At 36.9% G+C, this 72,089-nt stretch overlaps 1 protein-coding gene across 1 annotated transcript; it reads right to left on the bottom strand.

Annotated features, from left to right (window-relative positions):
* Positions 1-23,264: 23,264 nt before the first annotated feature.
* ATP6V1B2 (ATPase H+ transporting V1 subunit B2) lies at positions 23,265-57,740 on the bottom strand. Its single transcript, XM_020969592.2, has 14 exons — positions 57,487-57,740; positions 43,287-43,342; positions 39,983-40,081; positions 39,128-39,221; positions 38,927-39,004; positions 34,938-35,077; positions 34,501-34,602; positions 33,879-33,976; positions 33,375-33,498; positions 32,264-32,414; positions 29,892-29,974; positions 28,005-28,109; positions 26,834-26,963; positions 23,265-24,804 (listed from the first exon to the last, which is right to left on the bottom strand). The coding sequence occupies exons 1-14, from the start codon at positions 57,620-57,622 to the stop codon at positions 24,662-24,664; spliced, it is 1,539 nt and encodes a 512-aa protein (XP_020825251.1). The 5' UTR covers positions 57,623-57,740; the 3' UTR covers positions 23,265-24,661.
* Between the last annotated feature and the right edge of the window lie 14,349 nt (positions 57,741-72,089).

Here is a 72,089-nt window from a genome sequence, read left to right as displayed (position 1 = left end):
CAATTTGGACTCAGATCTTCCTGACTAAGCATAGCATTCTCTCACTTATGCCACCCATGGCCAGGATCCAAGGCAGCACAGCCTTGAAGGTCATTTGTCATTACTTACCCTCAGTGGAAGGGATGCTAGACAAGTTGGGGGATCCTGATCCATAGGAGCTACTCAATGCTGTTTCAGGTTCTGCAGAGTTCTATGGCAACAGAAATGGGGGTGGGGAAGAGAAAGTTATTATCATCAGAAGTTATGATAACTCCTTTTCAGGACCACACTTAGATGCCCCTCTCCCTCACTCTCACCCCCTGCCTAAAACCAAACCAAAACACCCTCATTTCTTCCCCTCCCCCACTAACTAGGGGTGAGACTCCCTCAGAACTCTTAACTAGGATCTAATGAATTGAAACAACTGAGTCTTTTCTCCTGTAAGAACTGTTAGATTTAGGAAAGAGGAACCCAATATAGTATCAAGGACATACTCTTACAGCTTTACCTCTCCCCTCCCAAAATGCATAGTACCCCACCCCAAAAAATAATAGAATAAGTTTGTATATACTGTCTCCTTATCTCCATCCCCAAAGCACCAAGGCAAAGGGGAAGAACTCATTTTATACTATTTCACCATTCACCCGTTCATCAGTTAACCCAGATGTTTCTCTTCATCTATTTCACCTGCAGAACATGAATGTCTTTTTGTCTGCTCCCCATATCCTTTTTTTAAAAAAAAGGATGGGCAATGGGGTTAAGTGACTAGCCCAGGGTCACACAGCTAGTAAGTGTATGTGTCTGAGGCCATATTTGAACTCGGGTCCTCCTGAATTCAGGGCCCATGCTCTACCCACTATGCCTCCTAGCTTCCCCCTCCCCATATCCTTCTAAAAGGGCTCTACAGCTCTGTAGGATCAGCCTGGCTCGTCCAGCAACCACTAGGTTTCATAATATCAGGGAATTCCAACTTCCTTTCTAGTTCTCCAGCCTCCAGTGAGGCAAATGGACCCTTCATTAAACACCTAGAGGTCATTTTCATTTTGAGGGTGAGGGAGGGGAAGAAATAAGATTCACTTTTTACCGAGAGGGGCTGAAAGACCAGGAGATCAGCACCCTTCTAAACCAGCTGATGATTCTAAGATCTGCCATCTTCCTCCTACCTCCCACCCCTAGCCTTGGGCTGACCAGCTGCAAGACAATGCTTCCACCTAGTGGTCATGCTGGAGTCTTGCAGCTCTGTTGAATCAAAGAAGCACTGAATTTCCACCACCCAACACACTTGGAAAGAGAACATCTATCTGCAAAGATTCTTCAGGCTCTTCAGAGGTACGTGTAAAGACACACACACACACACACACACACACACACACACACACACACACACACACACACACACACACACACACACACACACACACACACACTCCCTTATGGAGCCTGGTTTACTTCTCCCCATTAGCTATAGCTCAAATTGTAGAGTTTCTGACGACAGAACACAATTCCCACAAAAGCTCTTCCCCACCCGAGCAGTTTTCTTGTACCTCACTCACACTGCTGGCTTCAGAGTAAGGTTTCGTCTCATCAGTGAGAGATGACAGGTCCACAGACTGACTAGGCGAAGTGTTTTCCACTAGGAAACACAAAGGAGAGATGGAGAAGGAACACCGCATACACACATGCTTCTGTCACATGTACAGGGGAAATGCCCCCATCCCAAGGGGCAGGTAGCTTTTCTTCCCTACCCCACCATTTAGGTTTTCTGGTCTCAGAACAACAAACTCAAGACTACCTCCATTTCACAGAAGAGATAAAAGGACCAGAGAAGCCCAACAAAACGGGGATAGACTAAATTCTTCAAGAAGTTCTCTTTTGCCAAGACCTGAAATTCAACCCATGACTACATATGGCTTAATCTTTTAGTGAGGATTTCTTGATCCTTTAGCCCAAAACTGATGGTTAAGAAGTAGAAATACCAATTTTAGTCAAAGTGGTTATGGAGGCAAAACCACCACACAGCTGAAAGGGACTTTAGATATTATCTAGCCCAACTCCCTCATCTTACAATTTTGCAAGTCACACTCTTGAGGTCAGAGAAGTTATGTAACTTGCCTACAGGCATGCTATTATTAAATTCTATCACCAAAATTTGACCTCGGGTTTGACTGTCTCATAACCCATACATCTTTGCATGCCATCACATTGCCTCAAAGCTAGGGGAGGAGAGGAGCACAGAACCCATCATAGCCCAGCTAGAAGGGAGAGATAAGGAAGGGAAGAGGGGAAGGGACAAAGCACCCTGCCCCCAGGGGACTTAAAGATTTAGTCTAAAAGGTAGGTCTGACTCTCTTTCCACCTGTCTTCTGAGAAGCCATACCCCAACTTGAGCCTCTCCCATTTAGAAGACAACCTGGAAGAATATCCCCATACACTCAACTTATCCACTAAGCCAGAATAAAGGTCAGTGATATACAACCTCGGGAAGCTAATCGGCAGCAGCAGAATATTTTTGACACAGACAGCTTGAAGAATGGCATTTTGTCTTCTAAGTCCAAGTGATTCACTGACAACTGTTTCTGGGCTACCTTTAGTCCACTAGCTTCCCCTATATTTCAGGAAGAGCTGGAAGAATCTGGTTAAATGTGGAAAACAAAACCATCTACAACAGAAGACTACTAAAACTTTGAGGGTCCAGCCTCTTTGCCCCCCCCAAAAGTAGATGAAAAAAAGCAAGGTGGGGAGAGGTGGGTGATGGGGAAGGGACACAGCAGGAAATAAAACCTCCCATGACAGCCTTCCTCAGCAACAGCCTTTAATAAGGGTAGGAGATGGGTGTGGGTGGGTGGGAGGTGGGGGTGGGGAATGCAGTCAAATATTCTGACAAGTCAGTATTTGCAAACTTAGCCCACCTGAATCTCCTCACCTGACTAATTCAATTCCCAGGACACCTGTGGCATGACTAAATTGGTTTTCAAAAAGTGAAATAAAGAATATCCCAAAAGTCTTAGCGCAGTTTTAAGCTGTAATATCGTAATAGATTAAATTATTTTAATAGCTTAAAACTGTGCTAAGACTTTTGAGACACCCTGTATAATTGATGTGAAAGTCATGATGTCCACTATGGATATCAGGATATGAACAGCTATTCCTTTAAGAAATGTGATAAATAGGCAAAACCATGGGGCAGGCCAGGGATGACTAGTCTTGTGTCTTTCCTTCAGAAAAGGATAGTTAGGGAAACTAGGTGAGAGAAGATCAAAGGTTGCACAAAGTCTTCAGCCTCACTCTCTCCTCCAGTCGTCAGAGTCCAGTGGCAAGACAAGAGGCAAGAAGAATATGAGGACATAGATAAGTAAATACAAAGCTATTTCAGAAGGGGGAGAACATTGACAACTCGAGGATAAAGGAGGTATGATCAGTAGCTTCCCATAGTGGAAGTGTCGCTGATTTTTAATAAGTAGAAGTGAGCTGGGGAAAATGAGCAGGAATATATTTCAAACAAAGATTTGGCTCTTATACACTCTTATTAGTGAAATAAAATTATGTGAAAATCTTCCATTCTAAAAGTGAAAAGGAGGGGTTTTTTTCTTTACTTTTATTATGCCTTATGTCAAAGTGATTTCAGTGTCATGAGATCCCTCCCTGGCTCTCAGCTTCCTTGGATCTCAGGAGACCTTCATTTCAGAAATAGTTGATGAAATCACTGAAATGAGGCGACTGGGGATTGTTCAGTGAATACTTTGAATCTCCGTAGAGTCCAATCAATTGCTAGGTGATTTCCCTGAAGCCAGCGTCTGACCATCTCATTTTCCTACTCAATAAAATTCCGATAGTTCCCAGTTGTCTTTAGAAGCAGATATAAATTCATCTGTTTGACTTTAATAGTACTGCATAGTCTGGTTCCAACCTATTTTTCCATTCTTTCTCCATATCCAGTAGTGTGCTGGTACGTGTTTAACAATCAGCACTCCAGGGGGAAAAAATTAAGCAGGATACAATTTTAAGTTTAATCTGTATTATTAAAATTTTCTCTATGATTTTCTTATGTTTAGAGAAAATAAAAACAATAAAGTAAGGTGATTTGTAATGATTTCTGAGATATAAATGCTTAGATTGAAAATTTAACAATCAGCTCTTGAGAATTTAGGTGGCTCCAACACACTCCTTGTCAGTACTCGGCTCACACTCTGTTGTCCAGCTATACTGAGCTTCTTCTGGGTTCTCATAAATGCACTGGCTGTCCCCCATACCTGAAATGTACTTTAACCTAACCTCTACTTCTTTCTATCCCTGGCTTCCTCCAAAACTCAGTTGAAGTGATACTTTCTACAGGAAGTCTTTCTGGATCCTTGAAAACACTAGTAATCCCCCCTAAAAATCTCTCTGTCTGTCTGTCTGTCTGTCTGTCTGTCTGTCTGTCTGTCTCTCTCTCTCTCTCTCTCTCTCTCTCTCTCTCTCTCTCTCTCTCTCTCCTCCCTCCCTCCCTCTCCTCTTCCTCTCCCTCTCCCTCTCTCATACATATATATACACATACATATATGCATACATATGTATATTCACATACATATTTGTGTGTGTCCATATATGTTATATCCCTTTCATCCTATGGGATAAAACCTCTTTAAGGGCAGGGACTATGTCATTCTTTGTATTTATATCCCCAGTGCTTGGCATAAAGCTGGTACTTAATAAATGATTGTTGATTGACTGATGGTAAAAATGGCTAACCAACTCCACACTGTATGCTAGGATAAAGACAAAATAGACAAATGATTTAAACATGAAAGGTGATATTATAAGCAAATAAGGGGAGTATGGGAAAACGTACCTGTCAGATCTATGGATAAGAGAAGAGTATATGACCAAATAAGAGATGGAGGAGATAATGAGAAATAAAATAGGTAATTCTGATTACATGAAATTAAAAAGCTTTTGCACAAACAAGACTAAAATTAGAAGGAAAATGTGAAAAAATTTTGCAACAGGTTTCTCTTATAAATGCCTCATTTCTCAAATATATAGGCAACTGTGCCAAATTTATAAAAATAATAGCCATTCCCCAGTTGATAAATGCTCAAAGGATATGAATAGGCAGTTTTCAGAAGAAATCAAAGCTATCAATAGTCACATGAAAACATCACATGATGAGAGAAATGCAAATTAAAACAGCCATGAGATACCACCTCACATCTATCAGATTGCCTAACATGACAGGAAGGGAAAATATCAATTGCTGGAGGGCATGTAGAAAAATTGGGACACTAATGCACTATTGGTGAAGTTGTCCAGCCATTCTAGAGAACAATTCGGACCTATGCCCAAAGGGCTTTAAAACCATGAATGTCCTTTGACCCAGCAACACCACTATTAGGTCCATATCCAAAAGAGATCAATGAAAAGGAAAAAGTAACTATATGTGCAAAAAATATTTATAGCAATTCTTTTTATGGTGGCTAAGAATTGGAAAATGAGGTGATGCCCATCAACTGGGGAATGGCTGAACACATTGCAGTATGTAATTGTAATGGAATACTGTCGTGCTGTAAGAAATAATGAGCAGGATGGTTTCCAAGAAATCTGGGAAGATTTATATGAAGTCATGAAAAATGAAATGAGCAGAACCAGGAGAACATTGTACACAGTAACAACAACATTGTCAGTATGCTCAACTGTAAAAGACTTAGCTACTCCAATCAAGACAATGATCCAAGACAATTCTAAAGGATCCATGATGAAAAATACTATCCACATCCAGAGAGAGAACTGAAGAACTCTGAATACAGATTGAAGGTCTTTTTTTTTTAATTTTCTTTATTTTTATTGTTTTATTTTGTTTGTGTTTTCTTTAGCAGCATGACCAATATGGACATATGTTTTGCATGACCTCACATGCATAATCAAAATCAAATTGCTTGCCTTCTCAAGGGGGAGGGAGAAATAGGAGGGAAGGAGAAAATTTGGAACTCAAATTTTAAAAAAATAATTCTTAAGAATGTTTTATATGTAATTGGGAAATAGTATAATGAAATAAAAAGAATTAAAAAAGAAAAGCAACCATCCTATTTGGTTTGGGAGCCTTACCTAGGGAGGAAACTTTTTGATTGAATCAAACAATTAGACTGAATACCTTCTTGAATCAATTAAAGCCATTATGTGAGAGACTGGGTCAGGATCTATGGAATTTGTATAAAAGGGAAAAGCAATCTCAGAACAAGGTGAGTGATTCTGAGTTTCTGGATTCTAGGGGTTGGAGTAAGCATGGAACAAAGAGAAGACTAGGCAGTGGTAGAAAAGGAGAGAGTATTTGATTCTAGGGCATCTCAGAAAGAAGGGCCCAGACAGAGAAAAGTCCCACCAAAAGGTCAGCTCTTTTCCCAAGTCCCCTTCCCCACGCTTTCCTTTTTAAAATAAGCTTTTATTGGTATTTTGTTTCTTATATTTCCCTAGATGCCATAGATGCCTCCTCTTTCCCCTTTCAGAGAGCCATTCTATAAAACAAATATTATATTTTAGAGAGGAAAAAAAAAGTCATTGTAACTGACTGATACATTGGAAAAGTCCAAAAATATGTATGATGTGTAACATTTGTGGACCTTTCAAATAAGGATGTCCTTTCATATCTCTTCATTCAAGTGCTGTTTGATCCTTATGCTTTTGTTACATTTACTTTTATTTTTTGGTTTGTCATTATTCTTTCTATTTATATTGTTGTAGTCACTGGGTATTTTTTTTTCCTCTGCTTACTTCACTCTGCATCAGTTCATATAGATCTTTTCACATTTTTTCTGTATTCATCACACATCATTTCTTATAACAGAGTAATATTCGATTATATTCATGTACCATAATTTGTTTAGCCATTCCTCAATTAATGGCTATCTACTTTATTTCCATTTCATAGTTATCAAAAAAAGTGCTGCTATATAAACATTTTGGAGCATATTTTTTTTCATATTGATGGCTCTCTTGAGGTTTAAATCCAATTATGGAGTCTCTAGTCAAAGTCACTTTATTTGCATAATTCCAAATTGCTTTCCAAAATGGTCATGCTATTTTACAACTCCAACAACAATGTACTGGTATGCCTGTATTTTTTTTTTTAAAAAGAAACCTCCAACATTAACTGTTGCTACTGTTTTGCAATTTTTGCCAATTTTCAGGATGTGAAGTAAAACCTCAGAGTTGTTTTGATTTGCATTTTTGTTATTAGTGATTTGGGGCATTTTTCTATGTTTGCAGTTTGTCATATATGGCTCTGTAGATACATATCTATATATTGTTCGCATATCTTGGATATCGAAGCCTTGTCAGAGAAATCTGTTTAACCACTTCGTTCCTTATCCTAGATGCATCAATATTGTCTGCGTAGAAGTTAGGGTCAAGTAATCAAAGTTATCTATTTTATCTTTTGTAATTGCTTCTAACTCTAGTTTAGTTAAGAATATACTTCTAGGGCAGGTAGGTGACACAGTGGATAGAGCACCAGCCCTGGAATCAGGAGGACCTGAGTTCCAAATCTGGCCTCAGACACATGACACTCACTATCTATGTGACCCTGGGCAAGTCACTTAACCCCAATTGCCTTGCCAAATGTGTGTGTGTGTGTGTGTGTGTGTGTGTGTGTGTGTGTGTGTGTGTGTGTGTACTTCCTAGATCAAAGAAAAAAGAAAAGGACCCATGCATATAAAAATATTTATATAGCTCTTTTTGGTGTGGCCATAAAAAAAAAAAAGAAAGAAACCGAGGGGATGCCCCAAGGGAATCATTGAACAAGTTATGATATGTAAATATTTCTTACACTACTATGTAAGAAATTATGAAGGGGATGGTTTAAGAAAACCTAGGAAAACCTATATGAATTTATGCAAAGTAAAGTGAACAAAAACAAGAAAACAATCTACACAAAACCAACAATATTGTAAAGATAATTAACTGTGAAAGACTTAGTAACTCTGATCAATACAATGATTCACCATGACTCCAGTGGATTCACGATATAAAATGCTATCCACCTTCAGAGAGAGAACTGATAAGACTCAGTACAGATTGAAGCATATTATTTTCATTATTTTTCTTGCTTATCTTTTTTTCACAATATGGCTAATATGGAAATACATTTCGCATAAGTTCATGTGTGTAATGAGTATTATTTCTTGTCTTCTAAATGGGTAAGGGAGGGACTGGAGAGAAGGAGAGAATTTGTAACTAAAAAAACATTTAAACACACACATGACTACATCTATTACTCATAGCTTACATGATCTATTTCTATTCCAATTTTAAAAAATAACATGATCTTTAATATTAAGGTCCCATATTAATTTAGAATGTGTTATGGGATGTGCCATAAGGTTTTGATGCTGGCTTAATTTCTACCAGACCTTTCCAGTTTTTCAAGCAGGTTTTTTTTTAAATCAAATAGGGAGTTTTTCCTTCAGTAATTGATGTTTTCCACTTTATCAAACACTGGGTTGTTGAGTTCTATTGTTACTAAATTCTCTTTGTCTACTCTGTTCCATTGATCTATCTCTCTATTCTTTAACCATTACCTGATGATTTTGATGCCTGATGTTTTATAATGTAGTTTGAGGTAATAGAAGTGTTACTCTCTTTTTGTCTTTACTTCTTTTCATCATTTCCCTTGATATAGATCGCTTGTTTTTTCAAGTGAATTTTGTTATTATTTTATCAAATTCTACAAAGTATCCCCTTGGTAATTTGATCAGCATAGCATTAAAATATAAATTAATTTAATAGTACTGTCATTTTTATTATACTGCCATGTCCAAGCAATAAGCACTGAGTTGTTTCTTATTTCTTTAAGGAGAAATTTGTAATTGAATTTATACAAGATTTTTGTATGCTTTGGGAGATTGATTTCCATTTTATGTATTTTATAGTTATTTGGAATAGGATTTCCCTTTCTATTATTGCTTCTTGTGTTTTGTTGTTATTATATAGAAACCCTATTGATTTTTGAAGATTTATTCTGTGGCCTGCAACTTTGCTGAAGCTATTAATTGTCTCAATTAGTATCATTGCTGCTTTCCTAGGGTTTTCCAAATAAGTCATTATATCATCAGCAAATAGGAATATTTTGTCTCCTCTTCATCTGTCTTTACTCCTTGAATCCTTTTCTCTTGTTTTACTGCTATTAATAACATTTCCAGAACTATATTAAATAATAGTAGAGAGAGTGGGCATTCTTTCTTCAATCTTGCGTTTACTGGGAAAGGTTCTAGTGTATCTAAATTGTACATGATACTTGCTTTTAGTGTTAGATGGATGCTTTTTGTGATATTTTTAAAAAGTCCCTTTCTGCCTATACTTTGCATGATTTTTAGCTTAAAAGAGTGTTTTATTTTGTCAAAGACCTCTTTCTACATTGATTGAAATGATCATGTGCTTTTGTATGTTTTAGTTTTTAATACAATTAATTATGTTGTTTTCTAAATGTTGAACCAGCCTTGTATCCCTCGTACAAATTTCATTTGATCATAAATGAATAATTTCTTAGAAAAAGCACTATTGTCTGTTTGATAGGATTTTGTCTAAAATTTTTGAGTCAATGTTTATTAATGATATGGCCTATAGTTTTCTTTCTGTGGCTTATCTTTCTCTAATTTAGGTATTAGGACTACATTTGTCTCATAAAAGATTCTGGTGAGGTGCTTTCTTTCCTAATTTTTGAGAATTATTTGTGAAGCATGGGTACTAACTATTCTTTAAGAGTTTGCTAGAATTCTCTTACAAATCCATTGGAACCAAGAGATTTTTTTTCTTTGGTAATTCCTTCACAGTTAGATCTACATACTTTTCTGAGATCAGGTAAAAATCTTTATTTTGTCTTCTGATAGTTTGGGTAGTTCATATTTTTGAAGATATTCCTCTATTCATTTTGTGTTTTCAGTTTTGTTAGCATATAACTGTGCATAATAAGTTTTGATTATTCTTTTTATTTTTTCTGGTTTTGCTGTGATTTCATTTTACTCATTTGGTATTTTGTTGATTTGATTTTCTGCTCTTATCTTTTTAATCAGATTAGTTAGGAGTTTGTCAATTTTATTAGTCTTCTTAAAGAACCAGCTTTTAGTTTTATCATTTCTATGGAGGTTTTTTTTGTTTGCTTATTTCTAATGTATTTATTTCCCCTCTAATTTTTAATAGCTCTTCTTTTGTGTTTATTTTGCATTTATTGATTTTCTAATTTTTAAAAATGCATACTCAGGTCATTAATCTGCTCTTTTTCTATTTTGTTAATGTATGACTGTAAAGATATGATTTCCCTCTGAAGACTGCTTTAGCTGCATCCCAGAAATTTTGGCATAGTGTTCCATCATTATCATTTTCCATTATATAGCTATTAAGTATTTCTAAGATTTGTTCTTTGGCCCACTTATGTAAATTTCATTGTTACATCTCCATCTGGGTCTATATCTTTTGTTTATGGTTCTCCATGTTTTTCTATCCACAAACACTATAATATAATCTATTTCATTATCCAAATATTTCCAGCAAATTGAATTCCTTCTCAACCACAAAGAAGCCAGATATTAACTAAAGATAGACATATCTCTACCTATGTATTAGCAGTATTACCTAACTGAGGGTTCAGGGAAATTGTAACTGAACTCAGAACTTTTATTTGATATAAAAATACTACAATACCTTAGGGATCATTTCTTGACTCCTTACAAAGAACTGCTATAAGAGAGTGTTGGACCTTAGAAGCCCTAGAGTCCAATCCCTTTATTTTACAGTTGAAGACCCTGAGGCACAGAGAGTTTAAATGTTTTACTTTGAGCCACATAGCCAGTAAGGTTTTGAGGGAAGATTCAATCTTAGATCTTCCTGACTTTGAGTCCTATACTCCATCCACTCTGCAACTTGACTGCCCTTCATTCATTTATTCAAAGTGGAGAAGGAAGGAGACTATTACTAGTACAAGGGTAAAAACCCGTGAAAGAACAGTGAGGTGGAGAAACTGGAGGTTATAGTAAAGATGAAGAATAGGTTTGCGGGCTATGAGGCAGAGATAAAGGTGGAATGACAACAGATTGTGATCAGATAAATGAATTTTGGAGTTCGTGAACATGGAAGTGGTACATTTATGGGTGAGAGCAAGATCAATGAATGGTATGACCATCTCAGAGAGTAGATCAGGAAGTGGCTTGTATATCATATGTGTCTAATAAATGTTGAGTTAATTCAATAGAATCTGAAAAAAAGACACTACCTTCTTTCAAACAATAATAGGATTTTTGAGTTAGAAGAGACCTTAGGTTCTAAACCTGGGGGTCAGTGGATGAGGCCCAGAGATTATCATTATCACTACCACCACCACCACTATCATCATCATCATCATCATCATCATCATCATGTACTTTAAGATTTGCAAAGCGCTATAAAGATATTATCTCATTTAATCATCACAGTAATCTTGAAAAGCTGGATTTATTACCATCTCCTTTTTATAGATAAGGAAATTGAAGCTGAGGCATGTTAGCTGACTTGCCAGGATTGCATAGCTGGTAAGTGTCCAAGGCTGGATTTGAATTCAGGTCTTCTTTACTCCAACTCCAGCACTGTATCCATTACACTAATAGTGATAGATTAGATTTTTTTTTTGCTAGATGTTTTGAGATTCATGAACTTGGTTGGGAAAAAAATATAACTTTATTTCAACATAATCAACTTCCTTTATAATCCTATGTTTTTTATTTTATATATTTGAAAATGTTATTCTAAGAAAAGGTCCATAGGCTTTACCAGACTGCAAAAAAGGTCCATATCACACACACACAAAAGGTTAAGAATTCCTGCCTTAGTCCAATTCCTCATTTTAGAGCTGAAAAAACTGAGGTGAAGTATCCTACCAAAAGTCACACAACTAGTCATCAGTGGCAAAGCCTGGACTAGATGAATGCAAATTGAAGCATACTATTTTCTCTCTCTTTTCTTTTTTTTCTTTCTCGTTTTTTTTTCTGATTCTTCTTTCACAGCATGACTAATGTGGAAACATATTTAACATGACTGTACCTGTATAGCCTTTATCAGATTGCTTGCTGTGTTGGGGAAGAGGGAGGGGAGGGAGGAAAGGAGGGAGAAAAATTTGGAATTCAAAATCTTATAAAAATGAATGTTGAAAACTATCTTCACATGCAGTTGGAAAAAATAAAATACTATTAAGTGGGAGGGGGAACCCCAACTAGAACCCAGATCTCCTGAATACCAGTCTTATCTCTTTGACACTTCCCACCTTAATAATAATAAAAATAACAATTAAATAATGATGATAATTATCATTATTATTACATATTTGTTTAGAACCTAGTTAAAAGTTTGATTCAAGGAAAGTTTTCATTTTCATTTTTTGGGGTTTGTTTTGGGTTTTGTTTTGCTTTTTCCTATGGATAAAGTAACACCCCTGCAGCTGCTGTGGATTATTTCCTTTTGGCCTAGAAAATGCTGAGACAATGTGATTTTTTAAGTCCTGCTGCCCTCTAGTGGTGATGAACTACTTATTTTTAGTTAAATGTAATGTATGTCCCGTTAGAATGTATGCTCATTTGTGGGCAGTTTTCCTCTTTTTGCCTTTGCATTGCAGATACCTAGCACAGCATCTTGTGCATATCGGGTATTTAATACCTGCTTCTTGACAGAAAGATAAACTATATGGAAATTTAATTCCAGGGTATTTTTTTAAAAATGGGAAGGCAAGACCTCAGTCAATGCTTGTTGTCCTTCTAGAACCCATCTGACAATTTTGTTGGAAGTCACACAAACACACACACAAAAAAAACCACTTGGCAAAAATATTATAATCTTGCCTGATCTAAGTTTCAGTCTGAATCTCTGATCTGAATACTTGGAGCACATTTCAGTTTAGTACTTTGATAGTTCAATCCCTTCAAAGGGCATTATATAATCATGTTCATTTTGTTGCTTAATTGCCAATTCAAGGGAAAACCTAACCATTTTCTGTTTTGAAGCTAGAAGACATCAGTCTCTGATGGCATTAATTGTGTGTGTGTGTGTGTGTGTGTGTGTGTACAGAGAGAGAGAAGGGACTGTTTCCTGTTAATCTTTGAATTGTTTCACTCTTTGTCTTGTATCCCCAACATTTATTATATTGTGGGTACTTAAGTGCTTGATTAATTGATAAGATTAAAAAAAATTAAAATAAGCATTCATTTTCTCTCCTTCCCACCTCACCCCCACCCCCACATTGAAAAACAAAACCAAAACAAAATCTTTCAATGAAAATGCACAATCAAGAAAAACAAATTCCCACAATAGTTATGCCCCAAAATGTCTCATTCTACATCCCGAGTTTATCACTTTTCTATTAGGAAGTGGGTAGTATGCGTCATTATTAGTCTTTTGGAATCATGGTTGGTTACTGCACTAATTAGCGTTCTTAAGTCTGTCAAAGTTGTTTGCCTTTACACTGGTGTTGTCAGCATACAAATGTTGCCTTGGTTCTGCTTACTTTACTCTGTGTCAGATTTCTCTGAACCTATCCCTTTTGTCGTTTCTTATAGCACCATAGCATTGAATAGCTTTCATATATCGTAATTAGTTGAAAAATTCGCCAATTGATGTGCAAGCCTTTAGTTTCCAGTTCTTTGCCACTAACAAAGAAGAGCTGCCATGTTTTTGTGTTCTTTTTTTTTTTTTTGAATTCTTTTCCTCTTTCTTTGTTCTCTTTGAAGCACAGGTCTAGTTTTGCTGGGTCAAAAAATATGACAATTATTCCCCAACAGATAAATGGTCAAAGGATATAAATAAATAGTTCTCAAAAGAAAAATTACAAAATATTCACAACCACATGAAAGAATGATCGAAAGCATTAATAAGAGATACACAGATTAAAAAAAAAACCCTAAGGTTTCATTTCACTCCCTGAAAATTGGCAAAGATGACCAAAAAATGGCAATAGTCAATGTTGGAAGGGTTGTAAAATAAGACCACTAATACATTGTTGGTGGAGCTATGAAATGGTACAATTGTTTTGGAAAGCAATTTGGAATTGTGCAAATAAAATGACCAAAATGTATTCACCCTTTAAAGCAAAGGCTCCATTACTGGGCTTATAGCCCAAAGAAGCGCCATCTACACCAAAATATTTATAGCGGCACTTTTTGTGATAGCAAAGAATTGAAAACAAAATAGATGTCCATAGTTTGGGGATTGGCTAAACAAATTACGGTACATAAACATAACAGAATGTACTATAAGAAATGATGTATGTAATAAATATGGAGAAGCATGGAAAGCTCTACATGAACTGATGCAAAGTGAAGCAGAGCCAAATACATACACACAAACACACACACACACACACACACACAAATTACAACAATGTAAATGAAAAGAACCACACACCCCAAAAAAATCAAAAGTGAATATAACAGAATTATAAAGATCAAGCACAACTTGAATAAAGAGATGTGAGGACATCTCAAACTCACCCCTTAATGGAGGTGAAAATAGATATTACACATTGCACGTTTTCAGACTTTTTGATGTATTGTTCAGGTGTGCTGATTTTTTTGCTTTAAAAAATTCTATTTTTAGAATGACTGTCCAGGAAGAGAGTGAGGAGGGATATTGAGGGTAACTATGATGATATAAAAAACAGAAAACTTCAATAAGAACTTATTTTTTAAAATGAATATAACAAGGAGTGGATCTATGATAGAGGATAGAGAGACACTCAGCTGAGCTCTCCCCACATTCCCCTCCAAATAACTTTAAAATAACACATCAAATCAAATTCTAGAGTGGCCAAACAAACAAAAGGTCAGAGTGAGACATTCTCTTAGCCCATAGGAGATTGGAAGGAGAGATCTGTGACATGCAGTAGAAGGCTGGTCCAGAGTCCGCATGGATGAGAAACCAGTGGTAGGACTATGTGGCAGAGACAGAAGCAGCAACAGCTTTGGGAGCTCCCAAGTAAGAGATGGTAAGGGACCTGGCAAGCGGTCAGAAAGCAATTACAGGATATCCTTGTGTTAGCACTGGACACAAGATCAGACACTGTTTGGCAACTCTACTGTCTATACCCACTTCTAGGTCACAGTTCAAGGGCAGAGGAGAGCACTTTCAGTCAAGACAGAGTTAAAGCCCTGAGGGGCAGTGTCACTTCTGGCCTAAAGGGATCAAGGATCCTAAGGAACAGTTATCATTTTCAGTCCCAAAGGAGAAGGAGCCCAGAGGAGCAGTATCAATTACAATCCCAAGGGTCCTTCCTGGCTAGGGACCCGAGTGAAGATAAAGAGAGCAGTGACTATACTTCCCCCTAGATCATACCACCTTAGAAGCAGTAAAAACTTCCAAACCCCAAAACCAGCTCTGAAAACAGCAGTGCAAAAAAGCCTGAAGCTTGAGACAGAGCCCCTACCCCACTCCCCCACCACCACCACACACACACACACACACACACACACACACACACACACACACACTCCAGGAAGACAGCCTAACATTAACAAAAAGTTCCAAATCAATAAATATGATGGGAAAATGAGCAAAAAAGAAAAAAAGAGAGAAAGACTACTACAGTGACAGGGAAGATCATGACACAAAATCAAAAGATAAAAATGAAGTCCAAGCAGCTACAAGCAAGGTTTCAAAGAAAACATGTGAATTGAACACAAACCCAAAAGAATTCCTGGAAAAGCTACAAAATGATTTTCAAAATCAAGTAAGAATGGTAGAGGAAAAAATAGGCAGAGGAAGAAAATTATGAAAAGATAATTAATGGCTTAGTAAAAGAGGGGTACAAAAGAAATGCTGAAGAAAATAACATCTTAAAAAACATAATTGGCCAAATGGGGGGGGGGAAGGTACAAAACCTCATTGAAGAAAATAATTCTTTAAAAATTAGGACTGGGCAAGAGGAAGCTAACAACTCCATGAGACATCAAGAAACAATAAAAGAAAGTCAAAAGACTGAAAAAAAAAAAGAGAAGAAAATGTGAAATATCTCATTGGAAAAACAACTGATCTGGAAAATAGATGGAGGACAGCTAATTTAAGCATTATTGGATTACCTGAAAGCTATAATCAAAGAAAGAGCTTAGACATTATATTTCAAGAAATCATCATGGAAAACTGCCCTGATATCCTTGAACCAGCCAGTAAAATGGAAATTTAAAGAATCCACCAATCACCTCCTAAAAGAGATCCCAAAATGAAAACTCCTAGGAATATTATAGCCAAATTCAAGATTTCCCAGATCAAAGAAAAAACACTTCAAGCAGCCAGAAAGAAACCATTCACATACCACTGAGCTCCTCAGGATCACACAAGATTTAGCATCTATCATGCTAAAGGAGTAGAGGGCTTGGAATATGACATTCCAAAAAGCAGTAAAACTCAAACAAACTTCGAGGGGGAAAAAATGGACATTTAATGAAATAGAGGACTTTTAAGTATTTCTAATGAAAAGAGATGGGAGAATGGAGAAGGAAAATGGAGAAAATTATCTCACATAAAAAAGGCACACAAGGAAGAACTTTTACAGTGAAAGGGGAAATGGTAGTGAGGAGCAGGCAATGCTTGAACCTAAAACACATCTAAATTACTTCAAAAATATATATATATATATATATTCAATTGGTAATATAAATTTATCTTACCCAACAGAGAAGTAGGAGAGGAAGAGGTTCAGAGGAAATTAAAATGAGGGCAGATAAAAGAAGGCAGTGGTCAGAAGCAAAACAGACTTTAGAGGAAGTACAGGATAAAAAAAAGAGAGAAGAAGAAACAGAAGAAAACAGGATGAAGAGAAATGCACAGTTACTCATCATAAAGGTGAATGTGAATGGAATGAACTCATCCATAAAATGGAAGCAGGTAGCAGCAGAATGGATTAGAAACCAGAATCCAACAATATGTTGTTTATAAGAAATACACTTGAAACAGAGACACACACATAGTTAAAATAAGGGATGGTAGAAAATCTGTTATATTTCAGTTGAAATTAAAGAAAAAAAAGCAGGGGTAGCAATCTGGATCTCAGACAAAGCAAAGGCAAAAAAAAAAAAACAACAGACCTAATTAAAAGGGGGTAAGCAGGGAAACTACATCTTGCTAAAAGGAATCATAGATAATAAAGTAATATCAATACTAAACATATATACACCAAATGCCATAGCATGCCAATTCTTAAAGGAAAAGTTAAATGAATTACAATAGGAAATAGACAGTAAAACTATACTACTGGGAGATCTCAGCTTTCCCCTCTCAAAGCTAGATAAATCTAGCCATAAAATAAACAAGAAAGGAGTCAAGAAGAGGAGTAGAATCTTAGAAAAATTAGACATGATAGACCTCTGGAGAAAACTGAATGAGAATAGAAAGGAGCATGACTTTTCTAAGTATATCCTGTACATGGCACCTTCACAAAAACTGACCATATATTAGGGCATAAAAACCTCATAATCAAACACAAAAAACAAATATTAAATGCATCCTTTTCAAATCATAATGCAGTAAAATTACATTTAATAAAGGGCCATGGAAGCATAGATTAAAAGTTAATTGGAAATGAAATTATCTAATCCTAAAGAATGAGTGGGTCAAAGAACAAATGGAAACTATCAATGATTTCATTCAAGAGTATGACAACAGTGAGACAACATTCCAAAATTTGTGGGATGCAGCCAAAATAGTACTTAGGGGAAAAGTTATATCTCTAAATGTGTACAAAAATAAAAGATAGAAAGAGCAAACCAATGAATTAAGCATACAACTAAAAATAGAAAAAAAAGAACAGATCGGGGAAGCTAGGTGGCACAGTGGATAGAGCATTGGTCCTGGACTCAGGAGGACCTGAGTTCACATCCAGCCTCAGACACATAACACTTACTCACTGTGTGACTCTGGGCAGGTCACTTAATCCCAATTGCCTCACCAGAAAAAAAGAAAAAAAGAAAGAAAAAAGAAAGAAAGAAAAGAAATCAAAAACTCCCAATTAAACACCAAATGGAAATCCTCAAAGGAAACATTAATAAAAATTAAAAGAAAAAATCATTGAATACATAAAACTAGAACCTGTTTTTACGAAAAAATAGGCAAATTGCTGATTACTTTGATTTGAAAAAGAAAGAAAAACAAATTGCTAGTATCAAAAATGAAAGAGTGAATGCACCACCAACGAAGATGAAATTAAAGCAATAATTAGAAGCTATTTTGCTCAATTATTTGTCAGTAAAAAGGCCAATCTAGGTGAAATGGATAAATATTTATAAAAAATAAACTGTCCAAATTAACAGAAGAAATAGAATACTTAAATGCTCTATCTTAGAAAAATAAATTGAACAAACCATCGATCAGCCTAAAGAAAAAAATCCCCAGTACCAGATGGATTCACAAGTGAATTCTACCAAACATTTAATTCCAATTAATGCAATTAATTCCAATACTATATAAACTATTTGAAAAAATAGGTAAAGGAGTCCTACAAAATTCCTTTTATGACACAAATATGGTGCTGATATCTAAACCAGGAAGAGCCAAAACAGAGAAAGAAAACTATAGAACAATTTCTTTAATTAATATTGATGCAAAAGAAAAAAAGAAAAAAAAACACTAGCAAGGCATTTACAGCAACATATCACAAAAATCGAACACTATGACTACGTGTGATTTATAAAAAGCATGCAGAGCTGGTTCAATATTAGGAAAACTATCAGCATAATTGATTATGTCAAGAACAGAAACAATAAAAAATCATTTAAAAAATCATATAATTATATCAATAGATGCAAGAAAATCTTTGACCAAAAGCAACACCTATAAAAAACACTGGAAAGCATAGGAACTAATGAAATCTTTCTTAAAAATATTAAGTAATATCTATCTAAAAACAAGAGCAAGCATTATCTATAATGGGGATAAACTTGAAGCCTTCCCAATAAAGTGGAGTGAAGTAAGGATGTTTATTATTACCACTATTATTCAATATTGTACTAGGAATATTAGCTATAGCAATAAGACAAGAAAAAGAAATTGAAGAAATAAAAACAGGCAATAAGGAAGCAAAACTATCACTCTTTGCAGATGATATGATGGTATACTTAGAGAACCCTAGAGGATCAGCTTAAAAACTAGTTGAAACAATAAATTTCAGCAAAATTCCAGGATAGAAAATAAATCCACATAAATCATTAGCATTTCTACATACTACTAATAAAAGCCAGGAGGAAGAGACAGAAAAATTCCATTTAAAATAACTGCAAACAATATACAATACTTGGGAGTCAATCTGCCACGACAAACCCAGGGATTATATGAACACAATTTAAATAATACTTTTCACACAAATATAGGCAGATCTAAACAACTGAAGAAATATTCATTGCTCATGGGTAGGCCTCTAGCCAACATAATAAAAATGGCAGTCCTACCTAATATACTTATTTACCATAGCAATCAAACTACCAAAGAATTAATTTACAAAGTTAGAAAAAAAATAGTAACAGTTCATCTGGGAGAACAAATTTTGGTCAAGGATATCAAGGAAATCAATGAAAAAAAATGTTAAGGAAGGCAGCCTAGCAGTTCCAGTTTTCAAACTACATTACAAAGTAGTAAGCATCAAAACAATCTGATACTGGCTAAGAAATAGAGTTGTGGATCAGTGGAATAGGTTAGGCACATAATACGTAGCAGTAAATGACCATAATAATCTAGTGTCTGATACACTCCAAAATCCCAACTTCTGGGGTAAGAACTTAATATTTGACAAAAATTGCTAGAAACTGGAAAGCAATTTGGCAGAAACTAGGCATAGACCAAAACCTCACAATGTATAACAAAATAAGGCCAAAATGGATAAATGATTTAGACATAAAGGGTGATTATCATAAGTAAATCCGGGCAGCATGGGAAAATGTACCTGTCAGATCCATGGATAAAAGAAGAGTTTGTGACCAAACAAAAAATGGAAAAGATTACTGGAAATAGAAAAAAGTTAATTTTTATTATATGAACTTAAAAGAAGTTTTACACAAAATAATGCAGCTAAAAATAGAAGGAAAACAGGAAATAGGGGGGTAATTTTGGAACAAGTTTCTCTGATAAAGGTCTCATTTCTCAAATATATAAGCAACTGAGCCAAATTTATAAAGATGATAAATGTTCAAAGGACATGAATAGGCTGTTCTCAAAAGAAATCAAAGCTATCAATTCATATGAAAAAGTCATATGATGAGAGAATGCAAATTAAAATAACTCTGAAATACCCCCTCATACCTACCAGATTGGCTAATATGAAAAAAAGGAAAATAACAAATGCTAGAGGGGATGTGGAAAAACTAGGACAGGAATGCACTGTTGGTGAAGTTGTTAATTAGTCCATCCATTCTGGAGAACAATTTGGAACTATGCCCAAAGAACTATAATACTGTAGTCTGTATCCCAAAGACATCAAAGAAAAGGAAAAATGATACATTTGTATAAAAATATTTATAGCTGCTATTTTTGTGGTGGCAAAGCATTAGAAAATAAGATGTCCATCAATCCGGGAATGGCTGAACAAGTTGCAGTATATGATTGTGATGGAATATTATTGTGCTATAAGAAATAACAAGCCGGATGGTTTCAGAAAAACCTGGAAAGACTTAGATGATCTCATGCAAAATGAAGTGAGCAGAAACAGAATATTGTACACAGTAACAGCAATATTATAAGTATGATCAACTGTGAAAGACCTAGCTACTCGGATCAAGACAATAATGTAAGACAATTCCAAGGACCCATGATGAAAAACACTATCTACCTCCAGAGAGAGAACTGATGATCTCTGAATGCAGATTGAAACTTTTTTTAACTTCATTTTTATTGTTTTATTTTGTTTGTGTTTTCTTTTGCAACTGGCTAATATGGACATATGTTTTGCATGGCCTCACACACACACAACTGAAACCAAAGTATTTGCCTTCTCAAGGTGGGGGAAAGGGTGGGAGAGAATTTTGAACTCAGAAGTTTTAAAAAATGAGTACATTTTTTCCCACATTTAATTGGTTTATGTTTAGCAAAATGAAAATGTTTTAAAATAAAGAAAATTAAAAAAGAAAAATTAAAAAAGCAAATATAACAAAATTAGAAAGATCAAGCATGATTCAAATGAAGAGATAACCGCAACCTACCTCTATGTGGAGGTGGGAGGTCCACAGGTGTTATATGTCAGACTTCAAGATATTGTTCAGTTGTGCTGATTAACACCTCCCTCTTTTTTTGTATTTAAAAAATACTATTTGTTATATGGAATGGCTCTCTGGGAAAAGAAAGGATACTGGGAATAACTATAATGATGTAAAAAAAAAGATACCAAGAAAATTTTATTTTAAAAAACAAAATAAAAAAGATATGGCAGTTTAGTGACTTTGGGAACAATTTTCTAAGTTGTTTTCCAGAACAGTTTTTATCACAGCTCCACCATAAATGCATTATTAATATGCAACTTTTCCCATAGTTTTCCCTTTTATGTCATTTTGCTAATCTGATGAATGCAAAGAAGTAACCTCAGACGTGTTTTAGGTTGATATTTCTCTAAGTATTAATAATTTGGGTTTTTTCATACAGCTATTGACAGCTTGGATTTCTTCCTTTTGAAACTACCTTGGTATCCTTTGACCAACATTATGATCTTAATAAATGTATTATTAAATTGAAATATCAGATCTGAGGCAGTCCTGTTTTTGAGTCATTAGTCTCTTGCCTTGGATTGTTTTTCTTCAAAAACAGAACTCAGGGGAAAAGCCCTCAGGCCCTGTCATCTGGCAGCACATGATCAATTCTGAGTCACTGACCTCTAGTGTGCCAATCCCCAAACTTCAGGGTTGCTTACACTGGGTGAGGCAGCTGCTCTCTTCTGTGCACCAGTTAGAAGCACTAAGTACTGGGACAGCAATTTTACAGATGGAAGGACCAAGGCCCCACACCTCAAAATAGGTTGTGCTAGGCAGGCAGCATTGACTACTTTGTGCTCCCTTTCTCCTGAGAAACAGAACCAAATCAATCACAGTACCAGTGAGATTTCAAATTTCCCCCACTTTTTCCACCCTTGCTACATCGCCCCAACTGACTTATTTGAAGGGGTTTTTTTTATTCTTTAAATGACAATAATTTTGTTTCTGAAGACAAAAGGGGATGTTTTCTCTTTGCACCCAGTGATGGTTTAGCTTCCACTCAATAGTGTAATAAGGGTTTGGAATTTCCATAAACTAGCAATGTTTAGCTACCTAAGGCATCATGCACTCAACTGCCTTCACATGCCAGGAAGGAAACTGCCTAAAAAAGGTCTTTCCTTTGCTTGAAGTCCCAGGCTGGATTGACAGTCACTTGAAAACAAACACCAGTTAACAAGTTCCTTTAATAGCCTCTTTGATAAATCATTGAAGAGGAAAAAAACCACTTAAACCTAGTTAAGACAGAAAATATTCTCTTTAAACTAAAATGACTGAAATTTCTTTTTTTTCTTCAGTAAAATAAGGAATTGTTGTAAAATGAATTGATACAGGGTATAAACTGATTAGCCTAAAAAGCAAGTTTTAACACAATGGTAAAAACTAGCTGAGAACACCCTCATCTGACATTTTTACTGCCCAAATTTTAAGACAGTCTCAAATCATCACACGTTATACACTGGCAACCCAAATGAAACTGTTAACATCCGGCATGGTCTATGTGAAGATATTACTAAGTACAACTACCCCCCCCCCCCGCAAGGTTTGTAAAAATCTTATGCTTACACTCTAATGTTTAAGTGGCAATGTTCGATTGACAGTACTCTAAGCAAAATAATTTTCATTCATCCCACTTCTTCCTGAAGGGCACCCCCTCAACCATTTGTGACTAAATAGATTGCAGACACCATTCCCCACTTCTTCCTAATCCCCTGCCCCAACTTCCCCTGGCCACCCTGAAAATAAAGCCGTCTACAAATACTGCATTAGGCCTGTGGCAGAACTAAGGACTAACGTCAACCAAAGACTAAACTCCAAGGTAGAGCATAGAATATGAGAGATTAGGGCCTACTAGAGACTCTCTCTCCGACATAATCAGGAAACTGAAAGGGCAGCATGAGGAATAGTTTTGTGAAAGAAACATGGCCTCTGCATTTATGCACTGGATACGTGGGTGAGTATAATGGATTATACTCAAAATTAAGACTCATAAAACTTCAAATCTTAATGGCTTCTTATACTGTAGTTACTGTGACCTACAGATTCTCAAGTTAGAAAAGGGATAGAAAATAACTTTTAGCCAACTTCCATTTTATTTAACATTTATTTTTCATAGAGTAATATTCAGATGTCACCGTTTCTACATTGACATTTTCATGCTAACAATCCCCTCCCACCCCAAGAAAACTAAAAGGATTTTACACAACTTTAGGATGGAATGCACTAGAAATGAAATTGCAATTGCACCAAAGTTACAAAGAACACAAAGAGACCAAACAATGGAAAAGCTGCATAGAAGACAGCTGCAGGGATAACATCAGAAAGGAGCAAATCAGAATCCTGAAGAATCTCAGTGTTACTATTTGTGCCATGAGATTAACCCAAGAGAGGCCAAAGTGGTCAGAAAGCAGGACCAAATGGAGAACGTCAACAGAACGCTCTATAATAGAGTTCAAAATATCCATTTACACATGCTAGCATATTACCCTCTTTCCCCTCTCTGTTACGCTTTCAGTTTTTGGTAAACATGTTTGAGATTTAAACACTGATAGCATGTCAGAATACTAACGTGCCTTAATTTGTCAAGGTGGAATGGATAGTGTGTTTGCCTGCTCCTATGCTCTTTCCAACAAGCTAATTTGATTTTTGCAACACAGACAAGAATAACTAGCCCTCACATGTCCTCTGCATTGGAGGCTCAATAAGGATCACGAGGACAAAGTAGGAAACTCACCGTGTCACCAGATAAATACCAACTGTGCAAAAGTTGCAAGTTTTTATACCTAACTTAGAAGGAGTAGCAGCAAAACCCAAGAGTTCCTCCTCCCTCCAGAGTCAGAATCAAGGTCAATGGTTGCCTGTGCTCTGGGATCAAATATTGGAGATCATCATCCTCATCATCCCGACATAGTAAAAGTTAGAGAGAAAAGGCTTCCCTTCCTAGTCTGTCCATCAAACAGACTTGAGCAAGTACCATTGTTCTGAGCAAAAGCATGGGAACAGCGGTATGCGTGAGGACTAAAGAAGATGTTCTCAAGTAAGGGGGGAATTAAATATATGCCTTTGGCTCTTCCTAGAGGACTCAGACAAACTTAGATTTGCCCTTTATTTGGAGGCCAAGACATTAGAGCTTCATCCAGTCACACTCCTGAAGAGGTTTAAAGAAATAAGGTCCAGGAGACCCAAATAATTAGGGTGTAATTAGATGATTAACTACACCATTAAGTACAAACACACACATCAGTAAAAGACAGCTTCAATTCAGTCCCTGCAGCCACTTTAAAAAAGCACTGAAGATACAGGCTTTTTGAAGAGAGGATATTTTAAAGTCTATTATCAGTTTAAAATATCAGGAACACTGGCACGATATGTTACCTATTCTTCTGTTTTAATTACAGGGTAACACGTAAACTTCAACACAGAAGGGAGGCAGAGGGGGAAGGGAAGAATAAAACCAATATTTCACAGAGATGAAGTAGCAGCTAGTGCTTTATTGAAGAATCTCGAGGGTAAAATTCGCTCAGGGTGCTTTGAGGGATTCTCTTCAACATTTCTTTGGGGAAGATTCGAAGGAGTTGCCAACCAATGTCCAAAGTTTCAAAGACAGTGCGGTTTTCATAAGGACCTAAAAAAGTCAGAGTAAAGGGAGCTGATTAATTCCATTATAGAAAAGCCTGCCCTATTCATTCAACAAACAATCACCGAGTATCTATTATAAGCATAGTACTAAGGCACATAAATAAAATGTAACAGTCCCTTTTCTGAAAGCAATCAAGTATCTGACGACACATAATGACAAGATTATCTATCGTGCATGCGCGCACGTGTATGTGTGTATACATATGTGTATATATATAATATATAAAATATAATATATAATATATGTACATATATATTAATACAGATCTATGCTAAGAAGGAGAGTAATAATGCAAGGCAGTACGTGACTGTGACAAAACAGGGAGGACACAGACGGGTCAAAGAAGTGTAGAGAAGGGGAAGACAGAATAAGGAAGATCATCATCATGGCATAGGACAGTTGAGAAAGTTCTCAACAAGCTGGTTTTTCACTAAACCTTGGAAGAAGGTAGAAGAGAAAGGAACAGAATGAACAAAAGTCTGAAATTCTGAATGTGTATATTATGTCCGGGGGCAGACAGACAAATGTGGCTAGAATAAAGGATTCATTCTGGGGAACAATGAAAGGGAGCAGCATATAGCAAAAAGGGAGTGCACATTACTGAGGATCTTGAAAGTCTAGGAAAGGAATTAGGATGTGCTCCTGTAAAGAGGAGGAAAAGAGAAGGTGGAGAGAGAAAAGGAAACAGAGACAGGGTAAGAGCCTGGATTAAAATTCCTGGATAAGGGAATGGAAACAAATGGAAAGATAAAGCTGGATGTAGAAGGAGTGAGTTGTGGGATAGGGATGGGAGGGGGAAGTATGACAGTAAATTTAGTTTTGAACATAGATTGAGGTGATACTGAGAAATCAAAGTACTGAGGACTCAAATGCAGATCTGAACATAGTGGTAATTGCTGACGCTATGGCATAAAATCAATTCACTAAGGGAACAGAGTATCAACTGAGAAGAAGAGAGAAACAAAGGAACTAAGTCCAGTTATATTGTAGGATGCAGAAGAGCTAACAGAGGAGATGGAAAAAAATCAATGAGAAATAAGACTTCAGTACCCTGGAAACCAAGAAAGAATTTAGATGGTAAACATTAACATAATGCTACAAAGAGATCAAGAATAAGGACAGAGAAAAGGCCATTGGTTTTGTCAAGAGCCTAGAGACCTTCAAGGATATAGTTTAGTAGAGCAGTTGAGGTAGAAGTCAAAGAGGTGTTTATTGGAAAGATCTGCATGAACTGATGCTGAGTGAGCAGAACCAGAAGAACACCGTACACAGTAACAGCCATATTGTGCAATGATAGACTTTGTTGGACTTAGCTCTTCTGAGCAATGCAATGATCTAAGACAATTCCAAAAGACTCATGATGGAAAAAGCTATCCATATCCAGACAAAGAACTATGGAGTCTGAATGCAGATATTTTCTCCTTTTTTTTTTGTTTTTTTCTTTCTCATGGTTTTCCCCCTTTGTTCTGATTCTTCTTTCACAACATGACTAATGTAGAAATATGTTTAATATGATCACACACAGCCTATATCAGATTGCATGCTGTCTTAAGAAGGGGGAACAGAGGGAGGGGGGAAAATTTTAAAACTCAAAATCTTCTAAAAGCAAATGTTGAAAACTAAAAATAAATAAATTAATTTTAAAAAGGTGTTTAAAAAAAACTATGGTTATGAAATAAAGGTCACTCACTTAATACACTGGCAGTGAAAGGAGACAAATGGTACATCAGCTAGAGAAGAGAATATAGCTAAAATCTCTTCAAAATGAGAAAGACCATTTACGGAAGAAAAGAGAAAGGCAAGAGAGGATTAATGTAAGACAAAGATTCCACAGAAACCAAGACCTAGCCTTAGATCTTGGAGCCTTAAACAAGAAAGAATATATCTGAGACTGGAGAAAAGAGTGAAAAGGGGGACATAGAGTCAAGTCAAATACATTCTTTCAATTCAAACATCTTCAGAATCATCAATAAAGTTTACTACACAGTTTTTAAGTATAACATTTGTATCTTACCCTGAGCAATAAAGTTCTTTTCAAACTTCTGCAAAAATTCCAGATAAAGGAGATCATCTGAGGTGAGGGCTTCTTCTCCAACAACTGCTTTCATGGCTTGTACATCCTTACCAATAGCATAGCATGCATACTAGATGGAGCACACACACAAAAAAGGGTTCTATTAACATGTTAGAGTAAGGACTTTTTCTTTCATAGTAGTTGTCCTGCTAAGTTTAATGGAATCAATCATGTAAAGAAACTACCATGGAACCTGAATCTAATCCTAGGTAACAGAGTGGAAATCAGCATAAGATGAATCTTGCTTAGAATTATCCAGAAGAGTTTAAGTACTAAAGTAGCCAAAAATACTCATTACAAAGCAGTCTCACTTAAAAGGTGACTTCCTCATACATACTCTACGGATATTAGTGAGACCAGTTTCAGGAATCTGTAGAATTATATAAGCAAGGAAACATTCTTGTTGTCATTAGAATTGCAGAAAGATATTTAAATCATTTAAATCTCAGCAGGGTTTATTTCTAGAGAATATACCAATACATAGAATCCATACTCCAAGCCTGGGTTCAAATAAGATTTATCACAGAGCAAGCCACAAGGGGTCTCTCTCACGCTCTATCAATGATGCATTTATCAGTTATTTTATTGTCTACTTTATGAAAAAATTGTACTCTAAGCCCAAATAAAGGAAATAGTTCCTAATGTCACTGTCCAAATAAAATAGCACACACAGCACATAAGACTATATTCTTCAGTGCTCTAATGTTTATTGTTTAATGTACCAAGAAATGTTTTACTGTATGCTTTTTAGGTTAGTAGTAAAACTACCAATAAAATTTATAACAGTTTTGTTGCTTGGTTTAAGGTTTAGAAACTACTGCCATATTAGACATGGACTTTAAAGAATATAATATTTAAACCCTGAAAAGCGATGGTAACTATCTTTTTTAGAAAAAGGTTATTGCTATGTTTATCCATAAACAGGCCTACAATGAATTCCACTCATCTAATGGAGCTTGAAAATTCTGATTTCAAAGTCTGTAATTAATGGAATTTGGGGGAGGTGAAAAGAACAAGGGAGAAAGGTAGAAGAGTAATGGGGAGGAGTTGGTCCAGATTTTAAAAGGTGTACATTTTTTAAAAACACAAAAGGTTATAAGCACATACATACCAGCTGGTTAGATACATCTGCATGATCTTTTCTGGTCATACCCTCTCCAATAGCAGACTTCATTAACCGGGACAAGGAAGGCAACACATTAATAGGTGGGTAAATCTTGGATGGAATTAGAGGAGAAAGAGAAGAGAAAAAAATACACTTTAAGAAGATTGGAATCTTTAAGCCTAAACAATATCAATATTACATTTTGATGGTTAAAAATTCCAAGATTTAGAGTAGGAAGAGAAATTCAGAAATTATCTAATCCAACCCTGTCTCATTTTAAAGATAAGGAAGTCAAGGCCTACAGAGGTTTCCCAAGATCATACAGTTAGTAAGCAGCAAAGCTGGAGAATTCAAACTTTATTAGAATAACTTTCTAATACCAAACTCAACATCTTGTTATACATGCTAACTCATTACCAATGTAGTTAAATATGGATGGACATTTGTTTGCCAAATGACATCTTCTATTTAACATTGCTTTCTTATAAGAAAAAATAGTAAGGAACATCTTAAAGTATAACAGCACTTTTGAGAATTGCAAGTGAAATCTCTTCTCTTTAGCCATCACAATGTGTTTCGAAGCAAGAAAAAAAAAGACAACTTTTACTTAAGAGGCTTGTGGATGTGTAGCTCTGTCCAATAATCACAGAACCCAAGAGCTGAAAGGCCATCTCATTCAGGGTAAGAGCCCACTGGACAATATACTTGAGAAGTATGTAGCCAAAGCCTCAGGTAAGATAGAACTCACCACCTTGCTTAAAAGCCCATTCCACTAATGATAGGAGAATTTCCCATATATTATACTTAAGTTAGCCTCTTTTCATTTTCTACTCATTTCTGCTACTTCTTCCACATAAGGTCAAACAGCACAAGTCTATTTCCTCTTCCATGTCAGACTTTCAAATATTTGAAGACAACGATCATGTTTCCCCTAAAACTTTTCTTCCCTGGAAGAAACGATCCCAATTCCTCTAGCTAATACTTATATAGCATTAACTCAAGGACTTTCAAAGAGATTTAGTTTCTTAACTAACTCATAAAATTACACACACCTTCATTCAACAAACAGCAAAAGGCAACAACAGCTCCAGCCAGATGTTGATTTTAGAGAAGAGGTATCTACTAGGGACCCAATCCCAATTAGTTTTTACAGCTCCACCAGCAAATGAGATTGGCAAGCTTGTGTTTGAATGTCTGAAATAGTAATTAAGTTCTAAAGAATTCTATTTTAAGACATGAGCCAAGTTTTTACAAAAATTATTGTGATGTTATAATTTGAACCAAATTTTAATCACTCCATATTCTCTAATACCACAATATGTGATCACTCTATACACCATGACTCAAATAATCAATCTTATTCTGATGCCTAATTGTGGTATGGTAGTGAGCCTGGATTCTCACTAAAGACATAAAGTTGGAAAGGCTTTTTAATATGGGGCAATCACAGGCAGTATGTCAACTGGCTATCAAGTGATAATAACCGCTAATATTTTTGGCCGCAGAACTCAGATCATTTGTGATAAAGTATCCACACCCATGAACACATCTCTCTTTCAAAGTAATGAATAATAATAGTTCACATTCATGTAGTTTTAGAACAACTTGATGTGTAAGCACAAAAGTTATTTTACAGATGAAGAGACATAAGCTTACAAAGCAGAAGTGTCAAGTATCTTTCCCAGTGGTGCCAATGCCAGGATCAGAACTGAACTATGATCCCAAAATGGTGCTCTTTCTAAGCTACAACAAATACTCACGTACAAGGCATGATTTACTCTGTAAGATACCTCAATGTAATTTTTTTCCAAAGACAAAAGTCAAAAGTCACTCAACAAAATTACTACCATTGTAGAAAGCACTTTTCAGAATACTATATGGTCTCCTACATACCTGTCTGTTATGCAGTTGCCTATCCACATAGATCTGTCCTTCGGTAATATATCCAGTCAAGTCAGGGATGGGATGAGTGATATCTACCAGAGGAAATAGTTATAATAATACAGGGTTACTTTACTAAACAGTTTATATTAGAACAGGAGACTCCCAAGAAGATAATACAATTGTTTATAAGAATTATTCAATAAGGTTACAAGATTAATCACTGTTACAATAGAATATGATCATTCCATTAAGTATAGGGTATCCCAAAAGTCTTGGTGGACTTAAAGCTTTATGAGCTTAAAAATACAATGAAACTTTAGGGACACTTCATGTTTTGTTAGCCACATATGACAACATTGTAAAATTGATCAGTTCTAACTAGAGACATCATCTATACTCAAAAATAGTTGCCTACCTAAATGTATGATTCCCAGAGGAAGTGCACAGTAATTTAGCTTTTTAAAAAGTAAAATGTTTCTGACATGTAAAGTTCTTCAAGTTTATGAAAAGAATGCCTTCTGGCAAAAACACCAAAACACTATAATGTTGAGAAAGAAAAAGCAAAGTATCACCTTTCTATTTACATTATGCTTCTGCTAATTAAAAACTAAGCAGACAAAATATCCCATTATGTGAAACCAGAAGATGAGCAAATACAAAACACTCAACATGTATGAAAAAATTTGTACCACGTTACAACAGGTATTTGAATCCAGACAAGGAAGTAAAGAAATAAACTATTACTGTGTAAATGGAAAAAAGTAGCCAAGGAATAAAGTTTCTTTCTTGAAAAGCACCTTGTGATTTATTTATGAATGACCAAGGTAATAAAGGTTTTTTAAAAATTCCACAAATGTGTTTTTTTTTAAATTCTTTTTTTTTTTAAAGTCTGTTTTCTTTCACAACATTACCAATATGGTAATATGTTTTACATGACTTCATATAATTTATATCAAATTGCTTGCCTTCTGAATGAGGGGTGAGGAGAGGAAAGGAAGAAGAAAACTTGGAACTCAAAATTTTAAAAACAAATGTCAAAAAATTTTTACATATAATTATAAAAAATAAAATTTAAATTCCCTTAAATGTCATTAGTTAGTGAATGTGAAGCAAGCAGCCAATGAGAACATATTTACTTCTTTTACAATCACAGAAGACATAAAAGTTGCTAATTACAAGCTTTTCCTAACAGGCTCAGTCAGCTCAGCCCTTAATGATCAGGCCTCTCCTAATATTTACTGTCCACATCATCTATTTGCCACTGAACACAAGTAATGTTATACTGTTTTTTCAAAGTATCTCTTTATGCTTCCATACTGTTTCCCCAACTGAATTGTAAAACCCTTCTGAGAAGCAGCATGGTAGATAGTGGATACATGCATTCAAATCCTGCTTCTGACAATGACTAGATGTGTGACCATGAAGCGAGTGGCTCAGCCTTTGTTTCCTTTGTAAAATAGGGATAGTATTTGTAGTACCTACTTCTTCAGCATAGTCGTGAAGCTCAAAATAATATACATAAATATATACATAAAAATTCTAAAACTTTCAGGTATAATATATACACATACACACATTAATTACAAGGGGAAGAGTAACTTATACTTCTTTCCCTGAATCTAGCATAATGTCCTCTCTATCAAAGGCATTTGATAAAGATTTGTTGTTTAGAATATCACAGAACTTTGGCGGCAGATGGAACCTTAAGGATTATTTAGCTCATCCCACACATTTTTGGGAGAATATGTGAGGGACATGAGAGAATTGGCTTTAAAAGGTTAGATGACATACTTGATGGCATGTGACTAAGTCAGTTACAGAGCCAAAGTTAGTAAGATTTCCCAACTCCTATTTCAATGCTCTTTCTATTTAACTTATTTATATGTGTGTGATTAATATATATTTATGGGGGGAAAAATGGGTTCAGTGAAGAACTTCCTTTCTTAATGCAGATCGGTATCGTCTCTGCAACTTTTAGTTTGAATGGAGTTGCCTAGGAATAGAAGCAATAAGAAATGACTTGTACAGGGTCACATATCCAGTACTGTGTCAGAATTGGAATTTGAACCCAGTTCTTCCTGACTCAGAAGCCAGTTCTCTATCTACTATGACTGTGTTTGTGGTATGTGCACGTGGTATATTGTTGCTAATAATAAAAAGTGAATGTCTAAAATACGCTACCATCCTGCCACAAATAAGATAGACATAGTTGGATATAACTTACAAATAAAACAAAAAGTATTTTAAGTAGCACTATTTTTCAGTTATCTTGAGAACTTGGCAAGTAAAAATCATCAGCTCCAATAGTATGACGTAGACTTCTTCAAAATACAAAGTCTTACAAAGATTAGATAAATTACAATCCAAAGAACAAAACTCACCATCATTGGGCATGGTAAGGATGGGGATCTGAGTAATTGTGCCATTCCTGCCTTCCACACGACCAGCTCGCTCATATATTGTGGCTAAATCTGTATACATATAGCCTGGGAAGCCACGACGACCAGGGACTTCTTCTCGGGCTGCTGAAACCTATCAACAATTCAAGACAATTTATACCTTTTAATAAAAGTCTTTCATTGAAAAAGTAAAATCTGCTCATCAAGAGACTAACTTAGAGTACAGAATTTCAAAAAATGGAATGCTGCCTGTTTTAAATTTTTTTTCTCCAAAAGATTAAATACCCCCTGCCAATATAAGCCTAAGTTGTTTAGAATGGGAAACCAAAAGCTTAATTTCAATCACTGAAATCTAATCAACACAGACTCAAACATTTAGAGACTGTGTAATTTAATAATGACTTCATATTTCAGACTGGACACTTTTAACTAATACATACTGATTATGAATATTTAAGATATACTCTTAGAAGTCATCTAATATTAGAAAAAAACATACACAATGATCTTTCCCCTTCCATCACTGCCAGCACAAAATAAAGGAAAGCACTAAAAACAAGCTTAATTACACGTCTACTTCTGAAAAAGTACAACTGATCTTGTTTGTCAGAGGGAAATGTAATGATAAATGAATTAAAATATGCTCTTTAACTGTCTTATTTAAACTATGACAGTAAAGCAAATATCCTAAGACTTCTGGATGGTTCTACATTGCTCCTCCTTAACTATTTACCAACAGCTGATATACACATAAATCATATTATGGATTCCTATCAGGAATAAGATATACAAAATCAAATGCATTAAATACATGTGTATATGTTTACTCTTTCATCTCAAACAAGATTTGTTAATAGCAAAAGTAACTGCTTTTTCTTTCCTTATCCTTTTCTTTTACCCCACTCTCTGACAGAGGTTCTATATGAAGAAAAATGGCAAAAAAAAGGTGGACAAAGAAACATAAGGCATAAAAGGCCAGTATAATTCACCAACTTAATAATTAGTTACTGAATCATTAACAAAAGACTCGATTTGCTCATTCCTGTTGGCTAGCATGATCATACTTGATGAAAGAACAACACCAAAAAATTACCTCTCGAAGAGCTTCCGCATAAGAACTCATATCTGTTAGAATGACCAATACATGCTTTTCACACTGATAGGCCAGGAATTCTGCTGTTGTTAGAGCCAGACGAGGAGTGATAATACGCTCAATGCTGAAAATAAATATTAAGTTCTTCAAACACAAAACTCCAGCTAAAAAGTTAGAAATTACATAGACTTGATGTGCCTCTAATTTTAAAAATGAGCTGTGATTTTAGAAATGTAGTAAGTTATTGAGGCAAAATAAGCTGTGATTTTTAAATTGCTTAATTAACTCTTAGTGAATTTTGAACATTATGTATTATTTTCTATATATGGATCAAATCAATTACATGCTAAATGCCACCATGATCTCTCAGCTTCTCAGACCCACAGATCTGAGAACAAGCAACTGAGGCTGGACTCTTCAAATCCTGGAAAGCAGAGTGACATTCTGGCACTGGGCCTGGATCACTGAATAAGAACAGAAATAGAAACAGTTGCCTTTACTTACGTTGGATCATTGGCCAAGTTCAAAAAGAGACAGACATTATCCATTGAGCCATTTTCTTCAAAGTCTGATTTAAAGAATCGAGCAGTTTCCATGTTTACCTAAATAACAATACCTTCATCAGCACTGGGAGATGAAAAATTTTAAAAATATAACCAAGAAAAGTCCAACTTTGGATCTGAACTGATTCTTTACAATTTCCCTCAAACATTTGCAACATGTTGTTCTCTTAAGGCCAACACGGAATGAATAGCCAGTCTATTTCAAGGGCTGGGTTTTATGAAGATTAACACTTAAGCCAAAGTCAAATTTTGGAACACTAAAGGTGAGTCTTTATTTTGCCTCATAGTGCCTAGGGCAACTGGCAGAACAAGGCACAATTAACTTCAGCTAATTCAAATTTTTGTTCAGTGACATTTTAAATCAATTAAAAAGTCAAAATAGAGCACCTGCCAAAATCTGTGGTATACTCATAGGCTATACTCCAAAACATCAGCAAATTGCAAGTTTTACTAAAAGAATCATTCTGTAACTTCTTCCAGAGTCAACTCGATGTTTAGTCCATCATTTCAGTAATCAAAGTCAATAGTTTCAAATATTCCTACAGAACAGAAATTATACTTACACCCATAGCAGCAAACACAATTGCAAAATTGTCTTCACTATAGTCCACCACATCTTTGGATTTCTTCACCAAACCAGCCTGACGACAAATCTGAGCTGCAATCTAATGAATATATTACATAGAAACACAGTTGAAAATTGTCCTAACATACTATATTGTGATAATATAAGCATAACTTTTCACCTCTGAGATTCTATACTAGACAATTAGAATTTCTTTTTAGAGGGCTTAAAAACTAATAAGGTAGGTCTCCTCTCAAGACTGACCAACCTATGAAATACTGTATTGTATAAGACAGTATGATTAAAACTAAGTTTGGACAAACATCACAGTATAGCAATTACAAAAAACCATGCTTCTCTTTTTCTTAATTAAAAGAAACTTCCAGAATTTCGTTCCCCATAAAGCTGATGCCAGGAAGCCATTCCAGCACTCACCTCATTATGGGGTAAGCCAGCAGCAGAGAAGATGGGAATTTTCTGCCCCCTAGCAATGCTGTTCATGCCATCTATTGCTGAAATGCCCGTTTGAATCATTTCCTCAGGGTAGATTCGACATTGAGGGTTGATTGGCTGTCCTATTAAATATATATTAAAGAAAAAAACTTAACTTACCTGCATAATGTTCAAAAAGGGTAGATAATCAGAGATGCAGGGCCAAGGGGGCAGAGAAAAGGCAGACTCTTCTGAGCTCTCCCCAAAACCCCTCCAAAAAACTTTAAATAATGCCTCAAAACAAATTCTGGAGTGAACCCACAAAAGGATGAGGTGAAGACAACTGAGGAGTTGGCAGGAAAGGTCTGTGGCACCAGAATGAGTGGAGCACAATCCAGTAGAGGCCGCACCCCAGCAAACTAGCAACAGACCAGGGGGGCGACTGAATCAGTGGTAGCAGTGGTGGTTCCTGGACCTCTCAGCCCACAGACATTAAGGAGGTCAGACAACTGGTCAAAAGGAGGCTACAGGAGTCCCTCTGCCAGACTGGGGGAAGGACTCTGTTGCATTAACCATATTTGGATCTGAGTCAATTCCTGGGTCTCAGTAGAGGGCAAAGAGGAGCACTAGCACACCTGAGCTTATGGCCACAGGGGAGCTGGAACCCTGGCCTAGGGCAGAAAAGACTGCTTGTGGTCACTCACAAACCAGAGCACAGGCCAGAAGGGTAGCAAACACACCCCTCCCTACATCATACCACCTTGGAAGAAATGAAACTTACAGGTCCCCAGAAATATCCCTGAAACAGCTGCACAAAAAACCTAAAACTTGAGACAGGGCCTCCTCCATACTAGAAGCAGAGCCTCATTTTAGTATAGAGTTAAAAGTCAAGATACAGGCTGGAAAAAGGAGCAAACAGCAGAAAAAGATCCTGTCTAATATAGAGTTACTAAGGTAACAGGGAAGATCAAAACACAAAGTCAGAAGAAGACAACAAAGTCAAAACTGCTACATCCAAAACCTCAAAGAAAAATAGGAATTGCTATCAGGCTATGGAAGAGCTCAAAAAGAATTTTTAAAATCAAATAAGAAAGGTAGATGAAAAATTGGGAAGAGAAATGAAAGCACTGCAAGAAAATCATGAAAAATGAGTCAATAGCTTGGTAAAGGAGGCACAAAAAAAAATACTGAAGAAAACACCACCTTAAAAAACAGAATTTTTTTTTTAAAAAAAGGCCAAATGGTAAAAGACGCACAAAATCCAAGGAAGAGAAGAATGTCTTGAAAAGCAGAATTGGCTGAATGGGGAAAAAAAGTACAAAAGTTCAATGAAGAAAAGAACTCCATAATAAGTAGAACTGGCTAAATAGAATAAGAGGTACAAAAGCTCACTGAAGAAAATAATGCCTCAAAAAGTAGAACTGGGCAAATGGAAGCTAATGACTCATGAGACATCAAGAAACAATAAAACAAAATCAAAAGTGAAAAATTAGAAGAAAATGTGAAATATCATATTAGAAAAACAACTGACCTGGAAAACAGATCTATCCAAACAAAAAAGAAGAGAAAAAGAAAGAAAACAAATCCAGGAGAGACCATTTAAGAATTATTGGACTACCTGAAAGCCACCATCAAAAAAAGAGCCTAGACATCATCTTTCAAGAAATTATCAAGGAAAACTACCCTGATATTTACCAGACAGTAAAATAGAAATCGAAAGAATCTACCATTCACCTCCTGAAAGAGATCCCAAAATGAAAACTCCCAGGAAAGTTATAGCCAAATTCCAGAGCTCCCAGGTCAAGAAGAAAATATTGCGAGCAGACAGAAAGAAATAATTCAAATATCATGAAGCCACAGTTAGGATAACACAAGATTTAAGCAGCTTCTACATTAAAGGGCAGGAAGGCTTGAAATATGATATTCCAGAGGGCAAAAGAGCTAGGATTAAAACCAAGAATCATCTACCTAGTAAAACTAAGTATAATCCTTAAGGGGGCAAATGAATATTCAATGAAATAGGAGGACTTTCAAGCATTCCTGACGAAAAGACCAGAGTTGAATAGAAAAACTGACTTTCAAATACAAGACTCAAAGGAAGCATAAAAAGGTAAAGAGGAAAGAGAAATCATAAGGGATTCAATAAGGTTAAACTGTTTACATTCCTACAGGGGAAAATGATACTTGTTCACACCTAAAAACTCTTTCATTAGGGCAGTTAGAAGAAGTATACATAGAAATAGGGCATGTTGTGAGTTGAATATGAAGGAATAATTATCTAAAAAAATAAAATGAACGGTGAGAAAGAGAAATGCAGTGGGAAAAGGGAAAGGGAGAGGTAGAATGGGGGTAAATTATCTGACATAGAAGAGGCACAAAAGAGATTTTACAGTGGAGGGGAAGATTGGGAGGGGGGTGAGCCAGTGAACCTCACTCTCATCAGAATTGGCTCAAAGAGAGAATAACATACACAACTCAGTTGGGAATAGAAATCTATCAGGAAAGTAAGAGGGGAAGAACATAAGAGAAGGGGGAGGGGACAGAGGGCTGATAAAAGGGAGGGTGGATTAAAGGAGGTAAAAGTCAGAAGCAAAATATTTTTGAGAATGGACAAAGTGGAAGGAGAGAGAGTAGGATAAATGAGGGAAACAGGATGGAGGGAAATACACAGGAATTATAACTGTGAAAAAAAATTTATGGCAAGTTTCTCTGATAAAGACCTCATTTCTCAAATATATAGAGAACTGAGTCAAATTTATAGAAATAACAGCCATTCCTCAATTGATAAATGGTCCAAGGAAATGAAGAGTTTTCAGACCGTTTTCAAAGTAATCAAAGCTATCTATAGTCATATGAAAAAATGCTCTAAAATATATCAATTTTGAATGTTATATAGAGAATTTTGGAGGCAAATCTCAAAAATCTAACTCAAATGATTTGGCAAGAGGTAAGTGTCTTCTCTTCCCACATGATCAATTAAATTTAGGAAGCATTTATTTAGTGCTTATTATGGGAAGGGCAATAGAGTTTTTTTTTTCTGTCTGGACATGTGATCTCATTTATCTAGAACAGTGGTCAAGAATTCTGATTGTGCACCCTATCAGTAAGAAATTTTCAAGCATGTACCCACAATATTGCATATTGTTTATAAATTATAACATACAATACTATACTAATAATTACATACATTATAAAACAAAAATAGAAATCTAAAAAAATGATATAAAACTAAAATAATATTTGCTCTTAGTGTCAACAGGGAACCAAACCATTAGAATTTGTTAAACAGGGAACTGAAATGGTCAGACCTGTGATTTAGGAATATCACTGACTGTGTAGAAGAGGGACAATATAGGAAGCCCAACTAGAAGACAACTGCAATAGTCCAGGCAAAAAGTGAAGACTTGAATTCAGGAGACAGCTATGTGAGTAGCAAGAAAGCGGAGAGATACAAGAGATCCTGTCAGAGAGAAATGACAAGATTTGACAACTGATCAGACACATAAGGTAAGAGAGAATTAGGAGTTAAAGATGACATCAAAGTGGCAAACATGAGTGACCAAAGGGATGGTAAAGTCCTAAACAGTAATAGCGAAGTATGGAATAGCTATGGATTTGAAGGAGAAAGGGAATGTAGAGGTCACTGATGCAGACAGCAAATCATCTATGTCTATTTATTCTGTGCAAGTAACTCCATCCCATTTAAAACCAAAAAAGAGTGGGGGGAAAGATGCTGGGGAAACAATGATGATGAAAAAAACAGAAGACACAGGAGGGAGAGATGCTGGGGAAAACAATGATAATGAGGGGCCCTTACTCACCTGTTACTACCCTGAAGGGCACCGCAGGTGATTTTGGAGGGGGTGGAGAGTGGAATTTCCCCAATGTCATATGAGAAGCTACTGCTTTATATTCCCAGGCAGGAGACAAAGTTATAACAGTAACTGCCCCGAAGGGTCAATTTATTCTACTTTCTGAAAATTAACACCTACCCATAATGTCAAGAAAGTCTTCGGCTAGGACAACTGGGCCTCTGTCAATAGGTTTCCCAGAACCATTGAAAACTCGACCTGCAAAAAAAAAAAGTAGTAATAAAATAGTTGCATGTACAAGACATCAGGTTTTGAAAAGTATGGTTGTGATAAGGAAAAAAAAATCTCTACTCAAAATAAGCAATACTATTCATTACATACCAAGCATATCTTCAGACACTGGTGTTCGAAGAATATCTCCTGTAAACTCACAGGATGTCTTCTTGGCATCTATACCTGAAGTTCCTTCAAAAACCTACCAAAACAAAAGAAGAGATGTAACAAAGGCAGTATGGTATGGAGTCAGAAAACCCAGATTTGAGTCCCACCTATATCTATTATTAATTATGATATAAGGTAAAGTAATTTATTGTGAGCCAATTTCCTCATCTACAAAAATGGGAATAATAGCAAGTGCACTACCTACCTCACAGGGTTCTGGTTAATGAAAGTAATCTATAAAATTATTGTATAATTATGTGCTGTTACAACTGCAACCTCATTTAGCAATCCAATACATTTTTGGACAGTTTTAACAATCTGAAAATTCTTCTACATACTAAGAAGAAAACTGCCTGCTTATGATCTCCATTCTCTTTAATCCCACTTTCCCAAAACAGACTCTCAAATAAGCCTCTTTCAAAGAGACCTGTCAAGTCTAGCCAAACCTTTTCCTCAGGTCAAGGTTCTCTATCTACCATAAATTTCTCCTTGTCCCCATAATTTAACTCCATAAGTTCTAGTCTTCCTCTAACTCCCCCTAATAATCCAGTTCATTCACCACCACCCCCTCCCCTGAAAACATGTATTTTAGCAGCCAATGGTTATAGAAGACAAGACTGTAGGTCACAGTTTCTTGGCAAAAGCAAAAAAATGCCAACTTCTGAACTTTAGAAGCCACACATACCCCTCTTTCCAAGCTGATTTTTAAATAGTCAAAAGCAAAAACAAAATGACTGACTACAAAGATATATAAAGAAAAAAGACAGTTGACCAATTTTAGTAAGTGCTGCTTACCTGAACTACTGCTTTGCTACCACTAACTTCTAAAACTTGACCACTTCTCTTTGTGCCATCAGGTAAGGTCAAGAGGACAATCTCAGAATATTTGGGAAACTAAAATGAGAAAATAAGTTTAAGATTTTTTTTAAAAACCCAAGTTATAAAGCTCCTCAAGGTGCTCTATATATTGTATTTAATACTACATATTCTCAAGCAGTTTAAATTCTTAAGAAGCCTATCACAGGCAAATTCACAGACATACTCACATGAATAAGAGTCAAATGTCATCTGTACATCTGGCCAGTGGCAATTTCCTTTCTTTTTTAACAAGAATTATGGCTTCTCACATCCAAGGAAGTAATCTCAGAAACTTAAGAGAAGAGCTCTTAAACTGTCTAAATATTATGACTGAATTTATTAGAAGGGAATAAAAGCTAAAATATAAAATGTAATCATACTAGTTTACAAACAATTTAATTACTATGCTGACAAACATTATGAAGGAATTGTTTTTATGCTATATATAAAAATTAGTTTCTTCTCACCTATGAAGTATAACATAAAGAAACTGTGTGTACTATATACTGATTTGAATCTAGGTTGTCCCCTCAAATCTGCCTTACATAAAATATAAGTCCTATCCTAAACTAAGTTACATAATTTTTCAGCATATATTGTATTTTTCCCCATTAGAAATTATGTCATCATGTGTGGCAGACATGGGCAAAGCTTAAATTCAAACCAACGATAAAGGCATAATAAGTCACATTTATAGATGCATAAAAGAAATCCATTTTCCATGGATTCTTAACCAGTTTTAAAAATAATTGATAATTATTTCAAAATAACTATTTTCCTAATTCTATGTATTTTATTTTGTGCATTTAAAAATTATATTCCAGAAGAGGTTGATGTCACTACACTGCCAAAGGGGGGCCAAGTCACATAAAAGGTTAAGGATCACACCCACATACTTATCTCTGCTTGGAACAAAACTAAGTTAGGAAGCCAGAAGAGATCTATTATACAAATTCACTTATAAAAGTTGTTTCTTATTAAAGTCCTTATTTCTGGCTCCTAAGTTGAGAGAAAAAGATATCTTGAGAGATAAGAACTTAAAAGAAAATACTTGTGTATTATACATGAACACTATGTAAAGCTTCATTTCAACAAAAGAATAATTGAAACTTGCAAATGATATTTTTCTTAATGAAATGACAGGGAGCTAGGTGGCACAGTGGATAGAGAGAACAGGGCCCAGAGTCAGAAGACTGGAGTTCAAATCCAGCCTCAGATACTTACTAGTTGTATGACACTGGGGAAATTACTTAACCCTGTTTCCCTCAGTTTCCTCATCTGTAAAATGAGCTAGAGAAGGAAATGACAAACTGCTCTACTATCTTTACCAAGAAAACTGCAAATGGGGCCACAAAAGAGTCAGACATGACTGAAAAATGACTAAACAAACACTCCGTTTGTCTGAAAAGATGGGGATGTAGACAGCAAGTGAATGAATTTAAAAATTTAACTATGAATGCATTTGTATACCTGACTTAACAAAAAAATATGATTCTTTGACTCTGAGTTCAACATTCTATTAAACCATGTTGCAGAATTTACTAGCTATGTGAACTGGGCATCAGTGTGGGCAACTCTTTGCATATCAATTTCCTCATCCGTAAAATTAAGTTAGGCCAAATGAACCTGAGGTTTCTTCCAACTCTAAATATGATCCTTTAACTTGACAACCTTCGATAATCAAGTTGAAAAGATAATCCTCCTTTTCCGTTCCTCTTTCTAAAAAGGTCTGAATTGCAATTTACAGACTTAATTCCCTGATAACATTTTATTCTTGCAATTTGAGACAGGATGTTTAATCTCAGGTCTTTTTTTTTCCCAGCCAAAAACAAGGTTTATTAAAGATCTAGCCAGACTCTTAAGGAATCTGAGCATCTGTGAGCTATTGGCTAGATTTTAAGAATCTGAGCAATGGCTAGATTTTAAGACTCTAAGCACCTTAATGGAGACAAGACAGACCTTACATACAGAAAGACTGTGGCAGGGATCTAGAAGTGGCCAAGTAGTTTGGGGTGACTGGAGGAGGGGCCTAAGGTCTACTGGGAATAGCCAGTAAGCTGGGGTGAACAGGACTCCTGGGACCTGGACAATGGAGCCTAGCTAGGATTAAGTGTGGGAAATGGCCGGGGGCCATAGGGAGGGCTAGGCTATGTTAAGGGCAACAGAATTGGGAGATTGGGTATAGCCACAAAGAAAGGCCAGTTGATGGGATTATAGCCTCAGGCAAACACCAGAGACTTGGCCATGTGGGGAAGTAAAGGGATTTTCCTTTTTGGGATTTAGCTCCCATCCTCATCATTCCCCCCTCAAACAAATGGGACTCAAATTCTTTGGGGGTAAGGGGCGAAGTTCTCAACTTCCTGTTGGCAAGAGGCATAGAGCTGTCCCTGCCTCTAGGGGGTCCAAAAGAGGAGGTTGACTGGAACCGAGCACAGGTTGCATCCAGGGAACGATAGGGGGGATACTTGCTGACACCTGCTGTTTGCTATCAACTACAGGTGAATGGCCTGTATTCTAGAAGACACAAATATTCCAGTCTCAGCTGGTGAAGAGCTTGGTATAAGGCAGTTTTTCCCGGTGCAGGGAACCATATGATGAGGTCTAGAGGCTTAGGGGTGCTGGGACCCCGAGATCATGACATACAGGTCTTGTCCGAAAGAATTCAACCCAAGCCTTCTTTCAATCAAAGACAAGATTTATTAGAACAGCCATCGTATTGGGCAGACTCTTCAGGAATCTGAACATTTAGTAAGCTATTGGATAGATTTTAAGAATCTAAGCCACCTCAGGTCTTTTGATTGCATTCTATATAGTGTTTTGTTTTGTTTTTTCCATTTCTGAAGATATTAATGGTATTAAAGATAAATACAGGTGTGCTTAGTTGAAATAACAACTCATGACTGACTTCTTCTTTAATATACGATGCATATATAAATAGTCATTTTAAGGAAAGACTGTTGTTTAAGTCACTGATTAGTTGAAAACTATTCTTTGGGCAGCTGGGTGGCACAGTGGATAGAGCACCTGACTTCAAATCTGGCCTCAGACCAAACACTTGACACTTACTAGCTATGTGACCCTGGACAAGTCACTTAACCACAGTTGCCTTAACAAAAAAGAAAGGAAAAAATGTTCCAAAAAAAATTATTCTTTCTTTTTTCTAATATTCAAATCAGGATTCAAACGTACCTTTAAACTTCTTGAAAAACTAAAAAAGCACCAGAGAGAGAATGATATTTACCTTAACTTGATCTAAGATTACCAAAGGACCGTTGACTCCTGATACTGTTTTGTATGCTGAAAGGAAAAAACAATAACAGTTAACTATAGCAGGCCAGGACTGTGGGCAGAATCTAACAAAATAAAGAGGCAGAAGGTATAAGTGGAAGCCCTACTATTAGGTTTAAAAAAATCAATTTGATAATTATGGGACAAAAACATGGCTATACAACCAGTTGATGTGAAAATAACCTTAAGGTTTTAATGGATGCTTTAAAATGCATGCTCAAAATGAATCAACAGAGCATAAGAACTGCTGAGATAATGCTACATTCTAATCCAATCCCACAATCATTTATTTACCATGTCCTAGGACAGCTAGCTAGATGATGCAATAGATAGAATACAAGTCCTGAAGTCAGGAAGACTCATCTTCCTGAGTTCAAATCTTGACCTCAGTAGCTGTGTGACTCTAGGTAAGTAACCTACCCCTGTTTGCCTCAGTTTCCTCATCTGTAAAATGAGTTAGAGAAGAAAATGGCAAACACTCCAGTATCTTTGCCAAGAAAACCCCAAGTAGGGTCATAAAGAGTTGGCCTAGACTGAAAACCACTGAACAACAACAAAACTATGTCCTAATTTGTGATACCCAATCCTACAATCATTTATTAAGTATCTACTATGTCCTAGGTATTAAGACTAAATAGAAAAACAGTCCCTGCCCTCGAGGAGCTTACAATCTACTAGGGAGAAGGGGTTGAGAATATATGTAAAAATCTAAGTACAGACAAAATAATTTGAGGAAGAAGGAGAAAGCACTACGAAATTATCATGTACATGAATCTCATATATAAACAACTAAAAGACAGTCTATGAAGGAGCCCTGAAGTAAGCTAAAGGTAAGGGGAATGGTTTCCAGGAGAAAAGCAGGCCAGTCTGGCTGAAACACAGCATTCGTGAGGGTGATCAATATGACATAAGCCTGAAGAAGTAAACAAGAATCAGACTGTGACCCAATGCCCTTCCTCCCACAAAGAGGGTATCCAACTATAGCCTATCTTTAAATATGGTCTATGAGTTGATTTTATTGTAGTTGTTCATTCAGTCATGTCCAATTCTTTGCTTTGTGACCTCATGGACCATACTGTCTGTGGGGTTTTCTTAGCAAAGGTACTAACTAGAGTAGTCTGCCATTTATTTCTCCAATGGGTTAAAGCAAACAAAAGTTAAGTGACTTGATGAAATAATTTAAAGAGGACCTAATCCCATGGGGGATGTGGCAGGCTAAGGCTGTATTTTGCTGTATGGCTCTCGTTCACTGCCTCTTCTCCAGAGTATAGTTCTTGGGAAAATGTCTAAAATAATGCTGGAGTATTCATGTCTAGAATTTCCCCAAAAATGTGGGTGACAGGGATCCTTCTAGAAAAGTATTCAATGTACAAAAACAGGTATAGTTATTGGCCACTGGTTTATCTCCTCCACCACAGAAAATGCTTAAGGAGACCCATTAGCATGCATTAATACAGAAATGCCATTATTTGGTTATTAAATGGGCTTTAAATACCAAAGCTTTTTAGAAAGATGGATTTTACCCTAGAGATATCTAAAGTTTTTTTTTCTAAACTAAGATCACAGGATTATACATCTATAAGGGCCCTCAGAGGCTATCTGGTTAAACTCTTTCATTTTACATATGAGGAAACTGAGGATCAAAGATTCTGACATTTTCTAACTGTGCCCCATTAATATATCCTTAGTATAGCTCAAATTAGTAACTTATTTTAAGAGAGAGAAAAAATCCTCTTGGCAATTCAAACTACAGAAGTACACTGGTAATTAAAGGCATAAAGAAAGAATTACGATTTGCCAAAGACAGAAAGTATCAGAGGCAGGATCTGAATTCAGGCTCTCCGATTCCAGAAGTAGTAATTTTCAATTTACTATGGTGCCTCAGAGACATGTTAAAACTTGTGATTTAAGATTATGTTGTCAGTTGTATGAACCATGGATTGAAGAAAAGAAAGTTGTTTAAGCCCACTGACAGTGGCTACTGCAAATGAGAAGTAAAGAGGACCTGAACTAGGTGGGTCTCTTTAAACAACATTCCCATTTATTTCTTATTAAGATTGTTTCTATATTAATAAAGGCCTCATCTAAAGAGCCAGGAAGAGAACATTATATATTGTGCCCCCTGATTAGGTCACATCTAAGGTTAGTGGTTACATTTTAGGAAGGAGTTAACTTGTGCAGAGTGGTACAAGATAGTACATGTCAGTGGAAGGTGAATGTTACCAAATGGTGAAGTTACTGAAACCATGACATATTGAAATACAAAGTAAGGCGTTTTATCCCAGAGTATAGATCACTTGATTTAAGGATAACATGATGGCATGGAAATCAAGTATCTGAACAGCTGTAATATGGACATGTGACCAGACACTTCATGGTCCCAGAAGGCAGAACCAGGAGCAATGAATGCAAGCTGAAGAGGAAGATTTTGGCTCATAAGGGAAAATTACAACTGGCCAAAAGTAAAAAAGCCGAGCTTCTGAGGTAGCAAATTCTATCACTAGAGGTTTGCTGGTGAAGGCCACATGACTGCTTCCTCAGGAGGTGTTCCTGCTCAGGCAATTGGACTAAGTGACCTCAGAGGCCCCTTCCAACTCAATACACTGTATCTATGCTGCCCCACACCTACCACGCTGCTCTGCCATGAAGCTAGTTAGTAACCTGTCTTCCCCCCACCCCCACCACCCCCTTTCCACCTCTAGATCTTAAAACAAAGGTCAAATCCATCCTACTATTCCTAGAAGGGACTGACAGTTGTCAGATAACTCCATTTATCCCTTTTAACTTCTGAGACCAAATCAATCCTCACATTCTCCATCCCCAAATGTGTAGTTTTCCCCTTTTAGAATGTAAACTCCTTGAGGTAAGGGGAGCATTCCTCATTTAGACGTTACATTCCCATAATCTAACACAGTGCCTTTGGACATAGCAAGCACTTAATATGCCTTTTCACTACTTCACTCAGCCTATTACGTGATTCTGACATTTTCTAGTCATGCCCCATTTCTAGTCAAACTTAGTATAGTTTAAATTAGTAGCTTTCATTTTCAGAGATTAAAAAAATCCTCTAATCTTGGCAACTCAAACTACAGAAGTACAGAATTAAAAGTATAAAAAAAGAATTCCAATAAAGGTTTCTGCTACAGATCTCTGACAAACACAGACTTCAGCATTAAGCTCCACAATCAAAAAGTTAAAACAAACACATTTAAAAAGTTCTGAAAGGCATGAAATAATTTACAAGAAGCTGTTAACATCTTAGGAATTTCTCAGTCGCTAAGTTCTCTGAGGTCTAGAAACAAATTTTGGAAGAAGACTCTGGGTAAAAAAAAAAGTGCCTAGTACTAGTAGCAAAAAATTATTCAACATCAGCTTTTGAATTCTGACAACTTCAGAGTTAAGATATGATTTGTGGCCAGGAAATGGCATTTAATCTGGCCCCTACTTCCACTTTTCTTACACATTACTCCTCCTCTATGCGTTGTGGTCCAGCTACACAAAGTGGCCACCCTGTTGTTCCTCACATCCTCCACGTCATTTCCTAATTCTGTGTCTTTGTACTTGCTATTGCCTAGAATCCTTTCCCTCCTCACTTCCACCTTTTAAAATCCCTGGCTACAAACAACCTTCTGCAGGAGGCCTTTCCCAGTCATTTAGCCCAGAGTCTTCCCTTCTAAAATTACATCACCCCCCCCACACCCCCACACACCACTTAACCCTTCCATACTCCAAGCAATTCTCTTCATAAAGCTGCAGAGACAGGTAGAGGGAATTTCTTTATTTTAGAGTTGCATCTACCGCTGAAACATAGTTCTAGCCCCTATCACTAAATACAGATATACATTCAAGCTGCATTCCCATTAAAACATAAGCTCCTTGAGGGCAAGGCCTATTTTCCATTTTTTAAATGTATTCCAGGAACAGTTATTCCTAGCTGGTTGGCTGATATATACTGGTCTTCTGCCTGGGTCATTCCTACCACTAATCATTAATATATAGTATTTTAATACAATATTTGCTTTGAGAAAAAAAGTATGTATGTACATATACATATATCTATTAACATTATATGTACATGCACACATTTCTGTCAAAAAGAGGCCAAAGGGCATCTAGGTGGCAGTGGATAGAGCACCGGCCCTGGAGTCAGGAGGAACTGAGTTCAAATCTACTCTTAGACCAAACACTTGACACTTACTAGCTGTGTAATCCTGGGCAAGTTACTTAACCCCAAACTGCCCAAATATAAAATAAAAATTAAAAAAAGAGGCCAAGGCCTACTAACTCCCCCCCAAAAAAAACCCAGCAAAAATAACAGCAGATTATGTTGATAATGTTTTGAGATTTACAGTGTTTTGAGGTTTTTTTCCATATTCTATCTCATTTGAGTCTCAGAACAACCAGTAAAAGAGGTACTAAGGGCACTGTCAATCTCATCTTGCAAGGAAACCAGACTGAAAATCCAAGTTACTGGTCATCCTTTAACTTGTTAAGTTATTAATAAGTTATTAAGTGTGAACTAAATCTTGAGCCACAAGACTAAAGAATGCCATTCATTAAAGACCTCTTGTTGAATTCAATGACGGATGTGAAGGTTGGGTATCACAAAAGGCATAACTCTTCCCCTCGGGGCATAAAGAAGATTGTGGAAAATCCAAGCAGTTTGCCTTCTCTTCATAAGATCTTCAACCATTTTTTATTTCTAAACAAATAATGCTAAAATTATGTTAAAAACACTCACACTCACCAGGACTCCAGATAGGGGAGGTATCATAGAAAAAAAAAATGGCATACAAAGTCAGATGACTTGAATTCAAATTCCAGCTCTGACCCATATTTACCTTTATCACTAAGAACAAAAATCACTTCATCACCTTTCTAAGCCTCAGTTTCTTCAACTATAAAATAAAGTTAATAAATATCTGCAGTAATTATCTCATCAAGCTACTGTGCAAAAGGTGTTTGGTTTTTTTGCTCCAGAAATCCCTGCTTTTGTTTTTCTTTTAAAAAATTGTTTTGTTTCTATATTCTTCTAATTTTAAAAATCAGCTTTTTGAGGTAGCTAGAAAAAACTGAGTGGAATATGTAAGACTCTGCCTAGCTTTGGTATGCCTTATAAAAGTCTCAAGGACCTTACCTCATTTCAGTAACAAACTAACTTTTAGAGATAGTTACCATCAAAAGAGTTTAGGCCTCAAAGGGGTTTTAGAGATGAAAGTCCAAAATAAGTCCCCCTTCCCCATTTTACAGGAGTTAAACTGAGGCTCAGCTAGGGTGAAAGTTTCACAATCAAATTCAGACTTGATGTAAGGAAAAACTTCCCAACAATTAGAGCTATCCAGAAATGAAACAGAAGCAATGTGACTTAAATTTTTAGTGTGAGCATTATACCTTCAAGAATTGGGAAGACTACAAATCAAGGCTTATAATTTTGTTAACTGTCACTTAAGAAAGTGATGGAGAAAATGCTAATAATGCAAATTAAACCTGAAGAGTATGAAGTGTATTTTTTTCCCTTTGGAAAACCCATTTACCTGTACACCCTTGGAGCTAACCCAAAGTGGAAAGGGCTGCTTTAGAAGGTAGAAGCTTCTTTCTCAGTGATCTTTAAAAATAGGCCCAATGTCACACAAGGTACAAGTTAGCAGAGATGAGATTCAAAATCAGGCTTTCCAAATAATATATTTTTAATTCAGCTGACAACAATCATCAGATCTTTCAGGATCTGTTATTTATGACCTACCTCCTAGACATTTTATAAAAAGAAAGCTTCAGAATCTCCTGCTCAAAATGGCATCTCATCTGATCTGTGTCAATAGAGGAAACTGCTGAGAAAAAAGCCCACAAGGTTGTGACAGTCACAAGAAAAACCAAGGGAGGAAAAAAAACTGAGTCATGGTTTTTTCCTGGAAATGGAAAACACACAGATTTCCAGAAGACGAGAAAGGATTACTAGTTGATCAAAAGGATCTCAGGACAAACAGAATGTGCTTCCAGTGGCTTCTGCTCTGGGCTCATTATTTCATAGCTACGCTTTGTACTTTCGTACAACATTAAGCTTGCGATGATTATGTACAATCAGCCATTTTCCCCAGCAAGTTAACTACTCATGTCTAATGAATTACAAAAACTTTAATTCTAAGCTCTTACTTCTATGTCACATTGGACAATGTCAGGCTGAATTTCTTTTTCATGGTCTGAACTTGTTGCTTACAGATATTCTACAGATACACCCAAAAAATTTTGGTGCTAAAAATCCACAATAAACAGATTTATAGAGAGGTAACCTGAGGTTTTTATTTGTAGTATGTTGGTGCTATTTCAATGTTTCAGGAGGTTTTTTTTAATTGTATTGTCTTATGAGCTTAAGAGAGGTAGCATGACATAGTGGGTGGAGAGTGGACCTTGAAGTTAGAAAGAGCTAGGTTCAAGTCTCACCTCTAAAAAACTACTCATTACGTGACTCTAGGCAATTCACTTAACCTTTCAATGTTCCAGGAAACTCATAAGATTGCAGAACAAGAACTGATGTGCAGTAGTAGAAGTTCCCAACTCAAAACTCCGTCAACTAATGAAATCATAAATCCAGTCAAAAGAAAAAATTAATGAACTTAATCATGAACAAACAAAAATATTCCAATATCAGTATATAGTTTCCACCATATTTAATTCAGGTGCAGAACTACTCACCGAAATACCCATTTTGTCACATCAAAAGGATTTGTTTTCTAAATACAGCAACCAGTCCCAGTACTTCAATGGGCAACTGGACAAATCTCTGAGTTGGTTCAATGGGTGCTTAAGACACAGCCTAGAGCTTGGTAACTTGGTGGGGAGAAAGGAGTCCAATATTTTTGACAAATACACTATTAACCAGAAACTATATATGTACATTATTTTCCTGTTCATGCCTGGTTTTACAACATGATAATTTAAAAAGAATAAGTTGACAGCACCAAAATGGATAAACCAGTGTATTCCTGCTCCACTCAGACTTAGGTTCTTAATACTTGCTAAATGAATGAAGGGACTGTATTCAAAGCAGAACTAACAATGCTTCAGGCTTATGGCCAAGACTCCTCAAAGGTTCCTCTCGACCTCTACTCTAGGTCAGAACTCAATGTCTTATAGCAACATGCTTCCTTCTTCTAAAAAAATTGTTTTTCTTTGCTTATAACTGGAAAAAAAATTGTCTGGCTTCCAATTTTTGGGGTTGGCTTCAAGAACCTAAGAGTCTGTGATATTACTCAGATTTTCTTTCTTCAAAACTGAATATCTGAGTATGATCTCAAGTCACAAGAATAGTGCAATTTCACTGGCTTAATTTTAAGAAAATGTAGAAAAATATTGAAGCTAAAAAGATTGAGTGTTTTGTCCTTAAGAAATAGCTGATGAATTAAGAAGAATTCAAACACTATTAACTAAACTGAAAAGTCTGAAATGTTCATACACAATCCCATTTCCCCCACCTTCTTAAATTTGCAGAATGCAGTTAGCTATTGGGACAGTCACACTATCTGCCTTCCCCAGAAGTCATTTAATCTCTCTGGGTCTCAGTTTCTTTATCTGTAAAATTGTTCCCCAAACCACTGCCCTGTTTTAGATCTAAAACCATAGGTAGAAACACAGGCTTGTATAGTTGTGTATTTAAAAAGCAAACACACAGAGCAAAGAAATCTAATGCTACATTTTAACCTATAACAATATTTAACCAGCACTTATTCGCCACATGATTACTTTTCAAGTAAAAGATTTCAGTTGATTATAATGTTGTCTTAAAGTTAACATCATCAAAAAAAAGAGAAGGGTTAGGCAAACACCATTTACAAGCACTTCCATTCATTCCTCATCAAAAACAAAAAACATCACCACCAAAAAAAAAAACCCACACCTTTCCTCTCTTCAGAAATGTTCAGCAAGAAAGTGACTGAGACAAACCTTGGAACTATATGAACACAATTACAAAACACTTTTCATACAAAAGTCAGATCTAAACAACTGGAAAAATATCATTTATTCATGGGTGGGATGAGCCAAAATAATAAAAATGACAATTCTATCTAAATTAATTTACTTATTCAGTGTCATACCAATTAAACTACCAAAAAAATTATTTGATAGAGCTAGAAAAAATAACAAAATTCATCTGAAAAATCAAGAATATCAAGGGAATTAATGAAAAAAAAATACAAAGGAAGTAGCCTAGCAATATCAGATCTCAAACTATATTAGAAAGCAGTAATCAACAAAAAACTAACTGGTACTGGCTAAGAAAAAGAATGTAGATGGGTGGAATAGATTAGGTATAGAAGACACAGTAGTCAATGACTATAGCAATCTAGCGTTTGATAAACTCTAAAGTCCCCAGCCTTTGGGATAAGAACTCACTATTTGATAAAAACTGCTGTGAAACTGGAAAGCAATAGGACATAAACTAGATATAGACCAACATCTTACACTGTATACCAAGATAAGATTAAAATAGGTACATGATTTAGACATAAAAGATGACACCATAAGCAAATTAGAAGAACAAGGAATAGTCTACCTGTCAGATGTATGAGGAAAGGAAGAATACATGATGAAACTAGAGATAGAGAGCATTATGAAATATAAAACAGATAATTTTGATTACATTAAAATAAAAAGTTTTTGTACAAACAAAATCAATGCAACCAAGATTAGAAAGAAAGCAGAAAGCCGTGAAACAATCTTTACAGTAAGTGTCTCTGATAAATGCCTCATTTCCCAAATATATAGAGAACTGAGTAAAATCTATAAGAATACAAGCCATTTCCAATTAATAAATGGTCAAAGGATATGAACGGGCAGTTTTCAGATGAAGAAATCAAAGCTATCTATAGGGATAAGAAGTGCTTTAAATCACCTCTGATCAGAGAAATGAAAATTAAAACAGCTCTGAGGTACCACCTCACACCTATCAGATTGGGTAATATGACAAAAGGAAAATGATAATTATTAGAGAGGATGTGGGAAAATTGGGACACTAATGCACTGCTGGTGGAGTTGTGAATTGAACCAACCATTCTAGAGAACAATTTGGAACTATGCCCAAAGGGCAACCAAACTGTGCATACCCTTTGATTCAGCAACACTAGGTCTGTATCCCAAAGAGATCATAAATAAGGGAAAAGGAACTACATGTGCAAAAATATTTATAGCAGTCCTTTTCGTGGCGGCAAAATATTGGAAATTGAGGGGATGCCCATCATCTGGGGAATGGATGAACAAAGTGTGGTATATGAATGTAATGGAATATTACTGTGCAATAAGAAATGACAAACAGACAGATTCCAGAAAAACCCTGAAAGACTTACACGAACTAAAGCAAAGTAAAGCAAGCAGAACCAGGAGAACATTGTACACTGTATCAGCAACATTGTGTGATGACCAGCTAAGAAATGATTTGCTCTTTTCAACAACACAATGATCCAAGACAAGTACAAAGGTCTCACAAAGGAAAATGCTATCCACATCCAGATGAAGAACTGATAGACTCTGAATACAGATGGAAGCATATTTTTTTCACTTACTTTAGTCTTTTTCATGTTTTTTCTTCCTTTTGATCTGTTTCTTCTATCACAACTGTGACTAATACAGAAATGTTTTACATGATAGCATATGTACAACCTATATCAAATTGCCTATCATTTTCAAAGAGGGGAGGGAGAAAAATTTGGAACTCAAAATCTTGTAAAAATGAATGCTAAAAATTGTCTTGACATGTAATTGGGGAAAAAATAAAATACTATTTAAAAAAAAAAGGAATGTGTTGGGGGGGTTTTCCTCCCCTAAAAATTTCCTTTGCCCTACTTAAGTGGAAAGAATATTGGATCTAGAGTGGGACCTTCCCAGCTCTGCTTATGTGACCTTGGGCAATTCATCTCCAAATTACCCAGTATATAAGTCGGTCAATAAATATTTATTACTCCATATTGTCTCCCCCATTAGAATGCAAGGTTCTTGAGGGCAGGCAGGTAGAGGTTTTTTTTTTTCTTGTATCCTCAGTGCTTAATAGCAAGCCCATAATAAATATGTATTGATTTGCCTTCACTTCTCTGGGCCAGTTTCCTCATTTGCAAAATGATGGGGTTAAGAACAGACACTCTCTAAAGTTCCTTTTAGCTTGAGATCTTATGAAATTCAAGAAAAGAAATTCTACAAATAGATATTTAGGTGTTCAGTACTCAATTCAAAGAGGCATACCATTACATATTTAAATCATTAAACAAGGAACAATTTACCAGGCTTCTTCAAAATCTCAAGAAAAACTGAAGTTTGGTCAGATGACATTCTAACACTTCCCCACCCTTAGGCAGGGCAAGAGTTCTTCCCAACAATACCCCAGCTACTTAATGATTGTGAAATTTTCAAGGGGAAATTCTGTGGCAGTTGCATAATGTAAGACCCACCCTTTTAACCTCACACTCATTATTCAAACAAAATTTAAAGCAATTATGTATCTCATAACCTTTCCACAATAAAGGGTAATCAAAAACCAAAATACTGAAAACCTGGAAGCATTGGGATGGGGGAAGCAGAAGTGGGGTGAAGGTTCCAAAAGACTGCAAGTAAAACTTTGGCTATTTCAAAATTTTACCAAAGTTAACTCTGGGTTATGATTACTGAAAGAAACTGATCTATTTCAAAATGTTTAAAATCCACAAACTTTCTGTATCTTACAGAACCACTCAAGGTCTTAAAATAATCAGGTTCTAATTTTTCTGTGGCAAAGAAACCTAGTAGGCATCTAGATGGCACAATGTTTGAGAAAGCACAGGGCCTGGAATCAGAAAGGCTTGAGTTCAAATCCAGCTTCACACACATATACAAGTTGTATGACCCTGGACAAGTCACTCAACCTCTGCCTCAGTTTTCTTATCGGTAAAATGGGCATAATAATTACGCCGAGGGTAGCAGAGAGGATCAAATGAGATAATAATTGTAAAAGACTTAGCACAGTTGTTTAGCATACAGTAACTGCTATGTAAATGTTAGCTATTATTTTTACGTTGTTATCTCACAAAAGCACAAAAAACTGCTGGATGAAGCACTGGACCTGAATTTAGGAAGAAATCAGGAAGACCAGAATTCAAATCTGGCCTCAGAAATTTCCTACTGGTGTGACCCAGGGCAAGTCACTTAACCCTTGGCTACCTTAGTTTCCCCATTGATAAAATGTGGATAATAATGGCACCTATTTCCCAAAGTACCAGTGAGGATAAAATAATACCTGTGAAGTGCTACATGAACCAGAAGGTGTTATAGAAATGCTAGCTATTACTATTCAAATGCTAAGTACATATCCTTAGCTATTATTTGCCAACTCCACTTAATTTCTGGCTGATCTTCACTATCTTCCAAGAGAAAGGTCTCAAAAGCTGTAGAGGTCTTGGCCACCATCATTAGGAATCCCCTTTCCTTTAGCCACCTAGAATCACCAATAATATTAATCAGAAGAATCAACTCAGTTCTATATCACTTTAAGATTTACAAATCATTTTCCTCACAGCAACCCAGAATATTAGGTATTATTGTTCCCATTTTGCATGAGGAAACTGAGGCCCCAGAGAAAGGTCTTGAAAATACATAAATAGTAAATATTTTGTTACAAATATCACCTATGGTGATAGCACCAGTCAACTTTAAAATGGAAAAATTCAAAATTAAATAGATTTTCAAAAGCAGAGGCTGATAACTAGTACTAATAACACTGCAAATGTTTAAAAAAAATGCTATTCCGGAATTGTTTCTAAACTACATGAGATACCATCCAAGCTTTCCTGAATAGAAGGGGAAACTAATACTATACTTATACTAAAACCTCTCAAGCACAAAGCACATTCAACTTCCATTACTTTTAGACATACAGATGAGTACAATAGGCCTAACCACTAAACTACTACTCCGCACAACTCAACTTCCATATTCCTCAGTTTCCATATCCATAAAATAAGAAAGCTGGGAAAGGTTTCTACAATCCTTTCTAGCTCTAATTTCTGTGACCTATGGAGTAAGAGGTTTAAAAGGTTTTAAGACCTATGACCACAAGGTTTAAACAATGTTGCTAATATAGTGTTTATACAACATTTCAAACTTGACTGGGTTTAAAGTATATAAGTTTCAAGCTCCCTCAAAGGCCCTAAAGAGAGCTATTTAAAACAAAGTATACATTGAATAACTACTGCAAATCCCCCTTTGGAACTACTTCACCTTTCTAATGCTACAATTTTTTTTTCTTGCAAACACCCCTGGAAATAAGTTGAGACAAAAGGAAAAAAAAGAATATATGAACAACACCCACGAAAAAGTAGTTTATTTAAAGATTTACATAGCTGGAATAGACCTTGGAAAACATCTACTCCAAATCCACTACTGTACAAAATTGGAAAATGAGTGCCAGAAAGTGTGACTTGCCCAAGGTCACATAGCTATTTAGTGCCAGCTTTCCTAACTCAAAAGGAAAGGTTCCTTCCTTCACCTGACACAAGAATCCTCCAGTTGAATGTTAAATTCCTTGAGGGAAAGGACCATGTTTTGTTTTGTTTTGTTTCCATCCCTATCTTCAGTGCCTTGCAGACAGGTACTGGTCAGTAAATGTTTGTGTAATTGAATAATGGTAGATTCTTAAGCCTCAGACACTTACTAGCTGTGGGCCCTGTTTGTCTCAGTTTCCTCAGCTTTAAAATGGGCTGAAGAAGGAAATGGCAAATGACTCCAGTCTCTTTGCCAAGAAAACCTCAAATGGGGACACAAAGAGTCCACACAAAGAATCCACACAAAGAGTTCGACATGAATGAAAAGACTTAACACAACAAAGATTCTTAAGCATTTATTTCCCAAATCTATGGAAAAAATCGATACATTTGTCAAGAATTCCTCACTTTGGTTAATACTGGACTTCAGAAACTAATTTCTATTTAATAGGTCCTCCAAAGAATGGGACATACCGAGGATGAGGAAGTCAGTTTTGCTCCTATTCCCTGTTACTCTGCAGTGCTGTCACATGACACGGTGAGTGATCAAGGCCGTATTAGTCAGCCAGGAGAAAAGCCTCGGCAAAAACCCTTTATCTTATTTTCAGTCATGCAAAGAACCACCCAGGGACAAGAACTATGCGGGCAATTATGGTAAATTGTAAAAATTCAACTTCACCAATTTAGAAACACCACAATGGAAAATCAAACACTGACAAAACAACTCCAAATATGGTCCAGTCTGTTCATCTTCAGTCCAAGGAGAACATAGCAGTTACTGTGAAACTGGACTCTTTGAGCCACTGAGAGCTCCATCTCCTCTGCTACGAATCTGGTTTCCCTAACATGGCTTGTTAAGGCCTTCCTATAATGACAGCAGCACTGAACACTGCAAAGCAAAAAAGATTAAGGAAAATAAGCCTATAGGAATAGAGGGTGGGCTGGGAGCGGGGGGGGGGGGGGGGGAAGAACCAGGGCAATCAGGCTTCGTCCGCAGCATCACGAAGTGCAAGCCAGATCTGGACTCTAGTTCTGTCACTGTCTAGCTGGATGACTTGAGGAGAATTCCTGGCCCTCCGAGAACGGGAATCACGACTGAGCTCAATGACCTCGAAGGCTCCTTGCAGTTCTCCACTACGAGCCTCAGCATCCTCCTAGGAGCTAGCTTCCCTCCCCCTCCGAAGGCCAAGCCCAGGCTCCATGGTCTCCCCTCCTCCGGGGAGACCCTGACCACGATGACAGGAATGGCTGGCAGTTCGAGCTCGGCACACACCTAAGAACCCCGGGGGAGGGGAGGCGGGGCCAGATTCGCGGCCCCTCGAATAGCGAAGCCCGAGCCTAAGGCTCAGCGGCAAGTTGACAGCCGGGCGCTTCCACGGCCTGCAGGGGAGGAAAACTCCCCGACTGGGCGGCGGGCGCCAGCATCAAGCAGCTGAGTCCGGCTCTGGGGGGGAAGGGGGTTCCCGTCCTGCCCCAAAGCCTGCCGGATGGACGGAGCACTGATGGACGGAGGGAGGGCAAACGCGGCTCCCACGGGGGCACACTGGGGTTCGCTCTGGGGGGCAGGAGGGAGGACGGAGGGAGGGACACTTCGCCTCGGCAGGTGAGGGGGTCGGAGGGGAAAAGGGCCGGCGCTCTCCGCCTTCTGGTACTCACTGAGGCGGGGTTGAGAGAGGTAGTCTCGGGTGACGGCCAGCGCCTGTTCCCGGGCCCCTGACATGGGGCCCTTGCCGGATCTGGACATGTCGGGCGCGGACCCGTTCACGATCCCCCGCATCGCTCGCACCGCCATCTTGTCTCCTCCGTCCCGTCGGGCCCCACGAGTCCCACTGCGCAGGCGCAGATATAGCCGGGCGGTCCGCACTCCCGGTTTTGTCTACGCGCGCGCTCCCGACTTCCTCCTCTCCAGGCTCCCTTCCTCCCTCTCGCCTTCTCTTTAGCTCCATCCCCCAGGCCCTTTCTCCGGCCCCGCCCCCTAACGCCTGCACCTCAGAGGCGGGGTCGAAAGGAGCTGGCCAGAGTGCTGGGATGGGCCAGTTGGGCTGGAGGGGAAGGCTAGGGGAAGAAAAACGGAAGATACAAAGTAAGGAACTGAAAAGCAAGAACAGTCAGAATGTTGACGAGGGAGGAGTAATAAAACAAAGGAGAGACCAGAAGAGAAGGAAAAGAGGGGAGTGAGAGAGGGAAAGAAAGGAGATAGGAGGAAGGAAGGAAGGAAAGAAAGAAAGAAAAGAAAGAAAGAAAGAAAGAAGAAAGAAGAAAGAAAGAAAGAAAGAAAGAAAGAAAGAAAGAAAGAAAGAAAGAAAGAAAGAAAGAAAGAAAGAAAGGAAAGAAGGAAGGAAGAAGGAAGGAAGGAAGGAAGGAAGGAAGGAAGGAAGGAAGGAAGGAAGAAAGAAGGGAAGAAGAAAGGAAGGGAAAAAGGGAGGAAAGGAAGGAAGTGGAGAGAGAGAGGGAAGGAAGGAAAGGAGGGAGAGAAGAAAGGAAGCCATTTTAAATGAAAGGAGAAAGGAGTTTTCAAAGACGACATTAATATAATAATTAGGTGTTTTAAAAGATAACATTTATATACTACTCCAAGATGCTTTGCACATGTTATTACATTAGGATCAGATCCAGATTACTAATATGATAAGTCATTGATACCCTTCTGCCTTCTTGCCTTCGCCATAGGCTGCCCTACCTGAAAAGGTCTCCCCCTCCTTACCTCTACTTCTCTGCAGTCCTTACCTTTCTCCTAGGATGTATTCAAATGCCACTTCCTTCTTGAGTTCTTTCCTAATCCCCTCAAATGTTAGTGTTCTCCTTCCCATCAAAAAAAATTGTACTTGCTTTTGATTTGTACATGTATGTATGCATATATACGTGTATGCATATATGTGTATATTATTTCACCCCAAATAGAATGTAAGCTCCTTGAGGGTAGTGATTTTGATTTTTGTCTTTGTATCCCCAAGGGTTAGCATAATGCCTTCCCCAGGGTAAGTACTTAATAAATGTGTGTTGAATTGAATTGCACTAAATAAAAAAATCGATGAAAGCTCAGTTGAGAAAATAAAAGATTTCATAACACAAATTTGAATGTTAAAATTATTGTTCTGATCTACTAAAATCTTTTTTAAACCTTGCACTATTTTAATATTGGCAATATAGGTAGTGTCCCTAAATTCACAGTTACTTTCTAAGGGAGAGAAAATATTTTCATAGTCCCTTTATCCAATATCTACAAAAGTTAGGGATATAAAACTAACCTACAAGAAACAATTACAGGAAAAAATATAAGCAAGTAAATAATAAAATACTAAGTAATATAGTTCAGCCTCTAGTTGTGGTAAATGTTCAGATGAAAATTCAAGAAATTGAAGCTGAATAACTCAATATTGGATGGAGGAATCAGGGAAGACTTTGGCTTAGAAAGTGACATATTTGGCATTGAATGATGTTTAGATTTTAGATAGCTGAAGATAAGAAGGAAGGATGTTGGAAGCAAGGGGAAATACTTGAGTGAAAAAATGAAATTGGGACTGAGCACTATGTGTTTAGAGAACAGTGAAAAATGTCAGCTCCATTAGATAAAGAGTACATTTCCAAGAGGGGTAAAAAAAAAAAGTTGTGATAATAGCGTGGAGTCATACTACTATTGTAGGCATTGAAAACTAGAAAGAAGAGCTTAATTTTATGTAGTAAAAAACAGAAAACTATTATAGGTTTTAGGATATAGGAGTAAGGGAATAAAGTTTTAAAGAAGCATTTTTCTGGTAAAGGAGTACAGGATGAATTAGAATAGAGAGGGTCTCAAGTTGAAAGCCAACTAAGACATTATTACTGCAATCCAGACTTGAGAAAATGAAAGAAATTGCCTAGTGTGGTGTCAATATAAGTGAAGAGGAAAGATTAGCATCTACTGAAAGAAAAATACACAGAACTTGGTGACTAGACATGGAAGATACATGGCTGTGTCAGAGACACCTGCAAAGTTTTGAGGGTAACAGCATGGTACAATGGAAGGAATGCTGAGACTAAGGTCAAAGGACCTAAGTTTAAATTCCGTAACTTTGGGCAAATTCTTACCCCTCTTTGGATCTGTTCAAATGTAAATAGAGAGAATGAAATAAATCTGTTCATCTAAAGTTCCTTTCAGTTCTAAATCTATGATGGTAAATTATTTCACCTCTATAAGCCTCAGTTGTCCTCATCTATTCAAATGGTGTTACTTAAACACTGATTTGTTCAGAGGAAAGTGTTTTGTAAACTGCAGGTTGCTATATAAATGTGAGCTATCGTCATTAGTTTTATTCCCATTTATGGACATCTTTTCCTATCAAGTACCTACTGACAAAACACTTCCATTGGGGGTACTGAGAAAACCAAATATGTACCAGAACCCAAATCCTTCTGTCTCTTCCCAACATTGATCTATATTATATAATAACTAGGAAGTAACCTCTCCTCTCTGCCCCCCCAAAAAAAAACTGATGAGGAAAGGAATGACTAGAGAAAGGAGTGGGGGAAGGAATGTGGTCTGAGCATGAGATTCAGAATCAGTGTGTTCTGATTCTATTCCTAGCTATGCCACTGACTCATTGAGTAACTTGGGACCAATGACTCAATCTCAGGTGAATACATATTGTAGCTGAGATAAATATGGCATAATGAGGTTCTTAGAAATCCTTCTAGATAGGAATATAAGCAAGAGAATTTATGGGGAGACTGAAAGAATTATAGAAAGAAATACAAAAGGTTGTTACAGTGATTTCTATTTTCCACTTAAATAAGACCCTTTGCATTCTCTGGAAAATCTTGATCAAGGGAAAACATGCTTTTGAATAGGAGTGATAAAATACAAATGAACTCATAGACTCACATATATCCAATATATAAACTGATGTAAGTTATGGCCAAAGAATTTATATATAAATGCAGTGAATGCTAGAATATTCTTCCCTTTTCCCTTCTTTCATTCTTTTAAGTATCTGGTGAAGTTTCTCCTAAGTCACAGAAAATTTGCTGCCTTCATTTTTTCCCAAACACTAACTGCTTTTGAACAGAACAGAATGATTTTGTAGGCACTCTGAAACCTTGCTACAGTGTTAGCAGCAGTGAGTGAAGAACTGTTCAGAATCTGTCTGGGCTTTGGCTGCCAATATGTGTCTTCCCTATGGATGCAAAGGTGGCCCCAGATTAGAGCAAGATGTGAAAACAACTTGAGGTATGACATACTTCATACTCATGCTAAATAACTGAGTATTTAAATAATCTTTGGTCTCAGCTCCTGGGTGGAGGTTATGAACAAATACAGTGAGAAACACCACACAAAAACCCTTCACGCATTGTCAGTCTATGAAATAAGGCCTACATATATAAACACATCACAAAATTTGTGAGCATTATTCTTTTCTATTCAGATCATCAATTTCAGGGTACAGCTTACAATCCTGAGACATGCTTTTATTGAGCAATTCTTTATTGCCCTGGTCATTTTCTGTTTACGCTGAACCTGCTACTTGGGCATCCTAAAAACTGAAAATGCTGGTTAAATCCAGTTGTGTTTTCCAGGATGTTACATGGCATAACACTAGGGTCTCTGATAAACTACAGAAAGAATTTGACAGCAGAGGGCTCCCCACTCCTACTGGTCATGTAATTCTAAGGAGAGAAATAATAAATACAGAAGGAGAAACTTGCAGATCTCTCACCACCTGGCATCAAGTTGCTTGATGGAATGGAAGTCCATGAATACCAATTGAACTACATAAGTGATTTATAAAATGTTATATCTGGAAAGCATCTTGAAGCTTATCATCTAGTCAGGATTTCTTAACCTTAGGTTTATGAACTTGTTTTTTTCAATATTTTGATAACTACATTTTAATACAATTGATTTCCCTTCTAATCCTATGGATTTCAAATACAATCTTATTTTATGCATATAAAACATTATTCTGAGATGAGGTCTCTGGGCTTTATCAGACTGCCACACAGGTCTATGATAACACCCTTCTCTAGCCAGATACCTTTGTTTTATAGTTGAGGAACTGAAATCTAGAGAAGGAAAGTGACATGTTGAATATCATACAGTTAATTAGTGTCAGGGTTGGAAATAGGCAGCTTAATCCAATGCAAAGATACTTGCAACAACAATACTGACAAATGTTCATCCAGCTTCTTCTTGAAAACCTCTAGCAAAAGAAAACCCATTAGTTCCCAAGGCAGCCCATTCCACTTTGAGACGGCTTTAATAATTGGGAAACTTTTCTTAACATTGAACCAAAATCAGAATCTCATCAATTTTTACTCATTGCTCTGTGCCCTGACTTTTTATATTAAATATGCATTGTGCTTTAAAAGGCATTGCTATGGCTGGATAGTGAATATATTTGGGGTAATCACCTGAGATCCTCCAAGCTGCAGAACACGTGCTGAGGCACTTGGAATTTCAGAATGATTCTGCAATCCCTTGACCCCATCATAACATCAGGGGAGGAGTTTGCAGATTGGCTGTATTTTCTTTTTCTTTGACTACTTTTTTTTTAAGCTACTATTTTCTAAAGCACAAAGGGCTACTCACTTGGAAGTAACTCTGACCTCTGGATTTTCTCTTCTTTCTTTTTTATTTTATTTTTCTTATTTAGTATTTTTTTCCAGTTACATATAAAACCAATTTTTAACAAGTGTTTTTAAAATTTTGAGTTCCAAATTCTCTCGTTGAGAAGCCAAGCAATTTGATATAGGTTACACATGTGTAGTCATGCAAAACATTTCCATAATAGTCTGTTACAAAAGGAAATATAGACAAAAAAGACCCTCAAAAAAAACCAAAAAAAAATATGCGCCAATCTGTATTCAGGCATCATCAATTCTTTCTCTAGCAATGGATAGCATTTTTCATCATAAGTTCTTCAGAGTTGTCTTGGATCATTGTATTGCTAAGAAAAGTTGTCATTCACAGCTGATCATCTTACAATATTGCTGTTACTTTGTACATAATGGTTAGCTTTCACTTTGCATCAGCTCATGTAAGTGTTTCCAGGTTTTTCTGTGAGCATTCTACTCATCATTTCTTATAGCACAATAGTATTCCATCATAATCACATACCACAATTTGTTCAGCCATTCTCCAATTGATGGGCATCCCCTCAATTTCCAATTATTTGCTCCCAGAAAAGAGCTGCTATAAATATTTTTGCACATATGAATCCTTTTCCTTTTGTTTTTTCTCTTTCAGGATACAGATCTAGTAGTGGTATTGGTAGGTCAAAGGGTATGCATGATTTTATAGTCCTTTAGGCATAGTTCTAAATTGGTCTATAGAATGGCTGAATTAGTTCATAACTCCACCAACAGTGCATTAATGTCTCATTTTCTCACATCCCCTCCTCCATTTGTCATTTTCCTTTTCTGTCCTATTAAGCAATGTAACAGGTATGAGGTAGTACTTCAGAATTGTTTTAATATGCATTTCTCCAATCTATAGTAAGTTTGAGCATTTTTTTCATATGGCTATAGATAGTTTTGATTATTTCATCTGAAAATCATTCATATCTTTTGATCATTTATCAACTGGGGAGTGGCTCTAATTTTTGTAAATTTGACTCAATTCTCTATACATCTGAGAAAGGAGGCCATTATCAAAGAAACTTTCCTCAGTAATTTTTTTTCACAATTACTATTGCTAACTGTGTTTCCCTCCATCCTATTCTTCCCATGTTTTTTCTATTTTCTTTTTCCTTTCATCCAGTCCCTCCTCAAAAGTGTTTTGATTCTAACTACCCCCTCCCCCAATCTGCCCTCCCTTATATCAAAAACTCCCCTTTTCTTATCCACTTCCTCACCTACTTTCCTATAGGGTAAGATAGATTTCTATACCCAATTGAGTGTGTCTATTATTTCCTTTTTGAGTCAATTCTGATGAGAGTAAGGTTCACTCACTCCCCCTCTTCTCCTCCACTATAAAATCTTTTTCTTGCCTCTTTTATGTCATATAATTTACTCCATTCCACCTCTCCTTCTTCCTTTCTCCCAGTACTTTCCTCCCTCACCCCCTTACTTTAATTTTTTTTAGATACTATCCCTTCATATTCAATTCAAACCTGTGCCCTTTATCTATATATACACTCCTTCAATCTGCCTTAATAATGAGAAAGTTCTTATGAGTTACAAGTACCATCTTCCCATGCATGAATGTAAACAGTTCAACCTTATTAAGTCCTTTATGATTTCCCTTTCCTGTTTACCTTTTTATGCTTCTCTTGAATCTTGTATTTGAAAGTCAAATTTTCTCTTCAGCTCTGGTCTTTTCATCTGGAATTCTTGAAAGTCATCTATTTCATTGAATGCCCATTTTTTCCCCTGAAGGATTGTACTCAGTGTGCTGGGTAGATGATTCTTGGTTGTAATCCTACTTCCTTTGCCCTCTGGAATATCATATTTCAAGCTCTGCTATGCTTAATGTAGAAGCTGCTAAATCATGTGTTATCCTGACCATGGCTCCACAATACTTGAATTGTTTCTTTCTGACTCTTGCAATATTTTCTCCTTCACCTGAGAGCTCTGGAATTTAGGTATAATATTCCTGGGAGTTTTCATTTTGGGATCTCTTTTAGGAGGTGATTAGTGGATTCTTTCGATTTCTATTTTACCTTCTGGTTCTAGAATATCAGGGCAGTTTTCCTTAATAATTTCTTTTTTTATGTCTTTTTTAAAATTTTTTAGTGAGGCAATTGGGGTTAAGTGACTTGCCCAAGGTACACAGCTAGTACATGTCAAGTGTTTGATCTGAGGCTGGATTTGAACTCAGGTCCTCCTGACTTCAGGGCCAGTGCTCTATCCACTGCACCACCTAGCTGCCCCGATAATTTCTTGAACAATGATGTCTAGGCTCTTTTTTTGATCATAGCTTTCAGGTAGTATGATAATTCTAAATTTATCTTTCCTAGATCTATTTTCCAGGTCAGTTGTTTTTCTAATGAGATATTACATATTGTCTTCTATTTTTTTCATTCTTTTGGTTTTGTTTTATTGTTTCTTGATTTCTCATAAAGTATTGGCTTCCATTTTTTCAATTCTAATTTTTAAGGCACTATTTCTTCATTGAGCTTTTATGCCTCCTTTTACATTTGGCCAGTTTTGCTTTTTAAGGCATTCTTCTTTTCATTGGCTTCTTGAGCCTCTTTTACCATTTGGCCTAGTCTGTTTTGTAAGGTGTTATTATCTTCAGTATTTTTTCATGTCTCCTTTACTAAGCTGTTGACTCATTTTTTATGATTTTCTTGCATCATTCTCATTTCTCTTCCCAATTTTTCCTCTGCCTCTCTTACTTGATTTTCAAAATCCTTTTTGAGCTTTTCTGAGACTATCTTGGAGGCTTTGGATATAGGACCTTTGACTTTGTTTCCTTCTGAGTGTGTGTTTTGATCTTCTTGTCACCATAGCAACTTTCTATGGTCAGATTTTTTTTTTCTTTGCTCATTTTCCCAGACTATTACTTGACGTTTAACTCTTTGTCAAAGTAGGGCTCTGCTTCCAGAATAGAGGGTGCACTGTTCCAAGCTTTTGGGGGTTTTGTGCAGCTATTTTCAGATATACTTCTAGGGACTTGCAAGTTTTCAGGTCTTCCAAGGCGGTATGATCTAAGGAGAGGTGTTTATTACTCTCCTGGCCTGTGCTGTACTTCCTGAGTGACCACAAGCATTATTTTCTGCCCTGGAAATGTGAGGAGGGTCCCTCCTCTTCTGTGGCTACAAGCTTTGGGTGTACTAGTGCTCCTCCTGGCCCTGGGACTGTCACCCAGGACTGTGACCCAGAGCCAAGTATGGCCAAAGCAACAAAGTCTTACCTCAGTGCCAGCAAAAAGAACTCTGTAATCTTCTGACCAGTTGTTTGACCTCCTTACTGTCTATGGGCTGAGAGCTCTAGAAGCAGCCACTGCTGATTCAGTGGCTTCCAAGGCCTGCTCCAGTTTGCTGGGGTTGGTCTGTGCTGGTGCAACCTGTGCTAGACTGTGTCCCACTCTCACCCAGGTGCAACAGACCTTTTCTGCTGGCCTTCCAAGTTGTGTTGGGCTGAAAATTGTGCCTTTTGTGGGTTCTGCCACTCTAGAATTTGTTTAGAGTCATTATTTAAAGGGGCTTGGGAGAGAGCTCAGGTGGGTCCCTGCCTTTACTCCACCATCTTGGCTCTGTTCCTTTTCTCTTCTTTCTTCTTTCCTGCCATAGAAAATCTCAGAAATGGAGACATCATGGAATGGAGATCATATTGAGCTCTTGAAGATGTCAACAAGCAATCACAACTTCACAAAATTTACATGAAAAACTAGTTTTATTACAAGAGAAATGAATATGCATGTATAACCATAGGCAAATGCAAAGAATTCACAATCCAAACAGAAACTTACATATTTATGAAATTGAGGCAAAGAGAAAGAGAAACAGAAATCTCCACCTAAATGGGAATGGCAGGGGAGGAGAAATCATGAATAGTTATGATGGCAAAAGCATCATTCTTTTCTCTTAGAAATTGCTTATACTATGAAGATACAATGGCCTGTTTATCTACAAGGATCCCAGATGCACAAAGCAATTTCCCAGTCTAGTGCAGACTGACTGGTGCCTGTCCTGACTCCCAAGGACACATACAGAATTCAGCTTAGGGTGCAAACAACATGTTATGTCAAGTCTGGGAATGGAAGGTTAGAGCAATCTTTGTCCTTAACATGTTCAGGGTCTCTTGCACACTCTGGGTCCAGAGTTTCTGGAAAATATGGTAACTCAAAAGGACAAGTTCAAGGGATCCCTTAACAAAGGCTAGACCAGGGGAATCCAAGCTGTAGCTAGTCCAGCCAAGCTACAAAAGTGTAAAGTATGGGTTCAGTGATGACAGACAGAGATAGAGACACAGACACAGACAGAGACAGACTAAGTTACACTGGGGAGTCAAAAGTGAAATGCTGACTTAACAATCTCCCAAAATGCCTCATGTTTTGATGTATTTACTCTCAATCTCCCAGGAGAATATGAGAGTAGTTACAAGTTATTGCTCCATGATTAAGTCTTTGTCAATACATATTTAAGAGTCTCTTATGTAGAGAAAATAACTAGTTGTAAAGGCCCATCAAGCCTCCTTAAATGTAAAATAGACAAAGTATTTTTAGATCATATTTTATATGTGTGTGTGTGTGTGTGTGTGTGTGTGTGTGTGTGTGTGTGTGTGTGTATATATATATATATATATATATATATATATATATGAAGCATTTTTACTTATCACTTCTAGACATGAGTCAAATTTAAGCTATAGATAATTTTTCCTGTGATCCAGGATAGGGGTGTAATAAGCCACCTCATGTCCGCTGATGCTCTTTGTCAAACTTGATTCCTCATCTGTTATTCAACACTAAACTCTTATGGGGTAGCTAGATGGTGCAGTGGATAGAGCACTGGCCCTGGATTCGGGAGGACCTGACGTCAAATCCGGCCTCAGACACATAACACATACTAGCTGTGTGACCCTGGGCAAGTCACTTAACCCCATTGCCTAGCCAAAAGAAAAAAAAACCCACTAAACTCTTACAGTATGAAACTCAAACCTTTCCTTCTTCCAACTCTCATCTCAGGTCTATTCAGTAATTTCTGGTTTTAGCTCTGCTTACCTGGCTTTTTTCCCCTTTAATTCATTTACTTATCTTTCCAATTCCTACTGTTGACTTATTGCACTGAATTTCAAACTTCCATTCTCACTTAAGGTGCCAGGCCTTCTCCACCTTCCCCTAATTATTTTCTCCTTCACTCTCTAAATAAAAAGAACTCAATCAGCATCAAGGACAGCAGCTTAACACTCTCTTTAGGCCCTTCAATTTTTGTCAAGGCCAAATTGGACCCAACATCTTTCAAATTCTTTCTCTCTTTGCCATGTCTGTTTTAACTGATGGACTAAAACCATAAAAAATAAAAATTGTGGACCCTTATCCAAAGTGGGTTAGGATAGGAGACTATATAGGTGAAAAAATTCCTTGAAGAATAACCAAGATGCCTCAGGTGCTTTGGGGGAGCTGGTACATTGAGACAATGCCTACCACCAATCTAAACACATACCTTTATGAAGGCAGAAGCATTGCTGCTTATTCCCAGGAATGCAGAAGGGTAAGAATGTTTGTAATAGCTAAAGGGATTTTCCTTTAGAGTCCTCCATTCAGGAACAACCTCCATAGGACTAGTTGACATCAGACCTAAGATGGAGTCACCAGAATTTCTGTGAGACTTCAAAGGGTCTTGACAAGGCCTGTGTGTATTGCCCACCAAGCCTCCTTAAGAAGGTTGCAGGGGTAGGGACATAACCTTGACTATAAATGGAAGATTCCATCAGATACACTTCTCCTTGTAGGAAGGGAAGAGTACAATTTGCTTGGATGGTGGGCAGCTTATCTGAGAGTGTTGTCTTCTGTGAGCTGTTGTCAGTTCAGCTTGATGAGATCTAGGTAAGGTTGCATGGCTTGGAAATTTTCTAGATGTAATATTGCTTACATGAGTGGCTGGCAGATGGGTTGGGAATATTGTAGTCTCCATGACAATATGCCTGCTTTTGATTGTAGAGACTTGGTGCAAATACTACAGATAATTTAAAACCGCTTAAAAAGTGATGCCTTTATTTGTCACTGCTTGAATTTTTCAGCCTGTTCTAGGTGTCCCAGGTTTTTGTGATATGGATGGACCGCCGTGGTTTGCTAGACCCCATCAAATGATGCCATTATTTTATCTTCATTAATACCAGCTCTTTCCCCCAAAGCATATATTTACTTTTTGGCTGCAAAGAACTTCCATGAACAAGATGTATAAAGGTAAAATATCATAGCAGGGTGGCCCATTTGGAAGATTACTCCTACTGATACATTAGATCCATATCTCCACAACAAAAGGCTATGGTGGATTTGGATATGATGATGTAGGGATAGAGGTGAGCCATCTTTTTAGTTGCTTAAAAGTAATAGCAGTAGCAGAGATCCACTGAAAATATATTTGGTGCTAGAGAAAATCTATGAGGGTTGTTGTCAAGTCACAAAAGTACAGAATACAGTGTTGAAGGTGGTCCACAATCCTAAAAAGTTGTAAATCCTTTGTGGTCAATAGGGTGCCTCCTATTGCCAAATTGGCTTCATTTTTCCTGGGTCTATTAATACCTTCTCTATAACCTATTATGTGCTACAAGGACTTTTATTTCCTCCTTCTCATATTTGCATTTCTCCAGTTTCATAAAGAGTTGGCTTTGTCACAGCTCTTAAGTTATTGTAGCATAGTCTTTAATCAAGGCGACATACTGATTGGGGTTCTAGGATTAGGTCACAATTTGAAATAGATTACAAAGTAAAAATTTCAAAGAAAAAACACACAGACATTGGTGGGAGCTTGTGAATTATGGTTTCCATTGTATGCTGGCATTCTCTATACCCTCCCAAAACACACAATGTTCCCCAAACCTGGGGTAGTGTTTGTAGGCTCCCCGTGTGAGAGGGTCCCCTAGTGCTACACGAAATTTAAGTTAATGAATGGCTAAAACAAACAAGCAACAAAAACCACTCCCAAACACTATCAGCACACTGCACACTCCAAAAAGCACTACTATCAGCACAGAGTTCTGAAAATCCATTATCTTCCATTCCATTCCACTGAGAGGAACTATGGCCTAGAGGGTCAAGTCCTGGATCTGGAAACAGGAAGACCTTGCTTCAAAGTCCACCTGGAATATTTACCTATGTAACCACAGGTAAATGTCCTAACCTCTCAAAACCTCAGTTTTTTCATCCTCATAAAGATGATTATAAGGTCTACAGTATAAGACCTTCACAGAGCTATTGAGCGACTCAAATGAGATGATGTATGTAAAATACTTTGTAAATTTTAAAGAGATATATAAATGTCAGTTGTTTTTATTATTGCCTTCCCAAATCTGAAAAAAAAAAAGGTTGCAGGTCCTGTTTAGTTCCAATTTAGCGAACTGAATCTTCATGTACCTCTCTAACCAGTGGAGGACAAGGGGCAGAGTGTGCTAAGCCTTCACTATAAGGACATTGTGAGTCTGATAGTACAGAACCTTAACCATCTGGCCCAACCCCATCCCTACTAACAGCATGAAGGCCCGGAAGGGGAAGTGGAAGGCCTGATGAATCTTTTCTGCAGGGCTTTTGCCCACAGTTCGTGGCACTCTTCCTTCATGGGCCTTTGTTGTTATTCAGTCATTCAGTTACATCCAACTCTACATGACCCCATGACAAAGTCCTTAGGGTGTTCTTGGCAAAGATACTGAAGGGGGTTGCTATTGCCTTCTCTAACATGTCCCTGTTTTACAGACAAGGAACTGAGGCAAGGAGGGGGTTAAGTGACTTGCCCAGGTTCAAAGAGCTAGTAAATGTCTGAGGCCAGATTTTCACTCAGATCTTCCTCATTCCAGGCCTGGTGCTCTATCCACTGTACCATCTAGCTGTCTCCTTCCTAGGCCTATTCAAGGGATAAATAGAATTTGAGAGGATGGAGGCTCCTGGGACAAGATTAATCAAATGATTCCAGAGTCAGCGGTGTTAAAAAAAAATGAAAAATATTTCAAGTTACCAGATGCCAATTTTAGAGTACCCATTTTTCTAAAAAATCTAGGTCAAGGATCAGGAATATGTGGTTTGGATTTCCAGAAGAGTGAAAGATTTGCTTTTGGAGGCCCCTTCATCACAGAGCTCCATCTCCTTTGGCCTTTAGATTAGCATGTCACAAAGTAGTGTCTGTGAATATAGAAACATAAGCACTCTTCCTCTGCAATACACTGAGTCCATTTTGCTGGTGTCTGTTGGAGCCTGGTACCCTCTGGGTTACATAGTCTTTTGAGGAGATGAGACACAGACATGAATTGGAGAATGAAGTGGGTGCACAGGGTTTGTTGTTGGTTTGGTTGGACACTGAAGAATGTCTAGGTTCCAGAATGATGTTTAATGAGCTCTGAGAGGGTTTGTGCCAGCTTAATTTTAGATAGCTCGATTCAGATTATAACAACCAAATCTTCCATTAATTGATCCATGAGAGCTAACTGGTTCTATTATAGTTCATGAGAAAATATTGAGAAATTGTTGAAAAAATCCACACTAGTGCCCTCCATGGAGTTTACAGATCCATTGGTTGGAGCTTCCGAATAGAAGGTATCACACAGTGCTGTGCAAACGCCCACTCCCATCCCCACCTTCCCACGCAATCCACAGAAGACTTGAATGAACTAATGGTGTAGGTAGGTGGCACAGCAGATTGAGTGCTGGGTCTGGAGTCAGGAATAGCTGCGTTTAAATCCAGCCTCAGACACTTACTACCTGTGTGATCCCAGACTTAACCATGTTTGCCTCAGTTTCCTCATCTGTAAAACAATCTGGAGAGGAGATGGCAAAGCACTCCAATATCTTTGACAAGAAAACTCCAAAAGGGGTCATGAAGAGTCAGACATGACTGAAATGACTGAACAACAACAACAACAACAAATAAGTAAAATCTGAAGACCATTTTTTAAATTTAAACAATCTTCCCCCCAATTAACAAGCATCAGGAAAACAATTTGCCAATGACCACAACCATGTACAGGAAAACAACCGTGGAAAAACATCAGAACTCTAATTGGTACAGGGACCAATCATGACTTCAGAACACTGTTGATGAAGCAAGCTATTGTCAGAGGAATGATGGACTAGAGAACTAGGATGAGACAAAGTATTTTCAGACATGGTCATTGTGTTGATCTGTTTTGTTTTACAATTCTTAGAAAGTTTTTTTGGTTTTGTTTTTGTTTTTTGCTTTTTTGGTGAGGCAATCAGGGCTAAGTGATTTGCCCAGGGTCACACAGCTAGAGTGATAAGTGTCTGAGACAGGATTTGAACATGGGTCCTCCTGACTCCGAAGCCAGAGTTCTATCCACTGCACCACCTAGCTGCCCCTTTTTTCTTTTTTCTTTTTTTGAAAGTTGGTTTCTTTTGGTTGCTTAGGAGAATTAGTATGGACCAATAGAAAAGCAAAAGAAAAAATAACAAAAGAATATCAATGAAGTATTAAAAATACAGAAGAAAACAAAAAGGAATTTCAGAAAGGGACACAAACAATGTAATTTTGCTACTTATTAAATATAACATACCTTTAAAAACAAATCATATAACAGAAGTTCCCCCCCCCATGTACAATATTCTTTTTTTGTTCTTTGTATACCAAAATATTCCTGTTGTTGCTCCTGAAGGGCTATATTCTCAATCA

Source organism: Phascolarctos cinereus, unplaced genomic scaffold, assembly GCF_003287225.1.
Source record: "Phascolarctos cinereus isolate Bilbo 61053 unplaced genomic scaffold, phaCin_HiC Scaffold_2;HRSCAF=192, whole genome shotgun sequence".
NCBI classification, from domain to species: Eukaryota; Metazoa; Chordata; class Mammalia; order Diprotodontia; family Phascolarctidae; genus Phascolarctos; species Phascolarctos cinereus.
The sequence above is the reverse complement of the archived record's forward strand: the minus strand, read 5'-3'. Positions and strand labels throughout refer to the sequence as shown.

Coding starts and splice junctions, on each gene's coding strand:
- ATP6V1B2 (XM_020969592.2), bottom strand. CDS start 57,622: ATGGCGGTGCGAGCGATGCGGGGGATCGTGAACGGGTCCGCGCCCGAC. Junction 40,082..43,286: donor TAATCTTAGATCAAGTTAAG/GTAAATATCATT, acceptor TTCTCATTTTAG/TTTCCCAAATATTCTGAGAT. Junction 35,078..38,926: donor AGACTTTCTTGACATTATGG/GTAGGTGTTAAT, acceptor TATATTTAATAG/GACAGCCAATCAACCCTCAA.